This window comes from Diadema antillarum, unplaced genomic scaffold, assembly GCF_040938485.1.
Source record: "Diadema antillarum isolate AM-2024a unplaced genomic scaffold, OU_Dant_1.0 seq00000652_RagTag, whole genome shotgun sequence".
Classification (NCBI taxonomy): domain Eukaryota; kingdom Metazoa; phylum Echinodermata; class Echinoidea; order Diadematoida; family Diadematidae; genus Diadema; species Diadema antillarum.
Window position 1 is genome coordinate 41,509 of NW_027271565.1, and position 72,089 is coordinate 113,597.

Genomic DNA, 72,089 nt, shown 5'->3' on the forward strand with positions numbered 1-72,089 from the left:
CGAGTATACGTGAATACAGAACAATGTAGAAGCATTACACATAAGTGAAATCATATAAAACTCGGTGGTGTATAACTCTCTGCTTGTTTTATGAAAAACCCCTTCCTGCCCCATCCTCACCCCCATTCTTTCCAACAACAACAACAACACTAACAAAAACTGAAATGTATTCTATTTCCTTCATTGAATGGATTGCTTGAAATAAGAAATTTATCATCTGAAAATGAAATTGACCCACCCCCCCCCCTCCACATGTAATGCCATGAATTTGGATCCACGAGTAGGAAATAGAGCGCTCGCATTTCGAAATTGAACGCGCATGCGTGAATTTGACTTGAGGGAAACGAAATAGGGCTCCCTTAAATGAAACTGATTTCTCGGAGTCTGAATTTGAATGCCCGAATATTTTCGCGTTCCTGGGATGTGTGAATTTAAATGCACATTCATGAATTTGAATGACACAAGAATGATGATCAGGAAAACCTTATCTATAGATTTGAAATACACATCATTACTAGATCACAATGATATATATTTCACATCTATAAATATCCGAGTCACAGAATGTTATAGGCCTACATAGTTCAGTGCACTTATTCTAAACAAGTTTAACTGCTGTCTGATATGCATTATTTTCTTTACATTGCTTCCTGAGCTGATATTCCTTTGTAAGATATAACACAATGGGCCCGACCCGCCCACAAAGCTTGTTTTGATCATATATTTATAGCCCCCACCTTTACTCGTTTTCAATAACTCTTCACGCAGAACGCCAAAGGCATGTAGGTAAACATTGTCATGAATTCTTATGATTGTTGTATACAAAGCGAGAAACAATGGAGACAAGTTTATTACACCACTGGAATTAGAAGAATCCATTGTTGTTGAATTAAACATAAAAGACTCCCTTTAACTGCTGTATTGACACAGCTGAAATCCTCCAGGAAGTTTTATTGTTTATTCAAGTCATTCGCAGTTTCAAGCTCCGACCCGACAACTGCCCACTTACCTCAGACAAGTTTGTCAGAGGCAAACTTGTTGCAATTCTATTCGTTTTTGGCCCATTAAATCTTCGCTTTAATTGTTCCCCCTGCGCTCTAAAATCTCTCCGCATTAGTTATATGTACGCAGGGGAATTGAGGGGGTCATCCCACTTAGATAGACCGACACCCACGAGTCATACAGCCCACGATTTCGACATTGAAAACAGCTCACGAGTCGACAGCCAATGAGTTCGACACTAGGCAAATAAAACCCATGAATTCGACACTTGGTATAAAAACAGCCAACGAGTTCGACAGATACAACACGGGGCTTAATGTGTCGGTCCCATGGGGCCCGAATGTATGTACGCAGGGGCTCATCCCAATAGACCGACACCCACGAGTCATACATCCCACGAGTTCGACATTGAAAACAAGTCCATGAGTCATTCAGCTCACGAGTCGTACAGCCAATGATTTCGACACTTGGCAAATAAAGCCCATGAGTTTGACACTAGGTAAAAACAGCCCACGAGTTCGACAGATACAACACGGTGCTTAATGTGTTGGTCTTGTGGGTTTTGTTAGTTTCGAACTAATGGGCTGTATGACTAAGTGAGCTGTATAATATGACTTGTGAGCTGTATGACTCATGGCCTGTATGACTAGTGAGCTGTATGACTCGTGGGCTTTGTGACTCGTGGGTCTCGGTCTCGAGGTGTGCACCCGAATTGAGTCTTTCCGGTTATCGATGTTATGAAGTGTTGAATGGGAGAGTATTCAAAAGAACAAGTCCACCTTCATAGACATGTGGATTGAGTGAATGCAGCAATATTGGTAGAACACATTAGTGAGAGTTTGAGGAAAATCGGACAATCCACTCAAAAGTCATGAATTTTTAAAGTTTCTGCTCAAAGTCACTGTTGGTTGAGAAGAATACTACAGCTTGTGATGTCTCATGTGTACAACGATATAGAGAAAAATATACAGAAAATTCCATATAACTATGTTCACCTTTCTGAGATGATAAAAAAAAACAAAAACAGCTGACTTGCCTCTTCCAACAGGCAAGGGGTAGATATTACCCTTAATATACATCAGTGGCAAGTCAAGGAAATGTGATCTTTTTTTTTCCAAAAAATATTTTTATTTTTGAAATTCTCTTCATATTTTCTTTAGGATTATTGTTCTACGCATGTGGCATCATACACTGTAGTCGTCTTCTTATATCCAGCACTGACTGCATAGATACATTAAAAATTCATAATTTTTGAACGGATTGCCAGATTTTCCCCAAACTTTCAGTGATGTGTTCTACTAATATTACTCCATTTACGTTTCGACAAGCATGTTCTCGCCGTTCTCAAGGGAATGCCCTTTATATGCATATTGTCCACCCAGAAATCCACGTCAACAAGCTGTGCCTTTTTAATAGTGGATCACTCTTTTTTATCACTTTATTCACTTCCTAGTGCTATTCACAGTCTGCAAAATATACGTGTTTGTTTTACACCATTGTACATTGGATTAAATACACGATTGTACTGTGTTTAGGTTAAGAACTATATTCTTTATATAAAGTGCGTATTTTTTTCTTGTTCGAATAAAGTGTAATCTGATTGTTTTTTGTTTTTGTAATGATGGAAATAAAGACAGATTTAAATTGAATTGAATGTCACAGGCCAACCCTGTGTATACATGATCCACACTCTGTTGAAGAGTTTATACAGGGGTGGATCCAGGAATTTCGTAAAGGGGGGCGGGGCGCACACAACACATCTGGCCCTACTTCCGGGTTTCATCTCATTTTCTTCATAAATTTCTTTTGTTTTAACAACAAAATAAAGAGTAGGCGCGCGCCCGGAGCTCCGCCCTTACATCCACCGCAATGAAATTTGATTCTATGAGGGTCAAAATGAAAACAAAGCCGCCCTCCTCCAGCGGAGTGAGAGGAGAGGCAAAATTAGAACCAGGAGAATAAACAGACACATAACAAAAAACAAACAAGCAAAATACTATAACTTCAAGAAGAGGCAAGTAAGATAACAAGTGACGTTGACAATGCCTGCTTACGTCACAACAATCATACGTGTAATATAATTTGTAATGCGCTTGCGCCTTCACCAATGATGTGGCGTGACACTTTTCGCCGCCACTGCCAAGTATATCTGGCGAAAAAAAGCAATACCCCCCCCCCCACCAAAAAAAAAATAATAATAATAAGATAAAGATGCAGGCTTGCTGTGTCGAGAAACGCTGACGATGGCATTGAGTTGGGATGATTGTATCAGACTCATTAATTCTCTTAATTTCCAGCTCACTTTTGTTTCATTTTGCGGCCGAGGCAGGAATACATCTTTACGATTAATCAAATCTCTCGCAACTGGTAGAAACATCACGGTTGAGTACATGAGCGATAAACTGACATACCAATGAAATGTTATAAACATTATCTTACCTCGACGTTTCGGTGCTACCCATAGTCTTTTTGAGATTGTGTGCAGACCAGAAGTTGAATCCAGTACTTTTGTTCTCAATGATTGCAAATGTTTCACTTAATGTGCTCCTTTCGAGACAGCGGTCAGGGGTATTAGACTTGAAGCTTGTTACTTCCTATGTTTGCGATGGTGATGTTTTTCTTTGGACAAACCTGCCCAGGTACCAATGACGTAATGTAAAGTATGCAATTACTCCAAGAAATATCGCAAGCTTCAAGAGATTAATACCGCAGAAAGTGGAGGTTATTGTCAATGATGAGTAAATGTGCTGAACAATTCAGTGCAGTCACTGTGGACAAACTATCTGGCTAATGGAGGGGAATCAGGATGAGCGTCAATTCATACATGGTAGGTGGGAAATTTTTGCACCAGCTCCTTGGTAACGTGTGCAAATTAAGGACTGAACGTGTGCATCATCCATTTTTGTCTCTCGTTAAAGCGTCGCATGTCGCTATCATATCGACACTGTGTGCAAGGATTCCACGCGACACTCCACGCGATTGGCGTCTTCCTACCACCTACCACCTCACACACCTGCATTGCTTTTTCCCAAATGTTTGTACATGTGTGGTATTGAGTGTCAATTCTAACCGTTCAGGTATTTCTGTTCGAAGTTATACACAAGACAATTCGTATACACTTGACTTGGCATGTTAATATCATCCCTCGGGTTTTTTTGTTGTTGAAGAAACATAAAACCTTGTGCCCCTTTGTTGTGTCAGAAAAAGTGTAAATTATATTAAATTTTCCATATAAATAATATCGTGTTCTATTACTAAATGACATCACAAAGAGTTAAAGTCTTCTCAGTCAGAGATGGCGGCACATGGAACAGATTGTTCTATTTTCCTTATCTTCGCTGAATTGTGCTACTAATACGCTTGCATTTTCTTCGATCTACATGTAGGCCTTATATTTGGATTACATTCGACTGCAAAGTTTCAATGATTTTTTTTTCCATCAATCTTTGGCAAAAAATTATATGCATTTGGTTAAGTAGCGCGTCTGAATTTCAATCCTGATGAACCGTGCTCGAATCCTGAGTCCAGCGCTGCTGCGCAATGTTGTGTGTAACCTAGTGTATCGATACCGTCGTCCTCGGATGAAGGACTCAAAATGGAGGTCCCATGTGGAAGATTCCACGTGCATGTATGAACGAGTCACAATCCTCACACATAAAGTTCCCGCTTAATTCATTCATGCATTGGGGGCGCTGTGGCAGAGTGGATAAGACTCCCGACTCCCAATCGGAGAAACCGAGTTCGACACCCCCCCCCCCCCCCTCCCCATGATCAATGATCAATGACAATTTTCTCTTGCTGACAATAAGCTGCAGATATATTGTCAGTTATCTGCTCTCTTACCTCTATGACTTTGTGTCGTGGTTTTGCACATCTGGATCTAAAGCTTCGATTCTTTCAAATGTGTTGTATTACCATTCGCTGCTTTGCACGCATAAATCTCCAAGTTGTTTGTTTGTTTTCTGCTGGTTGAGGTTAAACGTCACCATAACCAATTAAATATGTAAATTTAGTGTAAATGAATTTAATTAATATACAAAAAAAAATCAAAATAATATATAAAGCGCATATTACGTTTCCGAGACCTCTAAATATACCTGTCCTGCTGCAGCCTTAGAAGCAGACACTCTTCCATATGAACATAATGGAGATGATGCCACATGTATTAACCATGCAGATGTCTTACAGAAGATGTTGTTTCCAGACTTAAATTTTCTTTTCTTTTACAATCACTGAGTAATCCTCTGTCATGGTACTATGATATATCAACACGCAATTATACATTTGAATTCTCTTTTGATGTCCTGTGTTATTTCATTGTTGTTGATGTTTTTTTATAAAATCTCTATTCGCCTGATCCTACGTTGTTTATTCTGATAATTATAGTTTACTACAACGTTCGACACAAGTGACGACAGATTTGCAACAATAAGTAATAATGAGACTGCCTCAATCACACGAATGATAGCATGTCAGGTAAATGAACGTCGTCTGAATGGTCCGTTTCAATTACAGAAATCTTATATCAACGGCCTCCTGTTACCTGTTGCTGGAGTCCCAACAGAGGGAATCTCTCTTGCCGTTCAAATAGCGTCCTCTACGTCATGATGCAGCCAATGCTATCTTTGGATGAAATGGGACGGCTTGCCCTCAGTCCCATCAAGGCTAAAATAAATTGGGAAAAACTTCATAAGGTACCAGCAATAGCAGCTGGACAACAAAACAAATGGTCGGAGAGGGCAAATTCTTTTCTCTATTCGGTGTGCAACATCACTTTTTTTTTTGACAATTGCAATGTTGTCTTGTTCAACAAAACTCAGTTTCCTAATGAGTGCTCATTATTGTGTTCAATATGCCGTCTCAATTAACCAAAGAGAGATGGACTCGGGAGCTCTAAACACAACAAGGGCTCAGTTTCTTTTTCCTTCTGACTTTGAACACATTCACTCATCAGAGCAAATGGATTGCACCATTTGTGTTTTTGTTTGTTTGTTTGTTTGTTTGTTTTATTCCCATCTGAGAAGATGGCTTGATAGCCCATATTCAGCTGCAATAGCTGGTCTTCAATGGGGTCCAGATGATGCTGTTGGATGTAAGGCGGCACCACTTATACCGGGTTAAACACCCTGCTCTTTGCTGGGACGAATAAATAAAGCGGGATCTCTTACGTGCGTGAGTTGTGGTTCTCTCTCACACGGGACCTCCATTTTCATGTTCTATCCAAGGGACAGAATGTTTTGCCTCTTACTAGAGGGGACGGTATGATTACACGCAACATTGCTCAAAGGGGATTCGGGAATCGAACCCGGGTCTTTTTGATCGTGAGGCAGACACGCTACCAACTCAACGCCCACCACAGCAGTACAACAACCTGACAACCTGCTCAACACAACTCTCTGTTTCACTCGCTTCACAGTGCAACAATATGAGAAGTGTACTGTACCAATCATAGCTTGAATTTCAACAGTATAGGGGCCTACACATTAGTAACACTTACCATGGTCGGCGGAACCGTGGGGACACTGGGGGCTCGGGCCTCCACACTTTTTGTGCACCATACAAAGAAATACATAAGGTGTCATCACTTTGGGCCCCTACACTTTTTTTTTTTACCCGGAAGTACGTAAGTGGCACTAAAAGGAAATAGATAGAGATTATGAAGTGTAATTGCGGTAAGGTTGTGTTTTTCCGCTGAAGACCCCTTTTTTTTTCTTGCTTGTCATGCAGCTGAAGAAACCCGGAAATGGAAGGGGGGAGATGAGCTGAAGACTTCCCCCCTTTTTTTTCTTTGCTTGTTTGCTCATGAAACCCGGAAGTGGGTCCCCACAATTTTGAAAACGCTCCGCCGGCCCTGCTTACAGACTTCTACATGATGTAGCCGTGTTGCTATGGATGCTGCTATGGATGCTGCTATAAATGCATTTCTCTCGCTTACTGTACATAATTGTTATCATGGAGAAATAATGTTTATCACATTAGCTGTTTGGTGTGTCTACATATAGGTTTCCATTTACTGATGTGCATGCGTTCTTGAACCTGGACTTGAACTTGGTATAGTTGGTTACAGTTCGTTTTTCCGAAGGTTCGTTGTTCAGACGGTTCGTTTCGAAGGAGCGTTAATCCGAAAATGAAATAAAGTTCGTTATTGCGTTACTGCGACATTAAAACATAAAGGTTCGGTATTCCGAAGATTCGTTAATCCGAAAACGTAATCCGAAATGTAACAGGACACCAGCCGAAGGCTGATGCTCCCAGTAGCAACGAGGAATAAAACGACCCGTGCGGAGTTTGAAAGAAAAGACAAGAGAAGAAACGTATAGTTATACACTAAAATCAAGAAATACAACTGTAGGTCTAAAGACGATTGACAACGTTCCAGGCTTTGGACCTAACAAAAGTGCAAATTCTAAGACCAAATTGTGCTTAGAATTTCTGCAAAACTTTGACACTAACATATCGATGATCAGCAGTTACCGTCATTTCTCAAAATATGCAATTTGCCTTAATTATATGGCAAAAAGAACTTGACAATAATAGTATGCTTCGTGTTATGTTGATATGATAGTGTGTGTGTGTATATTGATGCGTCTAGTGCTCCATTAATAAGAATTTCAACCTTGACTTGAATAAGTAATTATTTATACTTGGTTACATTCTTTCAATAGTTTTATATTCCCTTCTTTGTTTGATCAAACACCTTACACCTATTTTGTGCGACTCTATTTCCTGGAGTTCTTCTCTCGGTACACTTCAATATTGTTTGCATAGTGAAGCATTATCAGTCGCGCGCAACATACATTATGCAGTGCGGTAAAGTTGGAAATAATGAAATCCCTATAAACCCGCGGGGGCCAGAATTTCAGAATTTCACATTGATCATTGTTATATTGCCTGTCTTTTGCGGAAGCGGTTACCCATTCATTAGAATAAAAAAAAAAAAAAGGCTGACGAAAATGTGCAAATATAAACGTGTACTTGAGTGAGATTTTTGAAAATATAAATGAAAGAGGCTTCTTAAATTAAAGTTGGGAACTGAACATTCAGTATAATTCAAGTAGGCCCGATATACGTGCTAAAATCATATATTCCAACCTGGTTCTACAGCAAAACTCTATAAGAGCAGTAAAGAATATAGGCTATCAACATTCTATAATGCTATATTCAATAATGATTCTATATCAATATAGAACATCTAATCTTAACCAACTGGCTACCAGATAATCTCTTAAAAAAATAAAACTTTTCATATGAAGGTATTTACAATAGACATGTCAAAACAAAACATTTTTTTCTTCTTAACTATGAAGGGAGGGGGGAAGACGACGGATTGGCAAATCATAATTGTCATGATATGATTATGCAAAGTGTTGTAAGCGTCACGCACAGAGGATTCGTGTCTGTCTCTATAACGTCGAATTGCTCCGTTTTGTAGGCGTCACACAAGTCCCGAAGTTGAGCTAAGATGGACACGATGGCATTATAAAGGAATTTTTCATATTCCGGGTCTCTGATCGCATGTAACAAACTTCCTGCCAATACGTGAAGGCACCTTTAGCAACTGCATGACTGCCAATGGAGTTTCTCAGGCTCATGAAAGTTTGTGGGTGCACGTCATGAGACCGACACCCACGAGTCATACCGCGGGCCCACGAGTTATACAGCCCACGAGTCATATATACAGCCCATGAATTCGACATTAAGCAAACAAGGCCCATGAGACCGACACATGTAAACCCCGTCTGTCGAACTCGTGGGTTGTTTTTACCTAGTGTCGAATTCATGTCTGGGCTTTATTTACTTATATAGTGTCGAACTCGTGAGCTGTATGACTCGTGGTCTGTATAACTCATGGGTGTCAGTCTCGTGGGATGACCCCAATTTTGTGAGCGGCGGCACAATCTTTGGCAAGCCCCCAAAATAGCTTGAAGAGCTTTCGAAGGTTCACTTCATCTATATAGGCCCTGACTCCAGGTTTCTAACTTTGTTGGTGAGATAATGAGAAACCTCTGATGAAATATAACAGAGCATGTCATTCAAAGAGGAATTCAATGTTTGATTGATGAAAATTGGTTTTGAAATGGCTGAGATATCCAAAACCGAGCAAATTCCTAACAACAGGTGGGACCCACCTTTTATTACGATCGCTTTGTTTTACTTTGTTTTTGGACGTCTCCCATTCCACAACCAATTTCCATCAGATAAACTTTGAATTCCTCTTATAATCGTATGCTCCGTACTACTGTATTTCATAAGTGTTTTCTTGGTATCTCCCAAAAAGTTAAAAGCTCAATCCTCATCTCCACCAATACTTAACCATCCCTTTAAAGGGACATTGTCTAGTATTGGTTGTTGTGAGTATTCAGGTTTCAAAATTTCACTTCCTGTATACTTATAGAAACCACTCTATGTGGACCCTAATGTTATGACATACAATTCTAACAGGAACTGAAAGTTAAGTTGGTGAAAATGGGTTTTGAAATGACTAAGAAATCCAAAAGCATATAGTAAAACAAATTGATCCTATAATAAAAGATGGGTCCCACCTTTTATTAGCATCGCTTTGTGTGGTATATCTCAGCCATTTCAAACCAATTTTCATCAAAACTTTGAATTCCTCGAAGAATTATGCTCTTTCATATTTCATAAAAGATTTCTCACTATTTTTGTAAACATCTTCAAAACACGTTGGAAAACTGAAGCACCATCTCAACTGAAACTGTTTCATCCCTTTAAATAATTATTGTTTAGTAGTCAAGCATAAGGTCCTAATCAGTCACGGGCAACATAGGCCTACAGAATGCATTGTGGTACTAAGGTAGAGACTCTTGGGCCCCCACTTTTTGGGCTTAATTCTTCTTTTTTTTAAAAAAAAGAAAATAGGCTCAGACTTGTGTGTGCAATGTGTGTATATGTGTGGTTTTGTTTTCGTCAGTTGTTTATTTGTTTGTTTTAACTCGTGTCAGCCGAATTGAGAGGAAAATGCAGCAAACAGTGCTTAAACCTTTGTTTGTGTGTTTTGTTTGTTTGTTTGTTTGTTTTTTGTTTGTTTGTTTAGTTTTTGTTTTGTTTTGTTTTTTTGCAGGCAATTTTGGCCGGTGAACGAGTGGCAGCACAGTCCCCCTCCATGCTGAAAATGAATCAACGTACCCTGTTCCCAAAAAGTTGGCCCCGTTTTTTTTTTCTCGTGTTTTTTTTCTTCTTGTTTTTGTGTCGTTTTTAAACGTCGATCAGCTATCGCCAACTACCCCACTACAACTTACAAGACTGATCAGTAAGCATGCAAAAGTGCACGGCCGCTGATCAGATCCAGAGCCAACGAAGAAGGTTTGTCATCGATCTTGCCTTTTTGTACTGATCGATTCCACTATTACACAATTTCGCAATCACACTAAAATCAATCATCAACAAACAAGATTCTCAACATGGCGGCCAACATGAACGTTAGCATCAGCGGCAATCTCTCGGCTAGATCTCCGCCAACGGAGAACATCAATCCCGATATTGCTGAAGAGAGAGCTAATGCCAACTTTGATCCGATAGAACTAACTTACACCCTCGATGGAGGGCAGGAAAGGACCGAAAGGCGGCAATATTTGGGTAAGTTTGCTGATGCAGTTGGCCGCACGGCTGGCTGCATTACATAGTGCGCGTGTCGGTACGTAGGACGTCCTACCTTGGCTGGACGAGGTCAGCCCCTGCATGCATTGCAGCATAGGGTGCAGTAGGCCGACTGTGAGAGTTTGCAACATAAACAGCGAGCGATGCGACAGCTAGCTGTTGAGAATGACACGCCCCCGCCGCGCCGGGTTCAAGGTCTCGATCGTAGCACTAGCAAGCGCGTTGAAGCAGGGTCAAAAAGACAGTTGATATGAAGCATTCATGTTCAAGATCCACAAATGTAGGCCTACCCCCGCTATGCGTTATGTGTAACTTAGGCTAGAGTAACATGAAAAAGTTTAGGTGGCTTTGGGATTAGGATTTAATAACTGTTAATAATTAATAGAGTTTTCTCAGATTAGGATTAGGAGAGTTTGTAACATTAATCTCGGTGTCTTAGGGAAATGAGGACTTCAGAGGAAGCTCAGAATACAATGTACATGATGTCGGTGTATTATAGTGGGGGGTACAGCTGTACATATGGAAGCCTTTCCGAGCCCTTTGCCCAGACGCAGCTTTAAATGTATAAAAAATAAATGATAAACATGCAGTACTTTTCCTGGGCATGGGGGCCGGGTTGGGGCATCACTATTTTTGTTTTCTTCTTTTTAATGGGGGGGGGGGGGGGAGGGTGTTGTAATCTGTATATAAGGTTTTATATCTGGTTCCACTTCCGGATTTCATCAGCTAACAAAGCAACAACAAAAAATTAAAATGAAAAATAGAAATGCTAATAAATGAAAAAAAAACAAGGCCTTCACTTCAGCTCAGGCTCAGCACAACTTTCTGATTCCACTTCCAGGTTTCTGCAGCTGACAAGCAAAAAAAAAAAAGAAAAAGAAAAAGAAAAAAGGCCTCTTACTGGCATGCATGCGAGGGAGCAAATGAGTGAAACAAAGAGATCCTAATAAAAGGCGTGGTCTGTCGCCTTTTATTATTATCACCTTTTTGGATATCTCAGCCATTTGAAAACCAGTTTTCATCAAATAAACGTTGAATCCTTCATAAAATTACATGCTCTTTCATATTTCATAAGAGGTTTCTCATTATCTCACTTAGGAATGTTCAAAATATGAATTCCCACCTCAACCAGTAATGTATGGTCCCTTTAATCATTTATGATTATATTCCAATTTTTTTTTTTAATTCCAGTTTGTTTTTATTATATATGTATACTTTTCTTTTATGGGTTTTATTCCAATTAAAAACATAATAACTGTATATGAAAATAACATTTCAATGTGAATTAGAAATATATAATTCAACTCTGGCTACAACATGAGATCGATAAGTTTTTAGTTTAAATCAAGATGAATTTTAAGCAACTTAGGGGTCATCACTCTGACTTGCCCTTAATTGTTATTATGATTTAAATAATATTTTTTCTTTTCATTATGGGGCAAGTCCAAGATAATGTCCCCTCAGATGCTCAATATTCATCTTGATTTAATCAAAAAGTTATTGATATCATGTTGTAGCCAAAGAGTTAAATTACCGTATATATTTCCAGCAAAGAAAATATTTAATTATGCAAATTTATGCAAGAAATATGGCCTTAATTTGCATAAATTAAAAACAAACCTTACGTATGGGACAAATTAAAAATATTCATCTAAAATCAGTTGAATTTGTCCTTGACCTAGTTCCTTTATGGACATGACCCCTGTATGAGCTAGTATAATTTCCAATAGGTAAGACAAGGTCAGCACATTAATTATGCAAATTATGCTCTTTCCCAGAACGAAATGTCCCATAGGTAAGGATTTGAGTATGTTTTTTTTTAGTTTTTTCTGAAGATTTCTAACATTGACCAATCATACTTTAGGAAGTTCTAATTCATTCATTTTAACACCAGATTAGCAAAACTAAATGAGGAAATTTAATTAGTCCTTTATCTTATAACTAATTAAAGTTTGCTTACGTGTGGGACAAATGCCTTACGCATGGGACATTACATGCAAAGTGAATGGGAAAACCGCCTTATGACATGGATGCTATATGTCCTTACATTTGTTTGGTTAATGGTTATCTTTGCACCTACTCTTAAGGATGTGTCTATATATCTACCTCTCCTACTTAGTTGACCTCAGGGAGAGTGTTAGAACAGCATTATTGAGTCATTCTATGATTAAGAAAGGAAAATAAAGAATATTCATTTATAGTAGCACCCCTGAGGGGTGCTGAAATAAAGTTGAAGAAACAGGACACAATTAGTTGGTTGTGGTCAGCATGTACATGTACCATAAGGGTGTAATGGCCCTTTTATTCATGTTCTTATCAACATAATATCACATACAATCGTTCTCTTTTACACGAATAAAGGTACATTGTATAGCTACTAGAAAACAGTAGCACAATCATCTAAAATGCTTGACTTGTAACATATCAAAAAGCAATAACTGTAGATAAGCAATGTTCAACTACTTAAACTTCATAATTTTCACTATCTTGAACAATTGACAACTTCATACTACTTTCACTGAGATATTCAATCCCTAAATATGAATGAAATACACTAAAACTATAAGTCCCAAAGTGTGTATTGTCAAACGGCTTGATTCTCACCTATTTTCTCATATCTGGTTAACAAATTCCATTTTAACCAACTATCAAAATAATTCTAATTTATTTCCATAATGCTATCAACAATTAACAAGAGTAACGACAAGTATGTTTGCATACCAAAGCTAAGTACAGAACTATACCTGCTATAGGTTTAAACTTAACCCAGTTTGTAACATTAAGAATAACTTTAATCTGGATTAAACTGGTGAGACTGCCATTTTTGCCATGATTATTCATGGACTGATGTAAAGGCAGTCTGAGTTTCTTAAATTGCTATACAGTTTCAGTAGCATAAAAGAACAAAATGTGATTGTGTCAAAACACAACACAGCAATAAATCCAATTAGTTCTGGCAGTCTAAAGCAGCCTTCCCACATACAGGTATAATACGGCGGATGCGGGGCGGAACGTAATTTGGCGGATTACTGGCGGATGCGATGGGAAAAATGCAATGCACGGGTGAGTCGCCGGGTGTGCAGGATGTCCGCCGACTGCCTGGCGGCTGTCAGGCGGGAGATACGTGTTTTGTATGCCGAATTCAGTGCAGATGAGCAGGGGTTAGGCCCGGCTGTGACGGACGATCCGTCGGGTTGTACGGATCAGTCGGCGGATACAAGGAGTACAGTAGGGATGCCTCTACAGACTCGTCTGCAAGGACAGCTAATACGGCGACTGTCCCCCGACTGTCCGTGATGCATCCCTGCATACCCAGCATGGAGCTGTGGTGGATCCGACGACTCCACATACCACGTGTCTGCCACGGCTGTTCACTATATGCGTCGGATTAGCCGCCGGGTGTAGGCGTATGTCCATTGGATGTCTGCCGGCTGTGCGACGGGTGTGTCTTACCAGGAGCAGACTCCCGGATATTTCGAACATGTTTGAAATTTTCGCGGCGTGGCCACGGCTTCGCCGTATCCGCCACGGCTACTGGGGATGCCCAGGGGTGTACTGGGGATCCTCAGGGATGTCTACCGGATGAGCAGGGATGGGCATCTGCCGTCGATACGCCGTACTATACCTGTATGTGGGAAGGGGGCTTAAGCACTTGTCTTGACTATCCTTCAAGAATCTGGGCATACAAAACTTTTGTAAGTCATGTTCACATTCCAACTTTCCTACAGAAAATAATCTAGTGAGAACAATCCCTTATTGAGAAAGTGTTTTGATTCTTGTAACCTGCCGTGTTCACATGCAAAATATAAAACATAGTGTGAACAGTATGAAAACAAAATAAGAGTGCATGAGTCATTATTAATTTCACACAATGCAAGTGTAAGGAATATCAAATATGTCCGGTGATTTTGAATTCCTATACGAATTATTCTTGTTCTTCAAAATGTATATTTGTGGCTTTGCTATTTTAAGTTCATTATACTAAAAACATTATATATCCATAATCATGAAAATAAAAGAGCACACAGCTTTCATTCCTTCAGAAAAATAGACATGTGAACAAGCTACTGTTATCTGAACTTAGATATTGCTGTTGTTTTGTAATTTGGCGGTTAGCCAGGTGTATGATAAGCTCCTTGGGTAACAAGGCAGCCTCAGTGCAAGACTGAAACGTGAGATATCTAGCTTCGCATGTGGACGGAGCTGGAAACCACCAGTCTAAACAAAATCCACAGCCAGCCACATTCCACAACCTGCTGTAGTCCATTGAATTCCCATTAACTCTTTATATGCCACGTTCGCACGTCCGACTCAGTCGACGGCGTGCCAACTTCGCATATTCTGCTCAAGAAACAAAGCCGCCAAAACCGATCGATAAATCGCTAATCACTGCTAATCCTGCGGCACAATGAAAGCGTTTCTCGTGCTTTTGTTCATCTCATATACGGCTTGCATTCTATGTGGTGATTGACTATCAAGTGGTGTTTCCAACTAGATTTGCTCGTACATTCTGAGTTTCTATCACGATTTTATGTGCAAAACCCATGCCTTTACAGTAATGCAGCAACTGGTCATTCAAATGAAAAATTGAAAATAGATTCTTCATACAATTTATATCGAAACAAAGCTTGGCATTCCTCTTTAACTTTGCCTAATATTATGCCCATCTTAACAGAAATTTGTGGAAGTTATACAAATTGGAAAACAGAATTCTTTATCAAAGCATGACTACCTTCGTGTCTCAGAATAACGTGGCACACAGGGGGTTTCCACCATGGCACATAAAGAGTTAACCCACCCGTCTTGACTTATTTGTTATCCCTATGTCCCTGAGCTGCTGTGGCTTCGCTCATGAGGGGCCCTGTTTCTAAGAGTGCGGCAATTATTATATTCTGTACTGCTTTAGCATTTAAATAAATCTTAAAGGTGCATAGTCTCGGTAGTGTAGAGGGCGCTGTTGATGATACTGCCGATCACCGTTAGCATTGATACGAAGATTGCCGAAGTTGAGCTGTCTTATCAAGAGTAAAGTGCGTAGGTGTTGCTAAGTAACGTTGCCTTCGTTGTCTTCTCTGCGCATCGCGCAGTCTGTAGTAATGCCAGGGTGCGTGCATATGTGCTTGTTGTTACAGTATGACATCACAAAAGGAGTTTGCGAAAGCTGTCGTACCCCTCAGCCGAATCATGAGCCGAACTGTGATCCGACCACTGACTACAGTGAATCAGACTTCTTCGGACTCGGGGAAGTGGGCCACGGCGTAAGCACTAAAGGGGAGTCGATAGCGTAGGTCTCTAGATAGGAAACTTGCGCCGTGCGCCCACATACGCATTTGACTAAAACACTGGATCCATGCACCTTTAACAAGTGACATGGACATGATAAATCATCAAATACAATATACAAGTATGCATTCAAGTCATACTTTTACACACATATTACTTATAGTGGTAACGTGTCATATTTAACTTTCCTTCTCGACAACCTGCATTTGGCAATGAAGGACCCTATTCACACTGAAAACCACCAGTATCTCATGATGCTCTCCTGATATACATGTTACACAGTATGAGTGCATGAGATTTTCACATCTAAATCTTAAGTTCTATCAGTTTGGTAACATTTCTTGAAACATGTATGATATAATTGTTTTGCTGGTATGGAGTTCCAAATATCGAAAAATATATACAAATACTGCAAACTGCTCCTAAATCTCTTATTAATCACTGCAACAACAATTATTCAAGACAAAGAATCTGACAAACTATGCCCAGTAGGCATTCCTGGGGTCCCACTTAACTTTTTTTTTTATCGGAGCCAGGTGGACTACTTAGAATCAATTTTGACACTGAAGCAATATTTTGGCTAGCCAGACGGACTAGTTACTTCAGAACTTTATTATTTTTAGCTAGTCCGACATGATTTTGGGTGGCCAATGGCCAGCGGACCATCGCCAATTTCGAACCGTGCATTCACTGAAATAATGATAAGAAAATATGATAAAATATCCCTTAAACGCAAGGTAGCTCTCCTGGAGCTCAATAGCCTTTTAGGATATAATTATTGTCAATAGACTACAAAAGAGAAATATGAAATATAGTTTCCCTTACCTGAAATAAAGATGAAGAAACAGGACACAATTAGTTGGTTGTGGTCAGCATGTACAGTGTACGTGTACGTAATGGCACTGCTGCCGCTCCCAGTTCTCCCTGTAGGTCCTCTTGGACTCTTCCATTTCACTTGTAACTTTCCTGTTTCTTCTGAGGGACTGAGCTCAGTGAAAAATTTGATGACCCTCAGCACATAGTATTAATTTTCAGAATGTAAACTGACTGATTGATATGAATGATTTAAATCTGGTTTTGAAATAATATGAAAAATGGGGGGGGGGGGCATATCTTTCTAACAATAAATATGAGCATATTTCCGTGGGGGATTACAATTACATGCATTGATTTCATTATTGTTATGTTTTTGTATTCATCACAGTGGACTCCCGTTACAATGAAGTCCTCGGGACTGCCAGTTTTCTTTTGTTTTATCGAAATTTCATTATAACCAAACAAGTAAACAATGAAAGTACATTGTACATTGAGCCGATAATGTTGCAGCTTGATTATTAATTTCATTGTAACCAGAATTCGTTATAACCGTGTTCCTTATAACAGGAGTGCGCTGTACAGTGTATTATCATTGTCTCTCTCTGTGTCTTTTTCATTTGATTCTCCTTTTTTGTTTTGTCCATTTTCCGATGTTTGCAGAGGATCAGGCCTTGAGTGACCCAGCTTTCAAGGACCCTGAAGATATCGCCTTCATGTCTGAGGAGCAGCGGCATACTAACAGCATCCGCAAGGCCATCCACATGGTGCGCAAGATGCAGGAGTTGGAGCTGACCAACCACATGGACATGCACTGGTTCCGAGTGTGAGTGCTATGAATGTACTATACACCACATTTGCAGATACTGTATACGCCATATATTTCGCGAGTCTTAATTTTCACGAATCGGGAATTCCCGACGATTTCGCAAGTGGTTAAATTCGCCATCGTGGAGTCTTGTACTGAACGGAGAAATATATGCATACCTCACATCCACGCCAGGATCAGAGTCAATATTTTCGCGTGTCTTTAATTTCGTGAAAAGCACCTGACTCGCGAAATTCGCGAAAATAAAAACCTCGCGAAATGTTCGGCGTATACAGTATGCCATCCCTTCAACTCATCATTGATGTACTCCCTCTCTAGTTACGCTCATCAGCATCAATCGTGATGATGGTGGTGATGTTGATAGATGATGATGGTGATACTGATGATGATGATGATGATGGTGATTATGATGTTGATGATAAAGATGATGTTGGTAGTGGGAATGTTGATTATGATGCGAGTGATGTTAATGACGATTGAAGTGATGATGATGATGATGTGATGTTGATGATGATGAAAGTGATGATGTTGGTAGCAGTGATGTTGATAATGATGCGAGTGATGTTAATGATGATTGTAGTGATGATGATGATGATAATGATTGTGATGTTGATGATTTTGATGGTAGTGATGTCGGTACTGTACTGATGATAGTGATGGTAATAAGCTGGAAGAAGATGGTGATGGTAGTGATGATGATGATGATGATGATATGATGATGATGATGATGAAAGTGATGATGATGATGATGATGATGATATGATGATGATGATGATGAAAGTGATGATGATGGTAGTGATGTTGATAATGATGCAAGTGATGTTGATGATGATGTGGTGTTGATGATGATGGTAGTGATGTTGGTAATGATAATGATGGTAATGATCTGGAAGATGATAATGGTAGTGATGATGATGATGATGATGCAAGTAATGTTGTTGATGACAGTGAATACATTATGGTAGTGATGATGATGATGGGAGTAATATTTGAAAATGATGATGAAGAGATGTTTGTTGTGTTTATCATGACTGTGATATTTCTGATGTGATGCAAGAGTCTTTCATGAAAGTTGAACTGAGTGATGTTGTGAATGACTTCAGGGAGATGATTAAATAGTGATACATTCTTCATGAACTTTGGTGATTTTGATGAGGATTATGATGACTAGAGTAGAGAATTGATGTTGATGGAAACAACAGACCAGATATAGATTTGTATCCCATGGATAAAATTACATGCAAAATGTCCGAGAATTGTAGCAAGTCATGAAATTTCCATGAAAATTGAAGAGTACACTGCAGAACATTGGGATTATGGCATGAAGGTTTCTGTTACTGCAGTTCCACCTCACCTTTGGAGACAATCAACCTTGGCCTCCATGCCTCCATGTTCCTCAACACCATCCAGTTTCAAATGTCTGATGAGCAAAAAGGGGCGTGGTTGGATGCAACCCGGAACTACCAACTTGTTGGAACTTACGCCCAGACAGAACTTGGTCATGGTATAATATTGCCACTGCCATTGCTTTAATTTAAATTTGTGTGTAATTGTCACACTGTAGTTTATGTGCTTTGAAGATTATTATTGTAGAAGGCATTTGTAGACATTTGTAGTCAAGCTGCAAAACCTCCTTCCTTTTAAAAGTCATGCAAATGTCTACCTGTCTAAATCAATGCACCAAAATGTAAGGCACATGCAGTATTGACATATGGTACAGAGTGTCATCAGATATCAGGCTTCTTTTACTTCTAATGTGATACCATTATATGTACAATAACCATATTTCAAAATATTTCTCACAGAATCAACAAGATTTTCATCACAGATCTTTCCCCTGTCTCTCTTTCTTACTCACTTCCACATGATGTTCTCACACATTTGCTGCTTTTATGCATTCATCGGGAAAACTAGGAAAGTCATCGTAAGCCGCGGTCACAATGAGAAAAGATTGTGAAGTTTAAGATTGCGAAGACTTACAATTGTAGTAGTCCTTCATTGTCCATTCACACTGGCAGCCCACTTTCTCGGTCTTTAGGTTGAAGAGTTTGGGTCACTAATGCACTTGCGCAAGAAAGAAGAAAGATTATAGCGTGTGACAGCTAGTGATTGTGATGTAACAATGCACACAGTCTGTGCATCCCATTGAGGCACCATCTGAAAACCATCGATCAATGCCACAAACAAGTGATGGGCTGGTCATAATGACAAACTTTTTGAAGTTTCATTTACGAGCGTTCAAGTATCTCTAGTTTGAATGGGAAGCTTTGTAAGAAGTTTTGCAAGAAGATCGCGATCTTGAACTTTGTGCCAGTGTGACTGCAGCTTTGGTATTTGGACATATTTGTACAACAGTATGTCAGCTGTGGTGGCATACAGGCATCAGTGACCTTTATGAGGGGATACAGTAGATGATGAACACTGGAGATTGTTTGTGTCTAGGGTGCAGGTAACAACCCTCAGTTTCCCATATTCTGTTTCAACCCCATCTGCCATCAATAAGTTTTGAAGAAAAACTAAAACCAAAACCAAAACCGAAACCAAAATCGAAATCAAAATTAAAACCAAAACCAAAACCAAAACCAAAATCAAAACCAAATAAAAACAAAGAACATCAAAAAGCAAAAACAACAAACAAACAGACAGATGTGTTTGTGGTCCCTGCATGTTGGATTTAATGGGATGATACCATCATTATTCCTTTGAACAGATTACAGTACTCTCTGTGACTATGTTCAAATGTTTGATATGAAATATTCATTCCATTATAAACTGTACTTGCTGCACTAGTTGTCTAATATTCATTTCTTATTTGTCATTTTCATGTTCATGTATTTTACCCCTCAGCTAAATCTTCATTTTTTTTCAAAGCAAGTTATTTGAATTGCTTGCAATAAGTTTTGCATGGCAAAAATTAAAAATCCAACCCCTGCATCTGTGTTGTCATTATTGCTCCCTATCATAGAGATGGATTGCTTTTCTATCATGGTTGGTATTATCGCCCCGTTTGAGGGAGCTCAACTGCATGCTATTGTATGCTCTGAGGAGTTTACTCCAAGAACTGTACAATAGCATGGGATTGAGACCCCTCTGGTGTCCCTTGAGGAGTCAACAAATGAGGCATTAAATTGTCTCCATCTATCCATATTGATCATTCTAGAATTCCAGAGCTTGTGCTAGAAATTGTTACTTAAGTAGTATGGGAACACTACCTTTATCATGCCATGTGCACTATGAATGTGGCTCCAAAATATGGGAGAAAATGTACTCTACCAGGATGTACAGTGTGTACAACACAATTGATGAAAGTATACTTTGAAGTCAATCTTGCATTATTCCACTATTTATCATTAAGGTGAACTTCATGGTAGATGTTCAATTTCGCTTTTATAGATCCTATGTGGGATAAAGTTGAGCAAAAAGAAATTATTACAAAAGTTTTGTCACTATCAGGCAAGTATCCAGATAAAAAATGCATTTTGCAGGCCTATACACATACATACATTGTACAGTATGACTGGATATAGTACAATTTACATAAATGAGAAACCTCTCAATTTCTCCTCTATATTTGCACCAAATTTTCACCAGTTATTTATTTTCTGATATTTTCATGGTTTTGTTTAGTGTGTGTTAACTTGGAAGAAGGTCAGGATTTTAGATACTTGTAGCATCAGAATCCATTGTTCATGGAGAGGGAGGGATTAAAAGCAAGTATCTGTTGTACCACCAGAAAATCAGAGATTATTTTATTTCAAATAATATTTACCAATACCTATGGGTATTATAATGCACCTTTGTCAGGCTCGTGAAATGGTGAAGAAAACTCAATTTTGTTTTTCCATTCTGTGAGGTTGAAATTGGTATGGAGACAGCTATCTCTTTTGATAGGTGCTGATGTGAATATCTTTTGTTAATTTCATCCAATTCCTTCTTTCTCTGTAGTATTCCATGTGATACAATTCCATCACGGCCTGATTCATCTGCATCCCTTTTCCCCTTTCAGTCTAGGACACAGATGTTCCATCTACCCCATTGCCTCATCCGATGAACAAAAGAGACAAACGAACAAAACCCCACAACTCTTATTTTTAATAATGCAGGGCCATCCAGAGAACAGGACCAAGTACACTCTCAGAGACTCCAACCCCAAGCACCTTCTGATCTGGAGATTCTCCCGCTCGAAACCCCTGGCAAACGGGAGACTCCAAGTTGATGTGTGCGAAGCGCGAAGTTCCTAGGGTTCTATATTCTCTGGTGCTATCTAAGGCTTATTTTTTCAACATACGATAGCAATAAGTAAGAAATCCTTTCCACCGGGAGACACAGAGCCAGGGCGGGAGAAATCAAATCTCAAGCGGGAGAACGGGAGATTTTGCAAAAATAGGCTTTCGGCGGGAGATCTCCCGTCGAAAACGGGAGAGTTGGAGTCTCTGCACTCTTTGTCCACCAACTTTCCCTGCATGAAAGGGCTGAGCGGAGTGTGCCCAGAGGGCGTTGACCCCTCGACGCATTCCACGACCTCACCCTTAGGGCTCAAAAGAACATTGAAAGCCATTTAAATCATATGTCCATTTACTACAGGTCAATCAACAGAACAGACTCAACGCTACAGGAGAAATACCATTCTGATACCCCTTTCATACTCGGCAGATATCACTCGGATGCACCCGGGAATTCTTGTGATGTGAAAGGTCTCATTGGCAAATTCTATGGTAAAATGGCTGGTGATTTTTCAAAATTTTATCCTCAAGCCGTCCTGGGTAAACCTCGCAGTGTCCCATTGAACTCCCGGATGACGCTGAAGTGTCAAAAGTCATTGCAGGTAAACTTCTGAGTAAAAAGCAAAGGCCATTGTGCCAACAACACCATGCAGGCCGTTTCACACATGCACCATACTGTGTACTTCCATTGCAGAAGAGCCGAGAGATATTTACAATGTACATGGGAGCTCATTTGCTACGATGGTGTAGTTTGAAAGAAATTCTTCACAGGAGTTCCACATTTTGATTGCCCAGTGAATCTCCGGTTGATCCCCAGCGTCTCTAGTATGAAAGGGGTATTAGAGAGGAATATGAAATATCTGTTCATTTCAGGGCTGTTCACAAGGTGGAAGAAGTTCCTCTGGGTCTACATGCCACCATGTTTAGCCATGCCATTTACTCGCAAATGTCAGAGGAGCAGCACGAAAAGTGGCTGGAAGCTGCGTTCAGCTACACCCTAATCGGCACCTACGCCCAGACGGAAATTGGTCACGGTAATTTGAAACAGATAATACAAACTTGAAAATCCAAAATGGTATAAAACCTTCCCTTCCTCCCTGTGTCCTTATTTTACAAGTCTTGTTTTACACTGTAGTCTTTAAACTAGGGATATATTGTAGAGTATAGTGTCACCAACGTGAAGGGAATATTTTACATATAAAGGGGAGCTTTAGATTTATAGACGCGTGGACGTTCAGAGGAAAAAAACATGTTCTGAGCATGCGCAGAAGCGCGCATCAAGTCAATCTATTTTTTGCTTGCGTCGCCTGAGTTTTTCACTACGCGTACTGGGCTATTTTTACGTCCGCACAGTTTGCGACGTAGAGAGCTACTTCATGCACCGATCATATGGGGGGCGCGATTTTATTTTTTATACGTTGCGTCCCAGCGTAATCTAAAGCTACTTTTCTACACGACGCAGGGGAGAGGAGAACGTCCAGCGCAAGCGTCGCCTCAAACGTCCGCGCGTCAAAATCTAAAGCTCCCTAATGTATTAGCTCACGTGACGTATAATCATTTGAAACTACTTTGAGATACTAGTCGCACTTTGTGGCATGGAGCATAAAGGTAGTGTTCTTGCACTATTTATGGATTGAAATTATTTCCCAGTTTTTGAAGGATTTCTTGGAAATTCTGCACACATTCAAACATGGAAGAAAAGAAAAGACTAACACTCTTTGTTTCACGAGTTCGTCTTTCTTGTCATTTTGTACCCAAGTGAATCTGTGTGCCCTGCTGTAGTTGCTTTTTCTTTCCTTTCTTTTCTAACCAGAAAGCATTCATTTTCCTTAACATACTTGTACACTCTTCGCTGAAAAAGATTCATCTGCATGAATGGAATATCAACTGGTTAAAAGTTCATTTTGTCACAATCAGTTGCAAATTACCTAGTATTCTTGATGAGACTTTCGCCTGCTGGATCTGTAGGCTTCTTCAGATCGAACCCTGTGAGAGAGTCCTCCCACTAACCGACATAGCTGTCGCACGCCAATCTGAGAGAATGGGATCTGAAGAAGCCTACAGATCCAGTAGGTGAAAATCTAATCAAGAACAGGCAATTTGCAACTACTGTAAAACATGATACCAGTATATTCGCGGCATTAAATTTTCGCGAATTGGAGCCGACAGCCTTTTTCGTGGCATGAAATTTTCGTGAATTGCTACTGGCATTCAATGCATGTAGTGTAGACAAAAGCTTTCGCGTGCATTTTAATTTCGCGAATTTTGGCGCTCGCGAATTCGTGAAATTAAAATGCTCGCGAAAATTCCTTGTTTTACAGTAATTGTGACAAAATGAACTTTTAACCAGACATGCACTCTTATATTTCATGCTGTCTGACATTGGTCATGGTGACTTTTGTAGAATGGAAGTCAAACACATTGTATAGTGAAAGCTACAATATGCTTAGAGCCTTCATGACAATCAATTTAATACATGCTTTACAATTTTCATGAAAAGGTTCATGCACATACTTCCATGCAGCATTCAAAGTCCTATGCCATCCAGAAAAAAAAAAGAAAGAAGAAAGTGCAGTTATTTCAGTTTGTGGATTTTTCCCATTTGGAATGAGAAAATTAAAGTATTTGCAGTGCTGCACCATACATTTGTATATTTGTCCTTTATGTTTATTTGTTATTCCTTTTAAAGGTTTTACATCTTTAGCTATTCATTAATTTTTGAAGATATTTCTTTGTTTGTGATTCTCTATAGTGGCTGTTAGGATGATGAAACATTCAGGTTCTACAATGTGTAGGTGGTTTACTTTGTGATTATTGACTGTTTTGGAACAGTCTAACGGAGGATGTTCAGTCTATATTAGTATGATACATGCATGATTGATATTCTAAACCTACATAAAGATACACACACACCAAAAAAACAAAACAAAACACACACACACAACAACAACAACAACAACAGCAAAAAACACCTAAAGTGATAGAAGGCTAGAAGCAGTTTAATGTTTACAACACCCAGACGAGGGCAGAGTTAAGCACCTCTTTTCTGTTTGTGTATCCATGGGTAGATTAACAGTTCTAAAGATCACTTTGTGATCCTCACCCGATCATGTCTTTTGAATCAACAGCATTGAAACAGACAAATGTTGTTTTTGTTTTGTTCTATAGACAATTTTCTCTCAGTTTTTCAAAAGTACAGCTGCCCTGCCAATGACCAGAGTAGACTTTGACCTTATAATTTATTGTCTGGCCTGTAAGACACCATCTTGGAGTCATCCATGACCAATAACACTTGTATTCGTGAAATCTGATCATTTTTTCTTTTCTTTTTCTTTGCTTCACCTCATAAACATCATCATTCTATTAACTTCACTAATTGAATTGAACAATGCACATCACTGCAGTGTCACCAGAATATCATTCATCCCACTGTGAGGATGGGGTCTTAGCCTAGATTTTTGCCAAAGGCAGTTTGCTTTGATTTGAGGACACGCATACAGAGAGCAGTGGACTCACACACACAGTGCATGAGCTCGCTCCGATCAAAGAGGTTTTATACATGGAGCTCCAACTGGCTGTAATTATTCAAACACTTGTCAGATTTATATTGATGTTCAAAAGAATTCCACAGGTGCACTTGTGTCTTTGATGATCGATGTTCGACGCCGCCATCTTGCTGAGCAATTGGAAGATTCATTTTGAACGATAAAGCATGTAAAACAAAAGTCAATCCTGTCCAGAAATTGTGCAAAAGTGTAAATCAGAGCTGTATCATGTGAAAATTTTTTCAACTGTACCATCCTGGAAAGCTGGTTTTATCCCTTTTCTGCTTAATTTCCGCAAATGAAACTAATTTAATGGAATAATCTTCAAGTATAATTCTTTATCGATAGATCAATATCAGATTAGTGCCAGGGTATGCCCAGTCGAGTAATTTTCATCTTTATTTCAGCATTTTTTGCTCAATTTCTATTTGGGCATCCTTGTGTCTGTACCACCTACCACCTTTTATAAGAAGTGATAGCGAAAAGTAATTACCATCACAAAGACATATCTTCCTTTGAAAGTGGCTGGTGATTATACAATGAGACACGAGCAATTGTCTTCGTATCTGCGTGGCAGATCCAATTTGACACATGCTTCAAATATTTTTGAGCGGCGGCTTCGAACATCTAGCGAAGGAAAAAAGACGGTTGTGACTCCATTCTCTAGAACCTCCTTGCTCCGATCTGATCGCTGTGTGCGTGCAAGTCCACTATTAAAAACTGCTTGCTGTGTGCGTGTTCATTTTGAGCTGCCTTTGCAAAAGGCTAGTGTAGCTTGACTTACAATGTATCACCAAGTTGCAAGAATATTGCAAGAATGTTGCAAGTAGTGTGTGTGCTCTCTCACTAGATTTCTGCAGTTTCTTTTGCTGTGCTCTTGAGTATACAATGTAGCGCATTACATTGTCAGCTGAGGAGCAGAAGGGCGCTTTTGCTTTCTGAGATTTGAAAATTTAGATAAAAATGAAACAATTAATTTTCACTCAGTGAAAAATTTATTTCATCTAAAGTGGATAGATTTGCAAACACCATTCCAAATATAGAGTAAACTGGTACTCCTTGTGGTTTTAATTTTGACCATTTTACTGAAAATGAAAATGATTTGAAATTGACTCCATAATGTAGTAGAGATCAAGCTCTACAACATGATATCAATAACTCAATACCCCCCAAAATTGCAATAAACCCTTTTGGCTCTCATCCAATGATGTAAACTCCCACATGAAACTTTAGATGAGCAAAACAGCCTCACATACATGACTGCATGTTTTGTTTCAGTGTTAAAAGCACAACTGAACTACAGTGTGTCTCTAAAAAAAGTAAACCCAACTTCAACAGCAAATTTTCAGAAAACTATAAAATATTTGCACATTATTTTTTCATGGTTAGATAGTTCAATAAGTCCTCTATGCAATGATACCACATAGGTTATGTAACTCTCATGCATGACTGAGCATGATTCAACTTAGTGAATGGGTGTGAAATCATCACTGTGGCAAGTTATTTCTTGCTATTGTCATGCATTCAGGGCATATTTGAAGTTAAATTTTTGTCAGCAAAGGTTGTTCCTGACACAGGCACACTTCACATGCTTTCCAAACATGGTACAGTTGACAATTGAGCAGAGAGTACTCCTGGTATTACTCGATACCAGGAAACAAGAAGTTGCGTGGAAGTTCAAGAGACTATTCGGGTGCAGTTCCCCGACAGGCAGCCTCCAACACAAAGAGCCATTTGGTACAATGTGAGAAAGTATGCTGATCACGGAACTTGCCACAGTGATGATTTCACACCCATTCACTAAGTTGAATCATGCTCAGTCATGCATGAGAGATACATAACCTACGTGGTATCATTGGACAGAGGACTTATTGGACTATGTAACCATGAAAAAATAATGTGTTAATATTTTATAGTTTTCTGAAAATTTGCCGTTGAAGTTGGGTTTACTTTTTTCAGAGACACCCTGTACATCAGTATGTCGTAAAAGATAACACATTATTTATAGTCATGCTTGATGTTGGTGTAGACTAGCCGTGCATAAAACATTGATACAGTTTTTTGTTATTAGTTATGCAGGTAATATGGCTGTATTTTATATCTCCATGAATCAAAAGCCACAATCAAACTTCCACTGTCATGCACTGTCACCGCCCAAATAAATTGATATCTATCTACATGTATTCAGGCATGTAGGTTATCTGATCGTTGCTATGGTTGGAATTCCATGCATTGTTTTCACTTTGTTCATCGTACATAGATGTTTGTGTGCACATTTCTATGTGTGTAATATGTTTATCTGTAGGCATGTTTAAATGTATACATACCCGTGACAAAATTTGATATTGATATAGTTCAGATCCATCTGAAATGAATAATTATTATTTTCTGGTGTATCAATATTAGACCATCAATGACCATGATGAGACAGTTTAGAGGAGATGGATAATTCACTCTAGATATATACAATAAAATTGTGCACAAACACTTAATTTTGCTCGAGACTAGATTTCTCAAATCAAATGGAAATTTGTTGCAAAGCATTCTTGATAAAAGAAGACAATTGAACTTTTCATTCTTGTCATTATGATGTCTTCCTCACACTGTCAGTGTTCAGACATTTGTCCCTTTTTAATAGTGACTAATATATAGTACAGTATTGGTGGAGATGAGAATTGGGCTTTTAACTTTTTGTGAGATACCAAGAAAACACTTATTAAATAGTACAGAGCATACCATTTTAACAGGAATTCAAAGTTTATTTGATGAAGATCGGGTTTGGAATGACTGAAACATCCAAGAACAAAGTAAAACAAAGCGATCGTAATAAAATGTGGGTCCCACACTTTATTGAATCGCTCTGTTTTGGATATCTCAGCCATTTCGAAACCAATTTTCATCAAATAAACGTTGAATTTCTCATGGAATTACATGCTCTTTCATATTTCATTAGAGGTTTCTCATTATCTCACCAAAAATGTTAGAAACCTGAAATTAGGTCTTAACCAAAACTATACGATCCCTTTAAAATCATTACCACCACATTTATCATAAAATGGGTTTCTGATCTACTTTTAACCTCCATGTAGTGAAAAGTCAAAATCTACCTTTCTGTAACTTCTTGTGCTAGGTCTGAGTTTCAAAATACCTCCCTCCGTCTGTCTGCATGATTTTACTTTGTTTATTCTATTTTAATACATTCTTGTGTTCATTTTCGTTTTTTGTGATATTTTTTTTTTTTTTTTTTGAGGGGGGAGGGGTGGCAAACAATCAGGAGATTTATCACATGAAATGCTAAAATTTTTGAATAAAGAATGAGTAGAAATTACAAAAAAAGCACCCATGTTTCAGTCCAGTAGAAACGTGTTTGACCTATTTTGTGTGTAATATTCAGCTATACACACTGAGGTTATGGATACATGTACAATGTACATCATAGATTGATACCATTGTATGTCTTTGCTGTCTGATCACTGTTGCCAGGAACGTTCCTGAGGGGCCTCGAGACCACAGCGACCTATGACCCAACGACTCAGGAGTTTGAGCTTCACTCCCCAACTCTGACTTCTATGAAGTGGTGGCCAGGAAATTGTAATCATATATCCTTTGCTCTTTTTATTACATCCTAAATTTCTGACTTTGTGGGGTTCATTAATTAATTAATTAATTCATTAATTCATTCATTTGGCAGAATATAAAACAATATACAGTTGTACAACTTGAAGGTCATTACAAAGAAACAAATGCATGCCAGGACTTGTAAAGAAGCAATGATGTGCTTGTAGCTGGAGCCCTCAAACAAAAAAGGTAAAATACAATCAACCAACACTTGTTGTGACATGGACCAGTGCATACAGAAGATTAGTCTAAATTGAAATAACACATATTTGTACCTAATTCATCAGTGAACAAACACAAAAACATATCTTGGCTTTAGTTTATTGGCAGATACACACACACACACACCCACACACACACACACACACTCACTCACACATCCAATATGTATATTGTCAATCTTTGTTCATTATCAGTAAATTGGAAGTTAAATCACTGTAGGGGCAAAGTGAGCTGCATACACTCGTAATACATGTTATGTTCACACCGTGCGATGTTCAGCCACCCAGAGAAGTGATCATCTTATATAGTGGGGTAGACCAGGCTAGTGGAACAGGCAGCACTGGCATATTTCTGCACACTACTCCCTGAACCAAGAACAGTGCCAGGTTTTCTGTGAACATTTCACATAGTAGTTTGTATGGCCATGAATCACTATTTAAACACTGGACTGAGTCAGGAAAGAAACTGAGCAAGGAAGTTTGTACATTCAAGTTTTTTATCTGTGCCCCATGTGCCCCATTTTTCGTAATGTGCACATTGTTTTATTGAAAGTACTTGAATCCTTGAAATCATTGAGGGCATTCTTCAAAACATTTCTTTCTTTCTTTTTTCCTGTGTTAGAATGTATATTTGTCCCATGATAGGCTTTCTCTTCAAGGTTCACAGACCTGAGATTCGAGAGGACGCTGTTGAATGATGTGATGATCGATGCCATTTGTATAGCGAAGATCGATGATGTAAAGCAAAGTAGGTTTATACGTATTGACACACAAGTTTCTGCAGCTGGCTACCATGAAAACCTTGTCTTTCACGGATCCATATTTAGTACAAGGACCAGCTAAAAATAGCAGCAAATCAAGAAGCAAACTTGACATTATTTCAGACATCCACCTAGCAACTGGTTTTATTCGTTTGTGTATATTCCCATCATGTCAAACGTGTAAGTGTGAGACCATTCAACAGTGCCCTCTTGAATCGTCGTTCCATGTACCTTTAACAATGAACTTGAAAGGCAACTGACCATGCTGTCTCTTGCTGTGTTCAAACTGATGGGCCATTCTCCACAAAAGGGCACCAACATGGTTGGACAAACTATAAAATTTCGACATTAAAAAAGTCACGAAACTCATTTGAATTCAGAAACTTTAATACTTTGAGAACACATAACGACCAACGGGTGATTTTTGACACAAACACATTTTTCAAGAAATAGCATTGAACTTGAACACATTTTTTCATAGTTTTTACCACCTGTCAGATACACGTACGTTACCATTAGGCTTTAGACAAGAAAATGGCTGTGGATGTATCATTTGTGGACCATTAATGTAAATATATATTTCAATGTAAACGTAACTAATATGCGCACATGACTAAACAGTAATTCTTGAACTTTGATCGGTCCAGATGTAAAAAAAAAGGATTGACGTTTGAAGCCTGTAAGTCAAAATCAGCGCCAAAATTATATATTTTCGCATAAGATCCACAACCCTATATTGCAATTATTTTCTCTAATACACTTTGATCTTATATTGCTTTGACACAGCAATAAAAGTCATACATAAGTACTGAAATTATCAAAGAAAGCTAATTGCAAGCGCACTTTACAACAGATTTCATACATTTCGAGTTACAAGGAAAGAAAAAAAATGGTAACGTATATCTGACATACTTCTTCCACAAAATTTCGTTACCTAGATTTGTATCTCAAGATGACGATAAACTCAATCTTGCTTTATATCTTACATCCAAATGAATTACCAACCATAAACATTCATATTTATAACCCTAGTTAATCGCCTTGACACTGCTCAGTAATACAAAGTCATACATTCATCATGATATCATTATGTGCATGCATTAACAAAATTTACGCAATAACATAATTATGTTCTGTTTGAAATGCATGACTAAAACTTGATTTAAAATGTACAATATAGTCCATTTCCTTTTGTTATCTTATTGATTAGATATCTGGCATTATTAAGGTGGAACAATATCAACAATAAAAATCAAATCTATTACCTATACGAGTGCAAGGAAGATATATGGTCATGTCGATATGGTAACGTATCTGACAGACATCTATACTACAAAATGTTGTTACTGTGAATTATAAAGTAACATGACGATAGACTCGCCCTTGCATATTGTCTACATCAAAATGTTATAGCCACCTAGAACATATCATAACCTCGGATAATCGAGTTGACATATTTCAGTTAGTGAAATTATTAATCGATAACATACACAAAAAATTTAACCCGAGACGTAACTATAATTCTGTTTCAATTATAATGACTGAAACTTTTGATATCTAATGGACAATGTACAGCCTATTATGTAGTTCTGTCCCTCTGTTAACGCATATAGATATGCAACATTATTCAGTTTGGAACAACATGATGAAGTTGAATAGCTCCGAGTGAACAGACAAATATTTCACTTCCAACGTATAAAGGTAACGTACATGTATTTGACTGCTCACAGTTTAATCTTATAAAGACAATGTTCACTTGGGCTACATGTGTTTCGGCTCTGCTCCTAACAAAAAGACTCAAAAGAACCTTCTAAAGTAGTATAAAAGATTTCATTCCCAGCAAGTAGTCACGTTGCATATAGGTGTCAGAAGCTTTGTATAATGTATCAATGTATTTCCACATGTCCTGTCATGAAATTTGTTTTAAAAAAGCCACGGAGCAATACACATTAGATAATGGTGGAAATAACGTAACCGACACAATCCTCAAGTAACTAAAACGTCTTTGCATTAACACATCTGATTCATCATCCACTCAAACATTTCGGTATCTTAAAACTTACACTATATTGACGTATTCCACATCTTCACGTTTTTCATATTTTTTTTTTACATTCATAGAGAGCCAAGACAAAAAAAAAAAAAACTAGATTAAGGAGTCATAAATATTCTCCTTCCACGTATCAGTTGACAATAAACATTACGTTGCCCCTGTACATACTGTGGCAAGTTTTAAAGGGAAAATCCGGGTCGAAATTAATAAAATTAAGAAGGAAGAGAAGCAAAAAATACAAGCCGAGTATACCGAGTAAGGAAGATAATACATTTCTAAATTTCACATCTTCAGAAAACATTTCTTGACCAGTCTTTATGAAGATTCTAATGAGCAAGTCGTTGATGTCATCCGCTCATAATTTGTCATTATGTTATACATGACATTTTTGAAATTCTTACTTTTTTGCAGAATACCTGTACAGGCAAAAAACATACCCTGATATTAAGATATGTCAGAACAAATATCATCTGTCATTCATTCTGGATTAATAGAGGGAAAGCTTTATACTAAATCATATATGATATATTAAATTTTGAGGATGTCTGAAAATAAAATGTGTAGAAAATTGTGAGGGGATTACATCATTAATTTGCTCATTTCAAAAAAGAAATGTTTTGCGAAAAAAAGAATGAAATATAAACACGTCATTATTTTCCTTTTTCAAGAGTCGACATGTCTCGATCAGAAACAGAAACGCGATAATGGATTTGTCTTTTCCGCTCCTTCGCTAGAAACGTGGGGTCACTCTTTTTCTTTCTCTCTCTGTATCCATAGGCCTTCTGTATCTCAGCAAGCATTTTACCCATGTCTTTTTCTTTCTAAAATACACGAGAGACAAACAGAGAGGGGAAATATCAGCATGGGAGTTTTATATGCATATCATTTAATAATAAATAACACATAAATATAATATATATAGTCGTCGTGTACGTAAGAACAGGATATTATCATCCAATAAGATTCCTTACCAGTCCGGCAAGATACGTTACCGTGCCAATGCAGGGTACGGAGTAATATTCTAACGTACATGCGAGCTATCACACACACGAAACAATATCATGCGTACGCAAGATGTCTTTAAGCCGTATAACTGTTCCATCAACATTAAATAACTCTCAAATGTGTCATACTAGTCAAATAAATAAATGAATTATACTCTGCCGATATTCAAAAAATGAAAATCTTACCAACCACGTAGCCGGGACGAATAACAAACGGCGAGAAGCCTTACATCTCCCTCAAACTCTCGGTACTAAACGTAATGCAACATCACGCTCAAAGTGGCCGCCATGCTTTGAAGAGCAGAGAACCATTAGGTTATGCAAAATTAGAGGATTAGCGCAAAGTGCGTTGCGCCTATTTTATGCACTTTATGCGGTAACGTATTTGACGGTAACGTATTTGACGGTAACGTATTTGACGGCCTTAATGTTCAACATTGTGTTTTCACAAAATAACAACTTTTTCTTTCGTAACTCCCATGTATGAATACAAGCAATGTAATGTGCTTTACAGAAAAATGCATTATAACTCTATCAACAAAGCACTTTTTATGCCTCCGCAACGAAGTGGCCGGAGGCATTATGTTTTCGGGTCGTCCGTCCGTCCGTCCGTCCGTCCGTCCGTCCGTCCGTCCGTCTGTCCGTCCGTCCGTCCGTACGTCCGTACGTCCGTCCGTCCCGTTTTGTTTTTGTCAATATCTCAAGAACCGTGTGATGGTTTTACATCAAACTTGGTATGAGGGTATATCCTTGGGGGATAATTCTTTGTGTGGATTTTAGGGTCACAGGGTCAAAGGTCAAAGGTCACAGGTTATTTTGTGAAAAAAAATTGAAATTTCATGTTTTTCTCCATATCTCGCAAATGGTTCAAGGTATCTTCATGGAACTTAGTATATATGCTTGTACCGATGGGCAGTGATTATCTAGGGAAGTTTGGGGTCATGGGTCAAAGGTCAGGGGGGTCAAAGGTCAAGGTCAACTCCTCAAAATATCACTACTTTCCTTAAAATGCAATATGCCTGAAGGTTTTTTTTTTAAAAAACTTGATGTATGGCATGTATTACCCAATGTATATTTTTTGGGAAGTTTCTTGCCAAAAGGTCAAAGGTCAAGTGAAAGTGCTAAATTGCACTTTTTCCTCCATATCTCGGAAGTAACTCGAGGTATCATCATGAAACTTACATATTCATGCATGTTCAACCTAACAGTGATTCTCTTTGGAACTGTGAGGTCAAAGGTGAAAGGCCAGGTTTAGATAATGCTATTTTCCCATTTGATACTGAAATTATACTTTTTCTCAATACCTTGAAAAATTACTCAATGCATAAACTTATAAAAGGGTCAAAAGTCAAGTAAAAATCATCAGTTCCCCAAATACCTGCACTCTGACATTTTAATCATTCATCCAATTGAACCTAGTTCTAGGAAAGTGAACATTCAGCACATTTGTGTCAAACCTGTCATTTTAATATTTTGCCAATTGTGTGAAACTGTCATCACACATTGTCAAGACATTGTACTATAGGCCAGAACCATGCATTATGGCAGAGGCATATCAGTAGCCGTAGCGATATATCTAGTTATGTAATAGAGCAAAGTTTCAGTAACGTATCTTATTTCAGCTTATCGTAACATACACAATTGCAAACTTTGTGTCTGAATATATTTATCATTATAGAGTTTCAGAATACACTATTTGTATTTATATAATCTTGAAATGGACTTCATTCACTAGACCGACATACAGATCACTGCTTTATTGTCTTCATATTTTTTAGGGCGTCATACAAAAAGTAACGTATCTTATGGAGATTTGGAGACACCATCGCTAAGATTGCAGAAAAAAATATACAAATCTTTTTTCGCTAAGCATTATGCTTTTTTATTTAGGCACCGAAGGCACTATAAATTTGTGAACAAAACATAGATTTCTGATATTACGGTAAAGAGCGAGAGCGTGAAATATAATCACAGAGTTGGCTGGAGACATGGGTAAAATCAACAAATATATATTTCATGTTGTCGTATATAATTTTTTCATGAGGTGCTGTGACCTCGGTTGATTTTAATTTTACTCATTATATTCTCTAGTATAAATAAAAGTAAAAAAATTGGTTTCCTGATGAAAAAATCGTGTTTTATGGCCTAGAGAAGGTTGGAGACACAAAAATGCCCTTTGGTGCCCCTTTTCGGAGAATGGCCCTGATGAGGCAAGACACTGCTTCAATCATTACCTCCTGATGTTTTCGTGTTGTATACAGTGGGAAAGACAGCCACCCATGCCATTGTTGCAGCCCAGCTATACACAGGAGGGAGTAAGAAAGGAGTCCACATGTTTATGGTTCCCCTCAGGAGTCTGGAAACTCACCTCCCCCACCCTGGTATGGAAGATTCCGTCTCTATAGCAACTAAACCTGTATCATGTGACTAGACACACATTGACTTGGGATCTCAGTTTTCCCTCATCCAACAATTGATCACATATATCACAATGTCGTAAACTGAATGATTACTGCTTACAAATTCTGTACAGTTTATGGGATAATTCTTGTGGTATCATGGTTGTAGATGTTTTACTTAGTTGGAGTTTTTACTTCTTGTTGAGCTAATTGTTTTAGACTGTTCTAGTTCTTTAAAGCTATAGTTTTTCTATGGGGGGATAATCTTTCATACAAAAGTAATACTTGCATGTAGGTACTGTTGCTAAAAATTTTGCCAAGTTTTGAGAATGCTCATCATCACTTTGCTTAAATATTATTCTCGTGGTTTGTTGTATGTTTATGCTACAGTATTAAATATGTCCAGGCGTTACATAGATGATATACACGTATAATGTGTGAAAAAAATATGTTCAAATTTCTTACATTATTAGAGAAAAATCTATTTTTGACAAAATATTTTTATTTCAATTTCAGGAGTTGAGCTTGGTGACATTGGACCAAAGTTTGGATATGGAAACATAGACAACGGCTTCCTCCGTTTCAACCACTACCGCATCCCACGAGAGAATATGTGCATGAGATACTCTAAGGTATGGCCTCCTGTTGCCATGGCAACATTGTGGTAGGAGTTTTTCCCTGATGATAAATGGGGAAAGTGATGGTAGTGATGGAGTGAAATGCTGATGATAATGATGCTGATGGAACCTATTAACCCGTTGAGGACAGGCTGATTTTGCTACAATACGCATTTCCCATAGACCTCTGCCCGAGTATACTCGGGACTCGTCCTCAATGGGTTAAAGACTAGGAGTAAAGTTTGCGAAGTCGAAGATGTGTACACCGTATGCTGATGTCACTGTTGATACTGATACTTTGAGAATGTGATGTTTCTGGCAGATTCTCTGAGTAACTTTTAGTTATTCCATTAGATCTCTTGCTCAATCATGTCCACTCCACTTGCCTTCCTTACACGCTTCGTATGTCGCTGCCCTTCTCAACTCTCCTCTTTCTAGGCTCTTCTTTTGCCAACGAAAGCAGTGATCCCTACAAGGATTACGTACACCTTGGCCCAAATTCATGAAGGTGGTACAATCTTTGTCCATCTCATTATATTTGTGTAATGATCCTTATTTAGCAACTGTCACTGGAATGAGGAAAATAATGAATTTATAATAGAAGAAAACATTTGTTTGGAAGTGTTTTGTTTTGTTCTGTTTTATTTTAAGGTCCAAGTAATATTTAAACAAAATAAGTGAATCAATACCACATATTGGGACATTCATTTGGCGCCATATATGATGAGCATGGTACTAAAAAAATGAACACTAAGTACATGTACATATGCATAAGCATTGCATAATATGTTCTTCAGCACTCAAGGCATACTTATATTAATATATAAGCAATAACAATATCTTTAACACCAACTGAGATCCTCACACGATATTGAAAAAATTACTTGCACTGCTCCATCCCTAAATTCATTAATACTTCTTTCAACCAGACAATCCTATGGACTGTCCAAACTCAAGAGCATACGGTGTAGTTCCATCTTTTAAAGGACAAGTTCACCTTCATAAACATAAGGATTGAGAGAATGTAGCAATATTAGTAGAACACATCATTGAAAGTTTGAGGAAAATCGGACAATCCGTTCAAAAGTGCTGTCAAAAGGTCACAAACAAAAGTTCAGTCCATACAAAGAAACTATTTTTTTACACAGGTATGCTGCAATATGTGATTCAAACATAATTCTTTGAAGGATTCACAATGGCTCCGTGGCAAGGTATACCAATTTACTACTTGCCATTTTCTTCTATATTTCATCCACACATGTACTCTGAAAGTTACTGCACAGTAGATGTCATAGCAAGAAATAGTTGATGGGAAACGAAACAAAACATTGTTCACTGAAGTTCTGCTTGTACTATTTTTCAAAGAAATCACATTATGTCCATGGCAAGGTATCCAGATGATAGTATTGCTTGCCATTCACTCCGAAATTCGCGGTATGACGAGTAGGTGGAAGGCAAGCCGAGCACTGGACCACAGGTGTGTGCAATTGGTTGCAATTGAAGCCCTGTCACATCTTTAAACACCAGAGATGACACATTTCCGGAAATTTCCGGAATTCCGGATTTTTCCAAAAAGAGGGAAGCTTTCCGGAATTTCCGGCAAGCTGGCAAAAATTCCGTATTTCTCGATTCGCCTCCGGGAATGCGTGAATAACTACTGAGATAATGCGCCTATTTGCTCTCTCCGTCTCTAGCTCTCTCGGCGACCTCCGTACGCGTATTAATAATACATGCAGCAACGATGTTTTTCTTTCAAAGCATTTGCCAATTTGATGAGTGTCATCATTGAAACTCTACGTCAATCTTGCGAACAGACATCACAGAAGATGCCGTCATGAATCTCATCAAATTTGCCAGGCCCTCGCTGTCTTGAGCCCTGATGAACTGATTGAGGTAGTGGAGGGCTTGACTCTCATCTTTGTTCTTTGGATTCGCTTGAATTAACTCTTAAACTTTCTTGTGTGTTGGCTTCAGGTTGTCATACATTTTTTGAATTGACTGGATATCTGGAAATTTGTCTTGAAGTGCGTCCCGAACTACCTTTTGCATGGCGGTGAGTGCATAGCTAGCATTTTGGATTTAAATGCACTAATGAGCTAACCGCACCACCATGTGACGGATTTGGTCATCATTAGGAATTGAATGACACCCTTCCTGGTCAATGATCTCTTCAAAGATATCCCTATCATCATCGGACATTCTACCCTCCAAGGCTCGTTTGATAACTGCTCTATCAGTACCACTGAGGTAAAGTAGGAGTGATTCACACAGATCTTCATTCGATGCTGTCTTTTCACCAAACATGAGTGCTTGCATGAAAGCTGGTGCCAGCTGAAGAGGGAAAACCTCATGGTCGCGGAAGCCTTTCACAAGTACTGTATCTGTCCAACTGCTTGCCATTCTTAGCACCCACTCTCTGGTCCTCACCATCAGCCGATGAATTAAAGTATGAAGCCCAGAAGGCGCTGTAGGCCTCCCTTGAGACCCCCGCTGCGTCAGCCCCTGCCTCATCTACAAATTTGAAGTAGAGTTGACTGTTGATTATTTCCGGAGTTTTGAAAACCGAAATCATTTCCGCTTGGATATTACTCCTGTGAATTCGAATGGTCGGTTGCTCAGAATCCAGTAACTCCTGTGCCTGGGGCTGTGTATGAGTTAATTGCTCTCCCTCATGCACACTTTCCATAACTTCAATCCCAGATTGCAAGTCAGTCTCTGATGTTGGGTACATAGGTGGAAGTTCTTCTGAAGAGTCATCATCAAGGAGGATAGCAATCTCATATGGCTCCTGTATGACAGGGTTAAGTGGCAGTGTTTCTTCTACCTGAGATGGCTTGTTAAGTTTTCTGACTTTCTTTCCTATTTCAACTCCCTCATCACTCTCACTATCTTTATCTGAAACAAGGCGGTATTTTTTCTTGGTGCACAGGTACAACCTCAGCAGCTTAACTTTCGTACCAATTCATACAGATCGCTGACACTAAGATCTTCTATGTCCGCACCCTGAAATCTTGTATGGTACATTCATATTCTGCAAGGCGACCCTTTTTACATATTCCCTTTTGGGAAAAAATAGTTCTGTAGCTGTGGCCAAAATTTCTTTAGCACCATCGGTTCGAGGAACTCTCAATTGGCGTGTACCACCACCGTTCTGGGATCTAACCTGCTTGAACATTTTCAAATCCTCATCAAAGTCAAGCCATCCTAGCTCTCAACTCTTCTGTCCTTTTTTAGATTACCTTTCTGACATGTACCTCCATTTGATGTTTGAGTTTGAGTTTGAGTTTGAGTTTATTTATAACAACAACATATGTACAGGAAAGTTTGAATACATGTTTATACATCAATATTAATACATAGCACATGTAACTGTCTAAACGATCTAAACAAAACATATTGAATATAATCTATAATATATAATTGATAAATGATTATGTAATCTAAAACTATTAATCTAAAAAAGAGCTACACACTTCCTTTTCCTGTGCAGCTTGCTCTTCATTTTGTCAATCAAGGATGATTTTTCACAACTTGGGTTTTTTCACCCTACAGAATGCCACTGCTGCAAGTCTGTCTCCGTATTAAAGCAGGAATGTAGTCTCTCATGGCTTCGTCCTTCATCTCTAGAAGAGCTGAGCAATCAATCTGCAAATTAAAAAAAAGAATGCATAATTAGAAGTCGTCTAAAAGCATCAATAATAATTTAAGTAAATCGATCACAATTGAAGACTATTATATAAATAGTGAATTTTTGGGAGGGCTTTATACTAAATAAGCATACCCGATGTGTTTAAAATGGCATTGAGGGAGGTTTAAGGCCCGAGACAAAGTCGAGGCCTTGAAATCTCCCGAAATACCATTTTAACTCTTAACGTGCCATGGTCGCCGAACGGCGACCTTAGTCCTGACGTGCCATGGTTGCCGATCGGCGACTAAGAAGAGCGCGAAAAATATTGGTCATTTAAGTTCTTGTGGTACCATAATTTGTTACACAAAGAAACTGCCACTGATATGTACTGGTAGCTGATTAGCATAGCCATTGTTTCCACAAAAAATATGAGTATACTTACATAGGAAAATTTTGAGTAAATACGTGTTTTTTCAGCTAGATGTATTTTTTTCGCGTCGGGAAAATCCGCAGGGAGAGCATCCTCTGCGAGCTGTGTATAGACCTAAATTCTCATTGATAAACCACACGTGTGTATGCCACTTAATCTGCGTGTGTTGTCTATGCATTTCCACTCGCATTGTTCTGCTTGGGTGCTCTCCTGCGGGAGCGGCTTTCATTTTGTCCCTCAAAGTGGGTCAAGCTTTCGTTCTTCGGTCAAGTCTTTCATCCTTTTGTCTTGGTGAACTTCACTAATCGTCCCCATGCTAGGATATACAAAGGAAGAACACGCTTTTGTTCTTGTCTATGCACATGTATAGTGGACGGAAAGTAGACCTGTAAACAAAGGCCTGCTGATTTCAATAGAGTGCACCCACCCGCAGTCTGCATAGACAAAAGAAGGATTAGTCGGTGCTTTCTTCTCAAGTGGACAAAAGACACTATTCCAGGACCCGGGATTTACTTTAATTTCAAATACAAGATCAGGGACTAAAGGACTCAGATTGGGGAATGAATTACTGAGGCACAAAAAGAAATTGAAAAGACAAATTGAACTCCCAATATCTTTGTAATCATACAACTCTAGAAGACAATTTTGTTATCATTCGAAAGAGGAGATGTAGCTCTAAAACTTTCTCACAGAGTCAAGGGAGCGTTCTAGTGAAGAAAAACCACTAATGACTCTTTCTTTCCATACTACACAAAAATTTCCAACAATTTTTTGATGATATCAATTATTTCTGCAATATTTCAGGTTGAGATAGATATTACAACAAACTGACTGCAGGGCACGAAAGACCAATTATTTCTTGATGTATGTTGTGTAGACCTCAATTAAAAACAGTCAATAGTTTCAAAGATATGGCAGTTTTAAATTACATTACACTAAAGTTTGCAAACTTTCTGGCGTTGGGTAAAAACGTCTGGCACGTTAGGGGTTTTGGGTCTGGCACATTAAAAGTTAAACACTGAGGGCTGAATATTTAGTATAAGGCCAACCATAAAAGTCACTACTTATTATGTTATATGGGTTTATCCTGAAAATCATAATTATGGTTTGAAATCAACTTCAGAAAAGCACGGGATCTCCAGGCGCGAGACCATACAAATGTGTATTACAACGTCACAAAAGACGTTTAAAAACTTCATAGAGATTTTACGCGCGACAATTTAGTACAAGCGCGCAATGAATTATGACGTAACAATGCATTCATCTATTTTTTACCCATTGGCTTACGTGTTAAATGATACCGGAAGTGGCACATTATACCAGAATAATGCACGCGCGGTCATTATACCGGATAATCAGCGGTCACGTGATCCGGATAAGCTAATCGCTAACTTGTATTTGACTAACCCATGTAATATAGTATTATAAACACACTGTAAGTCACATTTTTTTGTGAAAAATGAGTTAGTTTGCCTACATAATTATAAAAGAGGGCTCCCTCTACAGTTTAGAAACACACTCCAGTCATAAAATTATCATATTTCAGTGCTGGAGCTTTTAACAGGTCAAAAGTCAGACTCACATTCAGGTTAAGTCCATATCCAAGTGTCGCATTTCCTACTTTGTTACGAAATCAGTCATGTCATCAACGAAATAACGTTTAAATAATGTTTTGTAACGAAATGACTGATTTCTTAACATTTAACAAAATAGGCCATGCGTCACTTGGTGCCCCGTACAAACAACTGTCTTTGTCCTTAAACCATGGACAAAGATTTTCCACCTTTGTGAATTTGGGTCTAAGTGTTTTTATACTGCAAACCTTTCTTCCTCATTTATTTCACCTTGTTAACTTTCAAGAAATGATAGTAATTTACAACTGTGGAGGTGTATTACGGCATGATATGTACGGCAAACTTGTAGACACCTGAAAACACACTTGTAGATTTTGTTTAGCAGCCTTTTTAGTAGCTGTGACTTCACAGAACACTGGAAAAACACACACCAGTCAATGGAGAATCAAGTTCACTCTTGCCACTGTAAACAGGTTTTGCAAACATACTTGAACTTTGACTCAATTTTGCGTCTCCATTCAGTGGGTGTGTGCTTTGGTAGAGAGATAACCTTATGACCCTGATAATTCATGTGATAATACCTTTGTTGCTCTACACATCATAGAAATTAACCACTGCTCTCTCTCTCCCTCTCTCTCCCCTTCTCTCTTTCTCTCCCTTTCTTTGTGTGTGTCTCTCTGTGTCTTTCTCTCTATATCTGAATTTCCTCTTTCATGCTTGCAAATCAGTTTTGTCACCAAAGTTGTCTACACCCAATTTTTTTCACGGGGCGTTTAGAGTGTTCTAGGAGCACTCCTGAGCCCCTTTGAGCTCTAGCTGTAGGGAGCAGGGGGGCATTTCATGAAGCAATTTGTCGGATCTTTCGTCTGACAAGCTGTTAAAAGCTACTGCAATCCTTGCATCTGATTGGCTGAGAGCAAATTTGTCCGACAAAGTTGTCGGACAAAATGCTTCATGAAATGCCCCCCCCCCCCCCAGCACTCTTAATTTATGCTCCTTTTGAACCTACATGTAGGCTCAGGATGGCTTGCAAAGTGCCCTAAACTCCGAAAATTTTAAATGGTCATCAATGTGTAGAGCACACCAGAAGTGGAATGTGTTATAAACTATGCCTACAGTTTGTATGTTACAAGTTCCTGCGCTTTCAAAAGTCATACATATGACAGATGCCCGTCCCAGCCACTTTGCATGTGGTCTCAGCGTGTAATGTTTCTCTGTATGAACAAACACATACAGAAGGGCATTTTAAATCAAAGCACTTCAGGAGCACTCCTGGGGGGTGTTTCATAAAGCTGTTCGTAAAGTTACGAACAACTTACGAGTGACTGGTGATCAGTTCTTGTGCTGCATTATGGAAATTCTTATAAGTATACAAACGTAGCACATCAGAACTGATCACCAGTCGCTCGTAAGTTATTCGTAACTTTACGAACAGCTTTATGAAACAGGGCCCAGGGCTGAAGGATTTACCACGTGAAGTTTTGAAAAAATGTTGCACAGAATTTTTCATCTTGCCATTCTGAAATTTGCTTTGCACTTAAGTTCACTGCATTCATGCTAGTCAAGAAAGATGGAGTGGAATTGCTCAAATTTATGAAATCTGTGCAAAGTCAAAGAATTGCACAAAACATTGCCAATTTGACAGAAAAACAGAAAATATGAGCTTAAAAATGGTGTTGCCAAGTTGAGAATCAGGTGTAGATTTAGTGATCAAGACAAGAGACTTCAGAAACTTGTGCAATTGAAAGAAATGATAGCATATGAACAGCAAAAAGAGCTCAGATGTAAAGAAAATTGTTTAATCAGTCTCCCAAAACACTAACAACGAATAACACAAATTATGATAAAAGGCGCAGTAACAAACCATATACAGTACGACAATGTTGTTTCTAGGTGTTGGCGACATACATGTAAAACTATCAATGTCTGCATCTTATATATTGAAAGTATTGTCCAAACTGACAGATGAAAGCGTCACATATTCAAATTTTACTTGCAAGGTTCTATTGGCATAATTTGATGCTATATCTTTCCTATGCTTCACTCGTTCAGAAGACTAGTCCTGTCTCTTAACTCGTTGAGGACGAGTCCCGAGTATACTTGGGCAGGTGTCTATGGGAAGTGTGTGTTGTAGCTACAATCAGTCCGTCCTCAACGGGTTAAACCCGGGCAGGTGTCTATGGGAAGTTATGTTTTGGCAAAATTAGCTCATCCTAAAGGGGTTAACCTCAAATAATTAAGATGGGTTGGTGTGATAGTGAAGAATCAAGGGTAAACTTAACGTTTTCTGTAAGAGACTATTATAAAGAATCATAGTTGCAACTTGCAAAAGATGATATTCAAGTCTTTTAAAAATAGCAAGTAAAGGTTGTTGCAAGCCCTTGATTTCATCATTATTTCATAATTGTAAAATTGTCTTCCTCTATAAATCCACCAAAAGGTTCTTCCAGATGGCCGATACGTTCCACCACCCCATGCCAAGGTGAGCTACGGCAGCATGGTGCCCATCCGCAGTGGCATTGTGGGTAACACTGGCTCCTTCCTGTCCAGAGGCTGTACCATCGCTACCAGATACAGCGTGGTGCGTCGACAGTCTGAACTTGTTCCAGGGTGAGAAGCAATGTGACCTTGGTAAAAGGCATGATATTCTGTGGATTTAGATCTGGGGGTGTTTCATCAATTTAGTCAGCACTGACAATTTCAGCAAAATCCTTCGTTTTGATTGGCTGGGATGCTCTGGTCACTGACTGTTACTATGGTGATTGTCAGAAACTGACAACTTGTCAGTGCTGACAACTTTCATGAAACGGTACCCTGATTTCAGATTTTTTTTTTCTCAAGTCTACACACATTTTGCTTTTTCCATGTATCAAAATCACCTGAAAATGTGGATTTCTGATTTTTCCAACAAATCTCAATATCATCCCTGATGTAGAATCTTCATATTTCTTAGAGTATGAAGTGGAGAACGTTCCTTCCATTTTTGATACTTTGATTTGGTTTTTGCCACAGCACAAAGGAGGCCAAGATTCTGGACTACCAGAGCCAGCAGCTGAAGATATTTCCCAACATCGCAGCGGCCTACGCCTTCATCTACACCGGACAGGAGATGATGAAGACTTACTTTGCGAGCCTGGCTGAGATGAATGAAGGAAACTTCAGCTCTCTACCAGAGGTCAGTCTTAGGGTGCAGTCGAGTGCTCTAAAGTGAACCAAAGTGAACCGTACTATAGCGTACCGAATTGTACTGTGCCAGATTTGGGCGGTCGAGTGGTATGTGGAGAAAATATACCTCGGGAGATATTTTTAGTGGGAGTCATACATTTTGTACAGTAGCAAGAGCGTCATTCATGTGGAGGGGCGCTTTAACTCCTTACAGATGTCCTGAACAAAGAAAATGAACTCTTTGCATTATGAGGTATGTGCTTGATACACACATTCTTTTGGTACCCTTTCGGAGCACATCGGGAGGTGGTCCATTTTTGGATCGGTTCGATACGATATACACTTTGGGAGTGTTAGAGCTCTCCTCTGGTTTGGGTTTGGTAGAGTTTGGTTTGCTTTAGGACAGCGCTCAAAAGCACCCTTAGGTCCACCCTACTCTAATTTAAAGTTTTATGCATTTGAAGTAGAGAGTTAGAATGAGCATTCAGTGTATTTGTGTGTCATTAGGTATTTTGCTGACGAAAGTATTTTTTCTCCAGCTTTCCTTGTTTCATCTCTGTTTCTTTCTCTTTTTTTTTCAAAATGAATGCAATGATTCAAATTTTGCATCAAGTTGTTTTCATTGCAACTGATTGACAAATTTCATCAACTTAAGAATTGGTACTTGTTTACGTCATTGAAGGGCAGTTTGTCAATTAGAGTGCAGTAACTGTTCCAAATGAATTCACTTTTGAAATCTTTGCAGAATAAAATCCATAATAAATTGTTGGTAAGATGTTATTTTGTTTTTGTTTCCCTTTACAGTGTGTGCATTAGCCAGGATGAAACATTCTGTGTATCAAAAATCATGTTCCTCAATTTGTTTATCCCAGCTGGATATGCTGTATTTGCTGTTATTTTTGCGTACAGATATTTTTGCAGAGAAGCCCAGTCGCAGGCACTTTCACGAGATGTTGATTTCGTGAACTGACACTGAGGCCATTGTAAGTCCACTATTAGACTAGTGCATGGTGACATTTTCACAAACCCTCGTGAAATAACATCATCAGAGAGTCATATGGCATACAGTTAAATCTACCTACAGTGTATGGTCTGACTCTGGCAATCTTTTCAAGTCATAATTACTACCAGCATTTTCTCTGTAGTTGTTTGTAAAGTGTAATATATTATCTGTCCTCTCTTGCTCAGCTCCATGCCACATCGGCCGGTCTGAAAGCCTTCACCTCCACCGTTTCAGCTAGTGGTCTGGAAGAGTTGAGGATGTCTTGTGGTGGTCATGGTTTCTCCAAGGCCAGTGGCTTTCCAGAGCTCTACGGCACTGCTGCACCCGCCAGCACCTATGAGGGAGAAAACACTGTCATGTTCTTGCAGACAGCGAGGTACAGATGGCTCCACTCACAAGTTCTTATGCCTGTTTCTCTGTTCTTCTGTCTCTCATCTCCTCTTCCTCCTCCTCTCCTCCTCTTCCCCTTCTGCTCTTCTTTCTTCTACAGCTTTCTCTCTAACTCCTTATCCTGTATTTTCCTTTCCTCCTCTTCCTCCTCCACCTCCTTCTCCTCTTCCCTTTTCTCCACCCTTTTTCTTCCTTCTCCTCCTGCTCTTCCATCTTCTAAAGCTGTCTCTAACTTCTTTGATATCATTCTTATCTTTTCCTTTCCTCCTCCTCCCCCTCTTCTTCCCTCTCTTCTTCCTCCTCTTCCTCCTCCTCCATTTTTCGTCCACCTTCCCTCTTCTCCTCTTCCCCTTCCTCCTCCTCCTTTTCCTCCTCATCCCTCTCTTTCTAAAGGATCACTTGCGTGTACAGGACTGTGAATGAGCATTTGTTTAACTATTCAGTTAGCATACTTCCTCCGAGTAGTTTTCTATCATGTCAGATTCTTTGATTGTATACGAACTGTTGCCATGATACTGTTAATAAATCAATGACACCATAGCTGGAAAAAAGAATAGCAAAATCAGCTAACTTACCTGAATAAGGAGTAAAAAATATCAATCGTAATTAACTTGTTCAGAAATCAAAAGTTTGGCATCTTAACAACAGCCACCCTTCCAGTCAAAGTGTGGATTTTTAGTATTTTTTTTAATCTAATGGTTTTGTGAACCATGTTAGCATGATGTTATGATTTTCAATATTTTGTTTCAATTTCCAGTTTGCTGGACAACACCAAGACTGAATTTCTGACAACTATGTGAAATGATGTCCCGCTTTCTTACCGTTTCTGGACAGGTTTTTTAGAAGAAAAGTATATTATATACAAATGTAGCTGTCACTGGAAAGCTTAGAGTGAGTAAAATTAAACAACATGAATATTAGAACATTATTGGTTGGCAACCTTGTCAGGCTTTGTATTGAGCATGGTCATAAATGCACGAGAATTTGATTAAATGTTCATCATCTATTAGAAGATATTCTGGAAATTCATGAATGTAACATTTTGTTGTCTCTGTCAGGTATTTGATGAAGCTTGCTCGTCAAACTAAGTCTGGGGACCAGCCGGTTGGGTGTGCAGCCTACCTGAGAGCCAACCTCAGTCCAAGATGCTCCGTTCGTCAGCAGTCTGACTTCCTCAACCAGGACGTCTTGGTGGATGCCTACAAACACCGAGCCAAGAGGTAACCTAGCAACCCCTCCTCTTCATCCCATGTGATGATGAAAGTTTTGTCTAGTCTCGGTTTAGTTCTCTCATTTGTCTTAGATCCATCTCCCTGAATTTTCCTGAGGCAAAGGGAGAGTGATGGTTGCAGGACCGGATTTCAGTAGCTAGGTCAATTTTGTTGTTATCGTGAATATCATAAGAGTTTATATCTCTTTATATCTCGGTGATGAAATACAAATTGAATTCTGGCATTCGATGGTTATTTCTTAATTTGCTTTCATTTTGGTGTTCATTTTCCATCTGAAAAGATGGCTGGATAACCCATATTCAACTGCACTAGCTGGTCTCAATAGGATGCAGTAAGTTGCAAGTACTTGGAGCGGACCACTTCACTGGGTTATACACACTGCTCTTAGCTATGAATGAATGAAGCAGGATCTTGTACTTGCATCTGTTGTGATGCTCTCACACACATGATCTCTATTTTTATGTCCTATCTGAGTGATTTGGTGGTTATTTATTCCATCCCATGGGAATATAGTGGTGCATTTATTTGTTTATTTTACCACAGATTGTTTAGGGATTTTGAAGGCAACTGTAAGCAGGCTCTTGGTTGGTCTAAGTATACCATGTGTCATTCTAATGAGATAAAAGTCATTGATATTTAACTGTTAACTCTTTATTGTAATGGGATAAGTTTCTCTTTGATAACTGTATATACTTTGCCACACCTGGCCAACCTATCATAGTATACTCACACTCAGCTAAACCCTTCCTTGAGCCAATGAAAAGAAGAAATGTATGTGGCCTTCCTAACTTACTCAGGTGTAAAAAAAGAAGAAGAAGAAGAATAGCACATTCTAATGGAAAATCGGTTTTAATAGCATAAAGATTAAAGGACTGGATAATCTCTTCATGATATGCGATTAAGGGGACTGGATTATACCTTCTTATGATCTGCATCTGTGCCAAAATGATTGGCCAAAAAGGAAAAGAAGCCTTCTGCTAGATACAGTACAGTATGCATTGAATAAAATAAAGTGCACAGTTGTGGGTTACAGGTTCGCTGTTTACACCTTCAGGTTTCTTCTCAACTAATCTACAGAATTCCTCTTTACTCTCTCTCTCTCTCTCTCTCTTGTCTGTCTCTCTGCCTCTATATCTGTCTGTCTGTCTGTCTATCTGTTTGTCGGTCTGCATGCCTGTCTATCTGTCTGTTTGTCTGTTTATCTATCTGTCTGCCTGTCTGTCTGTCTGTCTGTCTATCTGCCTCTCTGTCTGTACATTGTATGTCTGTCTGTTGGTCTACCTGTCTATCTCTCTGTATGTCTATTTGTCTGTTTATTTGTCTGTCGGACTATCTGTCTTTCTGTCTGTCTGCCTGTCTGCTTGTCTATCTGTCTGTTTGTTTGTCTATTTCTGTCTGTCTATCTGTCTGTATGTCTGTCTGTCTGTCTGTATGTCTGTCTGTCTGTCTGTACATTGCCTGTCTCTCTGTCTGTCTATCTAACTTGTATCTGTATATTTGTCTGTGTGTCTGTGTGTCTGTCTGTCTGTTTCTTATCTCTCCGTCTGTCAATCTATCTGTCTATCTGTATGTCTGTCTCCTTTGCCTACTACCTGCCACCATCTCTGTCTTGTGTCCTGTAGTGTGGTGATGTTGGCTGCTAGGAGGATCAATGAGGCAGTCCAGAAGGGACAGTCTCAGCCGATAGCCTGGAATAACTGCCATCTCTACCTAGTCAAGGCCGCCGCGGTAAGGATCCCCGTTTGGGGTCAGGCCATTCACTATCATGTCACTATCAAACAACTGTGAAGTCAATATCCCCAACTTTAATGGGCTGAGAATAATCAAAGCGTACGCTCATCAGTAATAGTCGACTCCAGTCAAGATTTCTCTGTTGTGTGTGTACTTACATAGAGATCAGTGATTAAAAGCTGTTCACAATTCATTACAGGGATTCTTGAATATATCCAGGCCGGGCTAGTTTTCCAACTCCATGGTATTCCCACTCTACCAGGTCTTTAGATTTGTTCTGATCACTCACTGCATGAAATGAAACACTCTACAGTGAATGCTTTCATTCAGTAAATATTAGAGGATTCACTTTGATGGTTGCTGCAGGCTTTAAAATTGTAGGCAAATGTACTGGTTATATTTTATCACTAAAGTCCATTCCCACGCCTCATGGAAGGAGTTTACAATTCGAACTGAGAGATTCGCTCAGGTAGGGAATGAGGGAGATATTGTAAAGAGAGTGTATGGCTTAGAATTGATAACATTCTGAAGTCTCTCCCGATCACAGGCTCATTGTCACCTGTACACTGTGGAGAGTTTCTTTGACGGACTCAACTCAGCGGAGCTCTCCCCACCAGCACGGGATGCTCTCTCTGCCCTGTGTTATCTCTATGCCATCCACGGGATCAGCCAAAACAAGGGAGACCTCCTACAGGTATTGACATTAGCCTTCCAACTTGAAAATTTCTTTTGTGTATGACAACAACTTATGACTTTGTCAGGATAATGTCATCTCAGTCAGGCATAGTCTGCATTCTTAGCAGATAATGTTAGTTTAGGTATAATACATAACACACTTGAGAGTTTCATGATGTTTTAGGGAGAGGAAAGAGAAGTTAGGAGATAGAAATAGATCTTGAAGTAAAATAGATGGTGGAAATCAAACAAGTGTTCTACATATTGAGAGGGAGGAGCTTAGTGCCAATAGGTTAAATGAATAAGAGAATCCATCTGATGAATTTGTGTCCTTCCTTGGATTTACCCACATGCACTATGGTTATGAGGGCTCACATTTTCATATGAAAGTATTCATGAGCTACTTATTATCCAAATATGTGGAATGCGAACTTTTTTACTGTTTGCTCTATTCTTGTGATTTTGATTAATGGTAAATGTTATCTGCTGCACTGTCTAAATTTGAACATTACAGGAAGTTACGATGTCACACTATTAGAATAGCATAATATGAAAGAAGAAAATATTCATGGCATTTCACACAAATCCAATTTTCTAGGACTTGGAAGGAGTGCCTGGCTTTTAATATTTCGTCCTGATGGCGTAAAAACTTATGACATTTGCCTCAAAATATCTCAAGCAGTGTAACAGTTTCAGGAAAAAGTGCTTTAAAAAAACAGCAACAAAGATATGTGAATGCTGTTTAGAATTCCTTAACATCGTTCTCATACTGTGACATCACAAATTGTAGAGTTTCCATTTAGGGCAGGCAAATGCATTGAATAAGCTAATATGAGTTCAAACGAGCTGTCTGAAGTTTCCTCAAATTTTAGTGAACTTTTCAATAGTCCTATTGCATATTTGGAAATAAAAACAAATCAAGAAACTTGCCTGTAACTTGGAAGAACTGTGTGATTTATGTCCATGTTGGTAGGATGGCTACCTGACTGGTGTCCAGATTGACCTGTTGGAGAGACAGCTCATTGATCTCCTGGCCGTCATCCGTCCCATCGCTGTCACCCTGGTCGACGCCTTCGACGTTCCCGACCAGATGCTGTCGTCGGTGCTGGGTCGCTACGACGGCAACGTCTACGAGAACCTCTACAAGTGGGCTAAGGCTGCCCCCCTCAATAGGAAGGAGGTATAGTTGGGCCTCCCCTGCCTTTAATCTTTACTAACCCTTCATATGCTTTGAGTGCTGATTGGCACAAAAAGTGCCATAGTGTTGCAACTGATTGACAAATTGCCCTACATCGACGTAAATAAGCACTGAATTGATCAGTGTTTTAGAAGTAGCCATGATAAAAAAATCATGGGCGTACATACTCGAACAGGATTCGAACCTACGACCTCCCGATCACCGGACAGGCGTCATCTCCACTAGTGGAGATGACGCCTGTCCGGTGATCAGGAGGTCGTAGGTTCGAATCCTGCTCGAGTATGTATGCCCATGATTTTTTTATCATGGCTACTACTGAAACACTGATCAATTCAGTGCTTATTTACGTCGATGTAGGGCAATTTGTCAATCAGTTGCAATGAAAACATCTCGACGGAAGAAATTCATGAATTTGAAGTGCCATAGTGTTGTACACACTGTTCAATTCCCTGGCAGAGAAAGGGTTACAATGTGACTCCATATCAAGCTCAAGTTGACTCTGAGCAATATGGGGAGGAACTTCTGTTCTAAATTTTCTGCATTCTGTTCATCTTAGACTTACTATGTGTATCAGAGTCAAGTTAGATAAGGCATAGTTTGCATTGCTCTTAAAAGACAGCCCATTTTGCCAAACATCCTAGAGGTACAAAAAAAAAAAAAAAAAAAAAAAGAAGATATATACTGAAAGAATGTAACTAGTAACATTGAGCTTACTGTACCTTAAAATGACAAGCCATTTAGTAAAAAAAATTGGAATCTCAGAAAATGTATTGTTGATATTAATTCTTGAAGCTGGTTCTTGTTAAAGTTTGACTCGCGCTGATGATACATTGAGCTTTTTCTTCTGTATTCCTGAAAAAAAAAGAAAAAAAGTTAGGTTAAACAGGTTTTTGTGCTGTTGTCCAAAAATGTATGGATGTTAAGCATTTTAGCTCTTTCAAGATCTTGTTTAATTGATTCTCACAAAATGTCTCAAAAGCTGTGACACTTTTCATTACCCTGCGTCACTAAATGCACAAAAAATTGCACAGGCCAATTTTCAGTTACATGTTTAGGTCTAAAAATTGGGGTCAACAACATTGATTTCCTATCTATGCCAATTCCTGACTGAAGGATCTTTGATAGTTTGGAAGCATGAAATTAAAGAAAAGGATTGAATTGTATGCTTCCATCACAATTTATTAACATGCTGGTATATGAATTTTTTCAACGTAGATGCAGGCTTTTACTTATGTGCAGTATTTTGAATTGTATTGTTTGCATGTGTGTGTGTGTTTAATTTTTGCTTTTTTGCCAAATATACTGCATGTGTCATGGAAAATGTTTTTCTCAAAGTGTTTGATACAACACCGGAAGAAGAAAAAAAAATTATGCCTTTTCAGCCCTCAGAATATTGCTGTGCCTTTTTTCCAGGGTTTCTATCCCTGCTTCATTGCTGTACAGGTCAGTGTATATCCAGTGCATCCCTGGTAATCTTGTTTCTACATTTTCCCCAGGTCCTCTTTTGTAAGGCATGGCTTATTATTACCTCTAAAAGGGCCTCATGTTCACCTTCCCTTTCACTCGATCTCTCTTCCAGATCCCAGATGCCTACAAGTACATTGGACCCTTCCTGAAAGAGAACATTGCCAAGTCTAAGCTGTGAAACCACGGTGACCTCTGACCTTCCATTGCTGGTAGCCTGCTTTCAAGACTGTCTCTGATAATTGCCTGCCGATAGTGAAATGAGTTTGATGAACCAATATCTGCAATCTGCTACCTCAGTCAGTGTTTCAAGAGATATTTTGCACAAAATGATTTTAAAGTGAAAAAGGGTGTGTGAATGCTGCATCGAATAGAGAATGATATACAGAGTTTTATAATGATATGTCTCTATTGTCTCATCTTTTAGAATGAAGTTCAAATTGTACATAATGACGTCAGTATCTTTGATATGGATATGTCTAGTGATGACGGTGCAAACAGTAAATGAGCTTGTGAACACATTTAGGCAGACGAATGGAATACTGAAATGTTTGAGTCCTTGTATGCCCTGGTGAATATATACTGGCTCTGAATATAGACTCATAATTGCCGAAGAAAGAAAAAAAAAAAAGGTAAATGAAGAGATATCTTCTGCGACAGTATGTATCGCCCTAGGCAGAATAAAAGAGGTTTGATAGACCCAGATGTTTTAGGATTTCATAGACTGTATTTGGAACAAGGCCGAACTACAATGTAATAGAAAAGGGCTCTGTGCTTTAAAAAACCTGTTTGGTAGACCACTTTTTAAATGTATTCATATGTTATGCATAATGTCATCACAGCGAACAGGACAGTTTATCCACTGTGTAAATCTATGAATATTATCCCCTGATTATAAAGGAATAAACTATAAACCTCACTAGTTATTGATCCTTTATTACAGGAATTTGAATCCTATTTTAGAGCAGTAGTTGTTGAATGCGTTGGGTAAGCTAAGCAGATAATTACACCTTCACACAAACGAAAAATCCATCAGGTGAGATTAAAGAAACCAAAAAGCATGAAATCTAAAGTAATAGGAGGATATAGACAAAAAAAAGAAAAATCACTGTTAGGTGTGCGAGATGAATGTACGTACATGTTGTAGTCGCTTTCATTCCTTTAGAACTTCAACTTTTCAGTGAGTGCGTTTGCTTGTGTGTGTATGGGTATGTTTGTATTTAATTTATTAGCTCAGAAAACTTGATAAATGATTATGGTTGATGAATACTTAATGTCATGACAATGATTTGCTACTTTCTTGACTGTTATATTGGGAAGGTGCTTGAGATATCCTGAAGTTCATGGACCAAATGAGGCAATATAAGAAGTGGATAATTTACGGTATATTTTGGCATTGATGCTTTGTGCCTGTATTGCGTAGTATAACATAAGATGGTAGAATTATCTGTCTGTTCAGCTCATCAGGTCTTCAGTTATCCATATCCAGACAGCTATCTATTCTTTTCTGGAATTTCCCTCTGCTTAAAAGTACACTGTAATTGATTAGTAGGTGTTACCGTTCTTTGATTAAATTGATCTTCATTCATTGCCCATCATGGAACATTAACTCTTTATGTGCCACGTTCGCACGTCCGGCTCAGTCGACGGCGTGCCATCTTCGCATATTCTGCTCAACAAATAAAGCCGCCAAAACCGATCGATAAATCGCTAATCCCTCGGTACAATCAAAGGGTTTCTTGCGCATTTGTTCCTCTCACATACGGTTTGCATTCTATGTGGTGATTGACTATCAAGCGGTGTTCCCAACTAGATTTGCATGACAGTACATTTTTGGCAAGTTTCTGTCACTATTTTATGTGCGAAAGTCATTCCTTCACAGTAATTTAGCAACTGGTAATTCAAAAGAAAAATTGAAAATAAAATTGTTATACATTGTATAATTGTGGAAACAAAGTTGGGCATTCCTCTTCAACTTTGCTCACTATTATGTCCAGCTTAACAGAAATTTGTAGAAGTTATACAAATTGGAAAAACAAAATTCTTTCTCAAAGCATGACTACCTTCGTGTCTCAGAATAACGTGGCACACAGGGGGTTTCCACCATGGCACATAAAGAGTTAAAGAACCACAACTAACACAGGCTTACTGGAATAGAATGGCACATCAGCAAGAAACATGTGCACCAGAGTGAATTACGGTACAAACTCTGCGGAAAGACTTTTAGGTTAGCGAAAAGAAGTCTGTCACTGTTTAATAGTGTTTCCACTTTAAACCAAGAGCCTGTTGGGTGACCCCCCCCCCCCCCCCCCCAAAAAAAAAGGAAATAAAATGAAATAAAATAAATAAGTAGAAGTAGTAATAATGTTGCATGATTGAAATGAATATTTTGCTCCCCAAGAAATTAACAGACATATTCTACTCTGAAAACACTTTGTGTATGATTTTTTTATGCAGTTATTGCAATGTATATTAAAGGACACTTATGTCATCTTTGTTTGCTTTTCTAATGTAATTCCTCTTCTTATGTAGTTTTTATTTGAATGAAATCGATTATTACATAGATAATGGTTGCTTGAGTTGGCAGGAATCCTGAATGATACTTGCCCAGCAGTATGATTTGGTTTTCCTGGTCAAACAGCAATAATAATAATAATAATGATAATAATAATATAGCTTCTATAGTGCATAATTATAACAATTTAGTGTTCCCTATGCGCATTGTAATATTATCACAAAACGTATTTGACAAATTACGTGTCTAAGCCGTGTTTATAAAGTTTAGCTTTCGTTTGAATGTTTAATCACTGTGTGTCACTTAAATGTAGTTAAGCCACTTCATTACCAGGAGTTCAGTGCCATGGCTTCAAAGAACATTGCATCTTTCCTTTTTCTTCCATCAAAGTATATTATCTTTGTGTTTATACTCATTTTTGATTGTGTCTCATCACTAGGAAAACAACGGAGTAACACATAAAATGATCATTGCCAAAATTCCAGTACATGTATTACCAAGGAATTTATTATTTGAAAGACAGAATGCCGTCAGTCACAGGAATGGCTCTGTGAAAGAATCAAGAAAACCCAACACACATCAGACTGGGTTAAACTTGAAATCAGACTACACCAGGAAAAAAAAATATTCAAGAAAAATGAGAATCAGTGTTTTAAGGTGAAAGATTTGACGAGGGATAGGCATTGGTGGAGCAAAGTGTGGTCCTGATGATGATCCCTCGGATCTGAATGGGCGTGGTCGACATGAATGACTGCTGAGAATAGTCTCCTAGTAAGTGTAGTACAGTGGACTCCTGTTATAACGAAGTCTTCGGGACCAGCAGTCTTCTTTCGTTATACATGTATTGAAACTTTGTCATAACAGAACAAATAAACATTAAAATGCATAGAGTGGATAATGTTCCGGCCTGAATTTTTACTCGTTGTAACCAGAATTTAGTAGTAACCGTGTTCGTTATAACGGGAGTGCACTGTAACATGAAATTGTTTAATTGTGAGAACAATAGAACATGTAACAAATCAAGAACTGACACCAAGTCAGCCATGAATTATTATGAACCATGTGCATATTTCTGAAAGTGATCATCGTTGATTATACACAATTGTATTGTACTAGTATTGGATTCCAAAACTGGACACCGATCAGCAGCAGGCGATAGCGACAGCTATAGGCCTAAAATAGAGAGCAACATTCATTGTATAATTATCATCAAGCCAATGTGTAAAAGGATAACTGTATCCTCCTTTTTGTCATAGTACATTGTGTTTACTCTAGTTTTTGTTTAAGCCATTCACTTGTGTTATCATGTCAACCCAAAGTACATACTGTATCTGTTAATGACCATAAATGCAAACAAAGAGCAGAAACAGACCAGAAATCTTTTTATGTGTGAAAATGAGCAAAGACAGTGGGATATCCTCTGTGTTGTATTCTAGTTTCCTTGCTTATTTTCATTCATGTTAATGAACACTTTATAACCACAGAAATGTTACATGTACAATGTATTTTGATGTTGAAATGAAATGAAATATTAGACACCATATGTCCTACAGCATCAAAGGAGAAATAAATTTATATATGAATCTGATTTACAAGTCTTTATTTGTTTTGATGAGTCAATCATTGTGTGTAAATCCAATAACCCCTGACTGTTTGGGAGGGAGAGGGGATGGGTGGGGGTACAATAGTTGGACTTGGGGGGGGGGGGGGGTAAGTGGAGTACATCAATGATAGTTGAATTGTGCAAAGCCTCCTATCAACTAACTGAATAAATAGTAATAAATAAACAGTACATTGTACATCATTAGATTGCTACTTGTACACCTGATCCAAGTGGAAATGGCTTCACTCGATCTCAACCATCTGCAGAGCTACCAAGTCTCACGCATTCTGCGTGAGACTCAAGCATTTAGGGCCTGTCTCACGATCTCACGCAGGGCACCCATTTTTCTCACGCATCGGGTGAAGTCTGCAATTTGTGCCAAAAATAAGGAGCATAGCTCAAAGGATTCAAGTGATAGTTGCAATTGAAGGTACATTTCCCTTTTGTCTTTCAAAATTAGTAAAAAATAGTCACTTAAGTATGCACCAAATCATGAAAATCTCACTCATAAAAGTTTTTTGAACTTGGCATCTCTGCATCTGTGATGTTCTAGCATGGAGCCGTGGATCAAACTAGCAAAGTTTGCAGCTGCACACATCAGTGGCGGATCCAGGAGGAGTGCATCAGGTCGCGCCCCCCCCCCCTTTATTTTGGTGTAAAGGCACCTCCTCTTTATGGAATTCATGGATCCGCCCCTGACACATATAGCCCTGTGATTACTATCCAGTCAACACTCTGCTGGCCTTACCAAGGCAGACGTGTGATTTCCGGGTGGTGATGTTCTTCCTTTTGTTTTTAATGCATTTATTGTCATGTTCTGGCTGCTGATCAAAATGGTGTAGGGCCTTCTTGGAAGTATGCAGTCGGGATTGAACAGGACAGGTGCGTGTCGAGACTCGGTTGCCAAGGATGAGCGACATCTAATCTCCAGTCTCATTGTCCACGGGTATAGTGGAGGGATAAGGCACAGGGATTAAGCTTGGAGCAGAGGATTATCTCATGGTGACATTCCAAAGCTGTTGTCTGTAGACGTAGAGGTCGCCATTTACATTGCGGTGGTTTAATGATAAAATCAACCTGGCTTACTGAGCTGGGTACACAGACACCGACGCGTCGCGACGTGTCAAGAAAATTGAAAATTATAGGACCTACAGCCATAATCAAGATACCATCGATCGTGATTACCATGCTTTATAATGATTTACGGTTCTTACGTTGACTCAACTACTGTGAATTGTAAATTTTGAGTATGGTTAATCATTAACTCGTAGATTTCACCTCACGGAAGCATTTAGTATTCACTTTTTTAAAGGCATTTTTGCATAGGTTTAATGATAGCATATCAGAGATACTGTACAATGTACTTGTAGCACGTAAGACATGAAGCTCAGAATTTTCCAACTGGGAATAATGTTTGAAGGATGAGTTCTTGCATGCATTAAGTTCACTATCCTAAGTACTGCATAGAATCTTAAATAGTTCATCTTCGTTTTTCAGATCGCTGCATGACCATATCTATGGTAAGAGCAAAATGGAATGCTCCAGGGTAGTTCTGGTGATGAGGACACTGCGCGTCGAGTAAGGGATGCCCGGCAAATGCAAGTTTTTGTTTGGTTTGGTCGCCAAGTCAACCGCCTTGTTTCACTTCAATATGCTAATTTTTAAGGGGATTCCTGCTGAGACTCGGCGGAAGTGGCCTTGAAGTCTATGATATTATATTATGCTATATTGCCCACATTTTGTGTGCTAACCCTCTTCATGCCACATTGATTACCTGTCTATACATGCATGTGTTTGAAATTTGTGCACATTATCGACTCATTTACACAAAAAGTGTTAATGTTCGATCAAGAAGAAGTCGCTTTGTGGTTTTTTTTTCCAGGAAGTTCTTTCCCCACGTGGGATGCATGTCAGTAAGTACCCACTCCTATCATTGCAACCACGACCACAATATGAGAACCATCAGGGCAAACTAGTTGTCCATATCAACTTCTCTTCCTTGTGCACTAAACTGCCCCTGGATTTTTTTATATTTATTTATTATTATTTTTTTTTTTGCATTCGATGGAATCATGAGAGCTTCCGCATGGAGGTAAACGGAGACGGGTTTAAGGGGATGGTATACTTATTGAAATTGGGCTTCAGGTTTCCAACCTTTTTGTGAGATGATGAGAAACTTCTTATGAGATATTAAAGAGCACACAATTCCGAGAGGAATTCAAAGTTTATTTAATGAAAATAGGTTTCGAAATGGCTGAGATATCGAAAAAAACAAAAGGTAATAAATGGAGGGACCCACCTTTCATTAGGATCGCTTTGTTTTACTTTATTTTTGGAAATCTCAGCCATCTCAGAACCGATCTTCACCATATAAACTTTGAATACCCCTTGGAATTGTAAGGTACGTAGATAATATTTCATGAGTGTTTTCGAATTATCTCCCCAAAAAGTTAAAATCTGAGTACTCCATCTCAACCAAAACTACCTTGTATCATGCCTTTAAAGTGAAGGGTTAAATGAATTCACTTGTTTTCTAGCCTGAGGACATGTGCAACATTTCCACAGCCAAACGAGAAGATGTATCACATGTTTGTCCAAAGTTTCATCTCAGATCGTTGACCTTCAAGTAAGTACGAATTAGAAGCTTTGCTTATAAATGTCAGCCTCAGAAACGTTTATTTATTTATCTTATTTTATTATTAATTTATTAATTTATTCATTCATCTATTTATCTTTATTTATTTATTTTTGCACATGTAGGGTACCTATACTGATGTACCACTCACATGGGCTCTCACTTAACAATGCTTAATTTGAATGATTTCAAAAGTGCTTGTTATAGGTAGCCTACTGTATAGATTAGGGTTTTCCCCTTTCCAGTTTACTAAATGCTCAATATCCTTTTCCACTAGCAGCCAAAAGAAGGAACAAGAAACTATTAAAAACGAAAGCATGATGCAGTTAAATCCCATGCTAAACACGAATTTCTTTTTTAACATTTCTTATATGGTATACATATTCTGTTTTGATTTACTGTACGTGATTTGTTTTATTTGTTTTATCTTTTAAACTGTAAATTGTTATGAATTTTATGCACAGACCTATTGAAAAACAGCTTATGCTCAATGGGTCTCCCGTGTTGAAATAAATAAATGATTGAATTAAACAGTCTCACTTATCATTATTTTGTTCTTGCGTGGATTGAAATTAGAAAATGTTAGGCTGGATTTCAAAACAAACAAACAAACAAATAAACAAACAAACAATATGGGCATTAAATCAAGGCACGGTAACTTTTAGGGAGGTGCATACTTGTAAGCTTTCACGAGTGCATCTCACACTAGATCACAGGACGACAGGCGTTGTACATCAAAGTACATGTACCCTCGGATAGGACATAACATGGAGGTCCCGTGTAGGAGAGAGTCACAATTCATGCACGTAAAAGATCCCGCTTCATTTATCCATCGCAAAGAGCAGGATGTTTAACCCGGTGGTCCCGCCTCACATCCAGCTGGACCCCAAGGAAGACCAGCTTAGTGTAGCTGAATATGGGATATCCAGCCATCTTCTCAGATGAAATGAACAAACATCAAACATTAAAATGGTACTGCACTAATTGCGCAAGCACCATTTATTTTCTGCGCATGCTCAAGATGATGTGGGGTAGAAAAGGGTGGGGAGAGAGAGAGACGAAGAGACAGACTGAAACAGAAGACAAGGAGAACTTTTCAATTCGCATCAGTGTCATCGATGGAGAAACATAAATCATCCCTTTAAACCCAGCTGCAAATTTGTTTCATATTTTTTTTTTTGTGACTCAGCATCAGGCCGAGTATAGTTTCCTGCCGGGGTCCACACCGCCTGCCCACCCGGACCGCCTGGCTGCCTCGTTTCGTTGCTTGCGGGTTCCGACAAACATTCTTGTTCATGGAATTCTCGACTTAAAGAGCACTCTGTGGTGTAAATGCCATGGCGAATACTACGGCTAATATTTAATGCTGTTATTACTAATTATAGAAACTGAAATGCACCCTCAGATTTGGCAAATATAATTGACTTTAACGAGAATGGTTGATAATCATATAGCATTACCACTAATTCGTAAAGGTGTTCGCGAAAAAAAAAGAAAGAAAGAGAAAGATGTCTTGTGCAACGGAACTTTTTATGGCACCCTATTCTAAATATGAGACTGGATGCAAGATGATTTTTTATTTTTTATTTCATGCACGCACAGTTCAATTTTGTAATTGAATGGCATAAATCGAATTTTCCCTCCCGAGGCCGTGAGAAGAGATCAATGACCCTCAACATGATTACTTCAAACGGAGAGGGCGCTCTGACGTAAATGCCGTGTCTCATTCTCACGTGTCATTAGTTACATCAATTGAATCAATACGTATAATATCTGTTAGGCGAAATTCAATAAGGGTGGGTTCGGAGATACAGTATACACTGTTTCTAGAAAATGAGAATAAAGCAGACCTTGATGGAAATCACTTCTGGATAAGTCGTCTTGACTACAATTATATTTTGATTAATAAATCAAGACCTACATTTAATGAAAAACAAAGAAACAATAAATGTTAACATCCCAGAGATTTGACTGACGAAAATTCACATATAGCCAGTATAGTCAATGATGATTTCTTTGTAGTAATAATTGTCTAATTGGCGCAGAATTGCAGTAATGAAAATTGGCTTAAAGAAGACAAAAGAGACATTCTTGTCATATTGCCTTTTTAAGATGGATTTCACCTTTTGTTTTGAATTTATTTAATTTATTTTTTTTTTACTGTAGGCAGTAAATGATTATGACATTCACCTCACCCCTGCCTAAAGGCAATTAACATTATTATTATTATTATTATTATTATTATTATTATTATTATTATATGTTTTAACTCTTGAGGTGTATTTTCGATTTTCGTAAGATTTTCTTCACAATGTTGGCCACCATTTTCTTCAACCATACACAATAATATTTTGTATCGTTTACAAAAGGGAGTGTAATACAACCTTCAAGGCTTTGCATTAGGAAGGAATGCGAAATCAGACCAATGAGCTTTTGACAATTGGAAAAAATTTTGTACAGCATTAAATTGGAATGTCCATTCTGCTTCGTAACATACCCTGAAGCCAATCAATTCAACATCTTAGGCGTCATTGCTGTTTCTCACAAGCTCAATGTAGCAGTTATCACCTCTCAACTCAGCATATTACACTGACTGAGAAGAATTTATCCCCTTCAAAACATGTGAGGGCGCTCTTTTGTAATCTCTTTCGCAAGTTACATCGGACGGTCGTGGGTGGACGTTATAAATTACAATCTAAATCTATACCACAGTATTATTCTCTTTTCATCGGACTGAATATTATACACGGTATTTCAATGAATTAGTCTCACTAGTTTGTGAACACTGATGTCCAATCCTAACTGTGGAAGATAATGATCTCATGCCCCTTTTCAATGTACATTTGAAGAGTTTGTTTGCAAAAACCGATAAGTCCATTTTTGAAGATTTTGAAGTACGGTCTCTGTCATAAAGTACGAAATAATATCTTTTAAATGATATATTGGTCACCACATATAAAGGTACATTTTTGAAGTAATGGTCAAAAGAAGCAAAATTTTTCTTATTATTCTCTTTATTTTTCTTGACCTTTAATGGCAAATATCTCCATTTGACAAATATAGACTTATCGGTTTTTGCAAACAAACTCTTCATTTGTTCATATGTCTGTACTTTTGAAGGTCTTGAGAGCTACAGGATATAAATGAATAGGTGATATAGGGCCTACGAACCGCGCTGCGGAACGTTAATTCTACAAAATAATTAATCATTATACAGTCTATGCGAGTAAAAGCGGCCACAACACACATGATTGTGTTGGTGACTGCCTTTGACCCGTGGGCGCTTTTAGATTCGTCAGACGAGCCTGCCCACAATAATGGAGTGTACAAATTACCACTAAAATACCGAGAGGGGGGAATGAATGACATTAAATCAATTTACTCGCTATGCTTGAGATTCAAGTTTCAGATTAATCGCTTTTCCGCTGCTAAATTGAGCAACAAATATTGCGTTAGGGTATCTTGGTCGCCAAAATCAGATTTTGTATCCAACCGTGCCTAGTCATTGGTCAAATGTGTGTGTGTGTGTGTGTGTGTGTGTGTGTGTGCGTGCGTGTTTAAAGATTTTACTTTTGACATTTCGAGGGTGCTCAATCCGTATATTTATTCAAGTGTAGGCATATGCATTTAGGATCCTAGATAACATTTCTCCACTTTCAATCTTGAAAATGTGGCCATAGTTCTATACAGAACAATGTTGATATCCTAGACATTATAATTTCATCCTATACATGTCGCACTTGCACGCGTGGTTTAATGTCGTCTTATAGTCACATTGTGACGGAAGGGGAAATGCAATCTCCGACAGCGGCTTTCTAGCGCGTGCCTCTCCATCTCTCCCGGAAAGGTATACGGCAATATTTCATCCCGTAAACCGATCCTTATTGCCCTGGGCCCACCGGACACTTACAATCCCTCTCCAGAAAAAGGAGATGAATTTTATTTCATCTAATTTTGAGGCAAGATATCTTGGAGTGGGGGGAAATTCAAGACGTTCTTGCCTGAACATAGCACTTGGGGACCTCTTACGGCAGACAAGATTTTTGTTTGTCGTACACAAGAATGAGATTGCTTGGATATCGGTCTTCTCAAGCTTTAAAAGCTTCTTCATCATGAAGTGCCATCCGAACGGCATATATCTTTACTAGTCTCAAACAAGAGGTGCATTACATATCAGTATATTCTCTCCTTTATCCTCTAAAGCTTTCAGCTTTCATCCTTTTTTCCTTCTCCTTCTTCTTCTTCTTTTTCTTCTTCTTTGTCTTCGGGTACGACTGGATCTTCAGTACTTCGTTATTGTCGGATTAACATCTTTAAAATATTTCATCACTGAGAATTGTGTGATGTATTTCTGAGTAAAAATTGAGTATATGAATATAAGAACGACCCAAGTCCATGGAAAATCATTTCGAGTAAACTAAAAAAAAACTTAATATCTTTTTTATTTGTCCAATGATATTCTATTTAACTGTGATGGGAAGGCAACATTGTATATACAAATTAGAACATATATTATTATGACAATTGACATTTACATTAATTGTGGAGAGGCCATTTTGTGTGGTGGACTTGGGTCGTTCTTTGATTCATATGGACTTGGGTCGTTCTTTGATTCATATACATGATATTCTGCTATAGAGATCGGAGAAGGATGAGAGAGGGCGCTATTATATGAATGTAAGAATGACCCAAGTCCTTCATTCTTACATTAATATAAGATTTATCTCATTCATTTCAGGCACGTCCGGGGGTAATTAGGATTTATCATTTACACACAAGATGAGTCCATGCATAAGCTACAATTTCCCATGTCAAACTAAATTTGGCCAAAAATTGGACTTGGGTCGTTCTTATATTCATATACTCAATTGTTAAAGCAATGAAAAAAGAAACCCACACAAGTCAAACATTACATAGTGGAAAGCTTCTGTCTACCCCAATATAATGATCACGTCTTTGACAAGTGAAGGTTATCATGTAGGCATTATTATATAATGTAAAATTCCCGAGGTACTCTTTGCTAAAGGGATTATTATGATTATGTTGGTATAAAATACAAATTCAGGGTCTTCTTTGGACTGCACATAAAGATGGTTGTATATCACGGGCAATCTGCTAAGTCTCGTAGATAAATGGAAGTCGGTGTTATTCAAAATAAAGTGCGCCTACCTTTAGGAATATAATATAACACCAAGGATAGGCCAATACTATTGGAAGACTGAAACTTGAAACACTGTAAGTCCTTTGACATGTTTGGAGTAATGACCATGTTAGTGAGCTAGGTTCTGAAAGGTAGGAGCCTGTTTGATAGCGAAGTTGAAAAGGCGTCAACGTCAAAAAAAAAAAAAATTAAACTTGAACTTGAACATGTGGATGAAATTATAAGGCTGTAATGTAACGATGACAGATGAATATTTTTGCTTGAATTAAGAACGGGCTGGCATCGTTGAAGCATTTATGTAAAACACTGCTCATTAATATGTTGACTCTGCGGTGGGCTTATTCCTTTAAAAACGACGTGTGTTTCATACACGGTAGATAAAACATTCTTTTTGTGCCGCCAGTATGACATTAACTAGACACAGGAGAAAGTGAAACCTTTACCATCATATCGACCTTAAAATACATTTAACCTGAACACTGACGGTCGAAAATAATCACAAAAAGAAGGAATTTTTTATAAATGTAAGAATTATATGCATATAACTCTTGATTGATAGAAATTCCTTCTTTTTGTGATATTCCAATGTCATTCTTTCACTGCAAACTATCAAACAAGACGGAAGTTATAACTGCATCTCACACACGAATACGAACTTTTCAAATGTCATACCTCGTACAATCACATCCAAATTTGATGAAATTCTACCAATTTAATCGATTCCTCTAACTTTGGCAAATCTGCCCGAACATGGAATTGAATTGCACTTGGAAACACTATAGCTAGCACTTTCTGCAGATTAGGAGGGGGTTATAGAATTTTTAAGAGGGTTGTTCCCTACCAACATACAGGTAACGGTTGGGTCGTTAGCCCTGCCTGCAATTAAAGTAATCATGGTAATGTTAACGAAAACGATGTTGTCATAAAGATTTAATGTTAATGACTATACATTAAATATACATTTTACTCAAAAGGATACCTTGAGTTGTATAAGCGTGAATTTCACTTGATAATCCTTGTGAATGGATCGTCATGCATAGATAGATGAATATATTACCAGTTGTACATGATGTATACATGATGTATACATATAAACGTATTCATAAACATCAATTAGATGTAAACCTTACCATTGAGTTTCCTTTACCCCTCCTGAGAACTTTATTGGCTCAGAATACATTTATATACACCGGTCCAAGATTTTGAAACTCACTAAGCTGTGAAATAAAAAATTCCCCATCTTTGTATTCTTTTAAGCGCAAGTTGAAATTTGTTCTATTAAATCCTCTCTGATATGCTTTTTTTTTTCTCATTAGCTATAGGTTTCGTCAACCTCAGGGTTCATCATCCACCAATCATTCAATCACTGAATTCATTATTACGTAATGAAGTAGCCATCACAATCCTTGCACAGCTGCATGCAGCGCCAACTCTATGAAGCACATTCTCTACCATCCCCTGTTCATTTCCCTTGTTCAGCGTGTAGGCATTTTCTCATTCTCTCTTTTTCTTTCTTTCCTTCCATACTTTTCATCTATTCTGGAAAGTTGTGTCATGCTGTTGTGTTTCTTCTGTTTTGTCCCGTCATGTCTTATATCATATTTAATTGTGACAAGTGTTTGTAAATAAGTAATTCATAAGTTTTATGAGTGGTTCATAATATACAAGCTTTGCTTTTTAGTGGACCTCTCTATTCTTTTTTTTTTCAACTGAAGCATGACTTTGTATCATTTTTTTTTGCCAGTATGCGCTTTTATGTTTAGCGATTTCATTTAGCTACTGCAAAGGCAAATGTTTTTGTTTATGATGACAAAATACCTGATTTATCTTGTGTTATGTTTCGTTGGAAAAAAGAAGAATGAAAATAAATGAATTGAATTGAAATTGAAAATTGAATTGACTTATCGTTTTTCATTACATTCGTATGGACGAGACTCGCAATGAATGAAAACCGTAGAACAATGTACTGAGATATACCAACACTGATAACGGCGAAGAAAACAAATAGTAACACTCAAGATGTAAACGCAAGTGGAAAATGGAACATAACAACACCAAATATAAGAGCAGGTATGTCGTCTACGATATACATGTACGTACATGTATTTCCAACTCTCTCCCCTCTCACCCTTAAATGACAAATTTACATGTTGCCTATACATAAACATTATATATACCACATTTTGTTAACACTTTTTGGCTGACGGTAATGTAATAGTGGCCACCCTTGTTTGATAACTACCGGTACTCTAGATCGCTTTGTTCCTCAATAAGAACCGTCTCGTGTAATGTATTCATCCCAAATAAATATACTTAACCCGCCAGTTTGCCTTATGATTTTTACAATGTGCAGGCTGAAAGGTTTTACTATTCATGTGAAGCTGAATGACCTTTTCAATTAATCCTTGCATGTTACGTAATGATTGAATTTAATAACAATGATGATAATGATATCAATGATATTGATAAAAACAATATAAAAAGTAATATTAAAAAAGGTTAGATTATAGAATGTTTCAATACTATTGTGGGGATGTGTTAATTATGTACAGACAGCAACGGAGGGGCGCCCCCATGTGGCAGGCACCTCTCTGCTTGCTGTTCACAGGTGAGTTGATGGAAATGAGAACGTCGCAAATTACACAAGAATTTCAGTGCTTAGATGTTATGGTGCTGGATTATCAGTATTGGTAATTGTTATGAAGAGTTTTAGGGGCCAAACAGGCATATTATGTGGAGTGAGAGTGTTTGTCATAATTTACATGAAGCCATTCTGAGTCTCTGGTTGATGGTGGTTTTGTTCAGTGGCACTGAATGCACGGTGACATATGTATGTACGTGCCTGTGTTAAGTCGGTCTACGGACGTGTGTTGTGTATAAGGGCGTACGTAGATAATTGCGGCTGCCGTAGTCTTGTACGCGCAATGTATTCGTAGTACAGTAGTACAATGCAAGGCTAAGGGCTGCAGGCCTGCGTAGGTTTGTGTACGTGACCAATTACGGTATTGAACAGTGTATTATGTAGCGCTGTGTAACAGTATAGGGCATTTAGCGTGATCTGTGTACTCTGGTGTACCATGGTGCTGTGTAGTATGGGGCGCCTATAATAGTGTGATAAGATGCTGAGTTGATGGGTTTTGATGGAAGCTATTTACCTATACTACATTTTGGTAATGCATTTATGTTGATAGAGTTGAGAAGGATTGAAGTTTAACCAAAGAGATGTGTAGCGTAGGCACATTATAGGCACGATGTTGCAACATTTGTAATGCATTTAAGGTGAAAGAGATGATAAGAATCAAAGTTGATCAGAAGAGATGTTCAGTGCAGTAAAGGCACAATGTTGTACAATAAGGGTTTTGTACAGTAATTCAGCCGAGGTTTTAATTAATAGAGGGAACCCTTGTATTGCATTCCTTGATAACTCGTGATGGTTGTTTAGGTTGCGGTTATACTGCTACAGCATAACTTATGTAGTAGGAGGGTCTCAGTGTAAGAAGTGATGTGAGTTAATCATTTCGTTTAATTATAGGCTACAACGAGAGGGTTATGTGGAAGTAATAATGGATGCATTCAGGCTCTGGTAAACTGTTCAGCAATTCAAATCAGTGAAGAGAGAACTGCTGTCCCATTTGTTTTTATTATCATTCAAACAAAATAGCATAGTTTGAATCAGATCTTTGCTGGACTCTAAAACAAAACAGGTATTCTTTTCACAAATAATGATGAATAAGATATGTATATGTATATGTATATGCAAGGACTGGTAGTCACACATGTAAAAAGCCTATCCTACTATATGGGGTCTGACATTACACTAACAGAGTGGACATGACATTGGCTGCTTATCATGAAGTGTGGAGAGTATGATTTTATTCCATAGAGTGAGCCCTTTATGTGAATAGACATCACAGTGTTGTAAGATATAGGTCTCAAAAAACAGATATTGTTACAATTACACATTTACATTGTATCAAATGGTTCCACAACATTTTGTACCCAGCCATTTACAGTCTGTTTAATGTATTATAAATGGTTTTTAACAGTCATGATAAGTGAAATAATACAGAGAGAGAGAGAGAGAGTTATGTCACATACAGCTGATTATATGGCAGATGCTTTCACTAGTTATACTATTATTGATACTCCATTGTGGATTTATATAGCTATAGAGACAATAATTCACTTGGTATCTGTGTGTTATAATGAATGAGTTGTTTTGGTGTTAAACATGTGCGGATTTGATGATGTGCACATAGTGTTTCAAGGGTTCTCCTAAAGTACATTTTAGGAGCTGTAATTGTGTTGTGACTATATTATGAGTCAATAAAAGTGACCTCTCTGCTTGCTGTTCACAGGACTCCTGTCGAGTGTTTGTCTTTATTGACTGCACGACCTCCAACCCGAACCCGCGTGCCGTATAACCATCTCCATCATAGACACACATACACACCCACACCGTCTTCACATCATCTCGCCCTTCTCCATATTTCTCTCTCTCATCCGCCCCCATTCGCCCCCCCCACACTATCCAAGATTGCAACACCTAACTAATGAACATTAACAATCAACAAAATAATCAAATGGACTGTGTGACCATTGATCCTGGGCATTATCTGTTTTCACATGTCTATGTCATAGATCTAATCTCATCCAATCAACCTATGATTAATATTCACGAACGACCATACGAAAAACATCCAGACATAAATAATGCGAATGGTGATACCTTATCTTTATTGATTTGGCCACAAAAAAAAAGAATCAAAAACTGCTAACAACCAGCCTTTATTAATGTTCATTGTTACAATGGTAGATTTACTTGAAATGATAATAAATCTGGATATACAAATGAGGACAGTAATTGTTTGTTACGTAAGAAAAAATATTCCAATTATGAAAAATGTAGATACAAACAAAACACAGCACACCCCAAACACATCACTATATACAATGAAGCCGTGGTCACAACTCGCCATACTTGCAAGTACGTGCTGTCTATTTGGAAAAACGTGGACAAAATTTGGGGATCCGTAAGTAGTAAGTACCTCCCATAATGCAGCTCTACGGTACCTCCTCAGTACGGATTTTGGAGCACGCAGACACGCCGTAGCACTTTTCGGACACGAGGAACTTTCGCTGTGTTCAGGCTACGGATTCACCCTAAGTACGGGCAACGTACGTGCCCTCTATAGTAAACGTGCGTACAACGCACTGACTCCGTGCATCTTTTAAAATTTGTCCATCGTCACTTGCTCGACGGACGGTGCACGTAGCACGTGCGTGTTGAGCACGTGAATAAGTGTGTAGTCCGTGCTTATTCGGCACTTCCGTGAGTTCAACTCTTCAATAGAGCACGCAGATCCTACCGAATAAGCACGTGCTCCGCACTTACAACGCAGGTTGTGCGCACTTATATCTGAAATGTACACAAGCCGAGCCGAAGGACGATAACCGGGGGGCCAAAAGCTAAAAACAGAGGTCGAGTTGCACTCTCTCTACAAACTAAGTAGACCATGCTTATTTTCAAGTTTTTATTGTAACAAACAACATTCCACTGGTCTACCTCAAAAAATTTGTTGCGAAAGCCTCCAAATCCAAGATGGCGTCCAAGATGGCCGCCATATTTACTGAATTTGTTATTTGAAAGATAGAATTTGATTGAAAGATCAGATTTCAACAAATGTGATGTCATATGAAAGAGAATAAAATTTCCTACAAGTTGATACCATTTTTGTGGGTTATTGTGATAAGTGGATTGAGATTTTAAGGAAAAAACACTCATTTTTTGATATTTTTCTGAAAAAAGGAAAATCATGAAAATGCTTGATTCAGCATAAATCAAAGAAATACTGAAGGATTACACTGAAACGTTTCAAGAATTTTGTTTGACATATAATTAATATTTGGAGAAAATTAGGGGTCAGTACCGTTTTTGGTTCAGGAGTTATAATGTCTCAAACTTGAAAACTCACTATGTAAAAATGGCCACTTTAGTTGTGACAATACCTTGTTGGTCGTAAAAAGAGCCTGCGCACGCCAAGACTACTACACGCACCACTGACACTGGCGCTTGTAGCAGTGCCAGTGGTGCGTGTAGTAGTCTTGGCAAACGCAGACATTTTTTTTGACAAACAAGGGTTTGTGCCTGCAAACTAACTTTTCATACCAAGTGGTAGCTCAGGTGACGCTGGTTGCTATTATTTCAAAGTAGATTGTTCTGAAGCAGATGAGATGAAGCAAAAATATCTTTCAAATAGAGGTAGAAGCTTGAAACAACCTTGCTATAGAAAGTTTAAAACAAAATCTGGATCAATCATTAAAAAAATTCAAGATTGCAGGCCATCAAAGCTGACATAGTGTATAAAATTGCGCCAAAGTAAATGTATTATTTCGTTTTTGATACAATTTCGTCTGTTGTGCTATCTTAAACCGTCTTAGGTTTTTATGGACACATTTTTAGAACCAGTGATATTCTACTCTCCGAAAAAGAAAAAAAAAACAACCAAATCGAGTGGAAGTTTTTGCTTTTGATGTGAGGAGTGAATAACAAGAAAACGGTGAATTTAGAGTAAAATTGGAGTGACTTTTGAGTGAAAATGTTCATTTTTACTCATTTTAGAGTGACCTTAATAGGCAGGGCTCCACACTAACTTTTATTTTTGGTGGCCCAAAGGCAAATATCCGATCTTTTTTGGTGGCCTGATCAGGCCACCTATGTTCTTCATTTCTGACATTTTGGTGGCCCGACGTGCGTTTTTGGTGGCCCCGGGCCTCCGGACCACCGTTAGTGTCGAGCCCTGCCTTAGGGATCACTTGTCACTCTTCGAGTGATCCCCGAGGTTACTCTGAAATGAATGAAAATGAACATTTTCACTCTCGAGTGATCCTGATATGTAATATGGGAAAGCATCTACCAATGGCATAAGCTCAGATCAATTGTGACACTATAACCCACATGAAATCAGCCTAAAAACAATGCAAGAAAAATCTGGTAACAGAAAATACAGTTTCAGCATGCTTATTTGTAAATGTGAATATACAGCACGAATAATCAATTTGGACAATTTTATTCGAACAATATACTGAAAAGTAATTTCGCACAACACATTTCGCACAACAAAGTTGAGAAATTGCCGCCATGTCGAATTTTTTTTTTTTTTTTTTTTTGGGGGGGGGGGGGGGTCGGATCAGCAGGGCTTTCAAGGACATCTACGGATCAGACATTATTACACATATACCATCATCATTCAGGCGTTTCTACAACAGCAGAGTAGCATACAAGTAAAAAAGCATATCTTTGATACAGAAGCATTTCTTTTTTATCAAAGATTGGGCCTTACCCTAACACTGGAATGAGCTCCACCCCCCCCCCCAAAAAAAAAGACCCTCAATATGGTTTACACTAGCACAATATCGTTCGGATGTATAGGAACATGTAATAGAAGATTTAAAAAAATATATCAAATTATAAGTTATAAGTTGAGATCAAACTTTGACGCAACACACTAAAGGTATTCTACCATTGGGAGAGATATCACATTCGATTTATATGTGCAGGTTAGTTGTATTACAAAACATTCTACCATGTAAAAAAATTATAATAAAGCCTAAAACAAACGGAGATATCACCATTGCTTTTCAAGAAACCATAGCCATAACTGTTGACAATTTAGTATATAAAAAAACATTCTTATCA

General features: G+C 38.4%; 1 protein-coding gene and 1 pseudogene across 1 annotated transcript; one reads left to right on the forward strand and one right to left on the reverse strand.

Moving 5' to 3' along the window:
* The first annotated feature begins 10,423 nt into the window (after positions 1-10,423).
* LOC139736547 (peroxisomal acyl-coenzyme A oxidase 1-like) lies at positions 10,424-51,000 on the forward strand. The gene is made up of 13 exons (XM_071647295.1): positions 10,424-10,599; positions 17,380-17,542; positions 22,642-22,802; positions 28,797-28,904; positions 35,232-35,351; positions 35,886-36,001; positions 44,059-44,228; positions 44,631-44,793; positions 45,972-46,162; positions 47,235-47,396; positions 49,031-49,136; positions 49,687-49,833; positions 50,788-51,000. Exons 1-13 carry the CDS (start codon positions 10,425-10,427, stop codon positions 50,998-51,000), a joined length of 1,995 nt encoding a protein of 664 aa, XP_071503396.1. The 5' UTR covers position 10,424.
* Positions 37,355-38,558, reverse strand: LOC139736544 (uncharacterized; annotated as a pseudogene).
* Positions 51,001-72,089: the final 21,089 nt, after the last annotated feature.

What these genes read in the sequence shown, in the direction of transcription:
- LOC139736547 (XM_071647295.1), top strand. Translation starts at nt 10,425, where the DNA reads ATGGCGGCCAACATGAACGTTAGCATCAGCGGCAATCTCTCGGCTAGA. An exon ending in GACATGCACTGGTTCCGAGT is followed by an intron (nt 17,543 to 22,641) that starts GTGAGTGCTATG and finishes TGTTCATTTCAG; the next exon opens with GGCTGTTCACAAGGTGGAAG. An exon ending in ACTTCAGCTCTCTACCAGAG is followed by an intron (nt 44,794 to 45,971) that starts GTCAGTCTTAGG and finishes TCTCTTGCTCAG; the next exon opens with CTCCATGCCACATCGGCCGG.